Genomic DNA, 72089 nt, shown 5'->3' on the forward strand with positions numbered 1-72089 from the left:
TTGAATAGTCAGAATCATACCATTTGTGACAGAGTTTTCTGCCAACAATTCTTTCTAACATAACATCATCTAAATCAATAAATACTTACTTAGCCTCAAAAAATTATTTAGCACAATTTGGGCGTCTAAACAACATATTTGCAATTTGCATTAAATAAAAAGAATTTAAATATTTTTAAAAACATATACATTTTACCTTTTTAGGTATACATTAATAAAGTATACAATTCATATACTTAATGATTAGTAATTCCTAATAACAAACTTACTTGTCATCAAACGTGAAATTAGTTCAATATTAGATGAGAAACAAAAGAAAAATTTTAAAAAGTTGAAACTTTATAAATGTACAAATAAAAAAAATTATAAATAATATAAATACCTACCATAGCAGGTGTAGATGGGCCTAAGGACAACAACAACTGTAATAATTATTAAACTTTTTTTGAAATTGGTATGTAACATATATACAGAATTAAATAAATAATATTTTAATAACATTTACATGCTAACTTCTTAGATTTATATCAATAAAGTATGCGATTCGTTTAACTTAAAAATAGTAATTCTTAATTAAATTAAATATTAAAGATAACAAACATTAAAAGATTGTCACATCAATAAATAATGTAAATATTACTTTGTTCTACTACTGTAGATTTTTCTTCGGAATATAAAAGAAATTGATTAATAAGCAATAGTCATTACTCAGACAGATCAAGTATTATATTTTTGCAATTGTAGATGAAAATATTGACTAGTACCTTTGAATAAATTGCAGAGAGCAATATTTGAGCAATTGAGCATACTATTGACAATACTTTAAGGTGGTTTATCACCAAAAAGTTTTTTTTTGAAAAAAATAACTTTATTGATTTATATTTGTAAGCAAACTATTATTTACATCAACTAATAAAAAAAAATTAAAAAAATTTTAAAATTTTGTAAATATTAAAATTTTTTCAATTTTTAAAAAATAAGTACATTTTGATGAAAAATCATAGCAAACCTCAAACCTCAAGAACTACTAGAACTGCTACTACTAACTCAAGAAAAGTTCATTTTGAATCAAATTTAACAAATTCATTCTCTATACATACTGTACTAGAGAATGAGCAAAAAAATTAAATTATAAAAGCTAAAACTCATTTTTGTATCATTTTTGTGAACATTTTTTTAAAAAGTTGTTTTTTTTTTCGATTTGTTTTTAAATTTTTGTAAAAGAGTCATACAAATACGCAAAAAAAGGTAAATGGTCATCCTTTGAAGATTATTGTTAGAAACATTTCCTGAAATTTTCAAGCAAATTGATAAATTTTTGACCAAGTTATGATGTTTAAAGAGAATAAAAAAGACGAAAAAATCATAGTGTCATAAAAATCATTTTAAAAATAAACTATTGTTAAAAAGCTTCTCGAGAATAGCTTTTTGGAACGTCAGATTGGTCTTCAATGTCAATAAGTCCCATTTTTTAATAGCTCTTATGGTTTTTCTTCGTTCTTTTGGATCATTAGTTGATTTTTTATTCAAAACTTCAAATCTGTAACTATATCTGCGACATAAAAGTTTAAAAAAACGCTAACTACATAAAATTCCGTATTGGTTGGAGACTAACTGTATTCCAAAAGACCCTTGATTAAACTCCAGTATTGCTGAGTAAACACCAAGCTCTACTGACAAAAATATGGTTCTACTAACAAAATTATGTTTTGGACATTTGTTCCAAATAATATTATTGAGCGCCTCATTTGAATTTTGAATTTACCCATGTGTAAATATTTTTTCAATAACTCATCAGAAGACAATTCTACAAAGACAAGGCGAAGTATTAAATGGATCTACATGGGGAAATTTTTATTTGGTCTATATGGTACACTTGGTTCTAATTTCTTGTATTTGTATCTACTTGTACTACCTGGTTAACAAAACTGGTGACTGTACTTATTATTGCCAAACCCAGTGCAATGCCATAATATTGCCAAAATCGACTTCTTCATATTAAAGACTGCATTTTTATTGCTACGTATGGCCATTCCATAGTTTAAAATTTTATTTGACCTTTAACTTTTTCAGCACATCATTGGATTAACAAATCATTGGATGTATTTTCTTTATTATATTTGCATGCTTGACATGTCAAGCGTAACTTAATCACATATCCTTTTCTTGATGTAAGTTGGTCTACCAAAATAACATCATTTAAGCTACATGCAGAACAAAATAAATAATCCTTAATAACAAACTTTAAAAGTTTAAAGTTCATAATAATATTACAACTCTCATTATCATAAGAAAAACTTGATTGCTATCTGGATTTAATTTTAGCTTCTCGCAGGCTATTGAATTGAGGATTATTATTCTTTCTAAAAGTGATTTAACTTCTTTCTTTTTATAAAATACATTGCAACGTTTCTTTCTTCGTAATAGATTTTTACTATTTCCCATTTATTTACTTTACAATATGAAAATTAGGACTTTAAAATATGAAAAACGATATAACTATAACTTTAACAACACTGCAACTTCACTTTAACGAGCATACTATTTAACAGCATTTCTATGTTGATAAAGCCTATAATGCAGTTTAAAAATAGCTATTACAAATTCAAGACTTCTTATAAAATAATCTTACCAAGGAACTATAAAGATTTGTAGTTGTTTTAACCCATTACCTGCCAAATTTTTTAAAACATTTATTTTGTAAAATATAATTGTTTTTTTAACTGGAAAAGTATTTATCCAAGTTAAATTAATAATAAAAGAAAAAAAACATTGTTAAAAAAAATAATATTTATACAAAGTCTCATTTGGGGATCGTGGCTGATATAGCGTAAAATAATAGATAACTATAATATTTTATTAGATTTTAATTACAATTACTATAATTTACAAAACTATCATATAGATAGTTTTGTAAATTATAGTGTATGCCAATTTCTCATGCAATCCATGTGTAGGCCAACATTGCATTTAGAACATTGTTTCCTCGTGTTCTTTTTGCAAACGGCACATTTTCTTTGTTTTCCTTCCTTCGTCCTTTCTATATGGTGTCCAACGGGATCTTTCCTAATATCCTCAGGAATTCGATTTTGCAACAATTTTTGTAAACATGGCCTGCCAGCATATTTTGGGTTGGAAATAATTGAAGAAGCTCGTAAGTAGGCCCTTGTGATATTTCTTCTAAATTCTTGCAGCGGTATGTTCGTATTGTTTGCTAGACAGTATAATGCATGTGAATTCACCACTGTCATATCAATAAGATTTGTGAAAATAAGAAATTATCATTTCTTTGATCTTATTTTGATTCTGTACTTATTGATATACCAATCCAATCTGTCCACTCCACCCATATATTTATTGTAGCGTTGTATGCATTGCGGTTGATGGATTTTTACCTGCTTTTTCTCCGTCCATCCTTGACCATCTGCTTACTTTCTGTAGTGGTTGCAGAGCTTGGTGGTTTGACAACATTTTTACACAATTTTTATCTTTCCATATTACTCCAAATATCTGATTTTTCACATCAAAGCGATAATCGAATGCGCCCCGATGTTCTTTTTTCATTTCATTGTTAGACATATGTCAGACATATTATGGGACAACTGTTCATACGGTTTGAACGTACTGTACCAGTAGCTGCAATGTTTTTTTTTTTCAGATCTTTCATTAGCTCAAACTTGTAAAAAAGTTATCAAAATAAAACACATGATTCGATGGATTTGTGATAACTGAAATATTTTTTAAAATAACGGACGCACCCAATCCATTTACCTCATACGTATCAGCTTGCTTTCCTTCGTACAGTTCTACATGAAAGCAATAACCTATTTCGGAGCAGCACATAGCCCACTCTTTAAAGCCAAATCTTATCGGTTTTCCTCTTATGAACTGTTTCAAATAGTGATGGCCATAATAACGGATCATTTGTTCGTCGATGCTCAAATTCTTCGAAAACACACCAAATTTTTTAAATTGTTCGTTCATTTTAGTTATTAGTGGACTTATTTTAAAACTCTTTGTAGTTTTCCGAACTCTAATTTCAGAGTTATCATTGAAGTGTAAATTTCTTCTTATTTCAATATATCTACTTTTTGTTAAACATTTTCGCACACTTTCAATACATACATCTTTGTCCTCACACCAGTACATGTGCTCTTGTGGCAATGAATGGTATCCTGTAAGCAACAGAAAACCAATGAATTTTTTTTAAACAGTCTACAAAGAAAGTAAAGTGATGGCGGTTATTCTGCACTGCATATATCAAGAACTGCTTCACAATGTAATCCATAACGTCTTCGTTCCACAATGACTCAAATACTTCAACGGGAGGTTTTCCTGCAAGTGTTGTTTTAAGATTTTCTCTCATTTCCAAAATTTCATTATCTTGGTCCATCTCCTTTGCAAAGTCAGCGCTTGTTCTTTGCCAATCTGTAGAAGACCTAATTTTTTTCTGGCGCTTAGTTGATGGATTTGTTTCGTCTGATTGCGTAGATGTAGATGCTGTATGACAACCACTAGACGTAGATGCTATCGGAATTGCACAAGAATGTACTTCTACTCTACCAGGTACGTCTCTTGGACGGGTAACTTCTAAAACATCTTCATCAAAGTCTTCTAAGTCGGATACAACATCAACGTTATCGGTTGGAATTTCAACGATATCTACAACTGCATCTGGTTCATCCTCATCAAAGAAATTCGGGTCATTAATCATATCTTCTAATTGAGTAAGTGAGAGAAATTGTCTGGTACCCATATCAAGAAATTAGATAAATTTTTTGTTATTGGCAAGTAGATATAGGCAAATAACTAATACTATGAAATATCATCAACTTTGAACATTGTATCTGCCATGATCCCCAAATGGGTATCAGCATTAAAATGACTATAATTTTAAATATGATTTAAAAACAAACCTTACACTACACATGATTATTATAACCTATAAATTAACCATGTGACAAATGTTGAATGTATTCAATTATAAACAACTGTAAAATTTATGTATTTGAAACACAGTATTAATTTTATGCATAACTTACCTCAGTGTTTTCACATTATTGACTTCTAAATTCAAAACAACAGGCAAAAGTAGCACTTTTTTGACACACGTCACTTAAATGAAGTGTTAAAAGAGCTAATATGTCGCCAAATACAAAAAATGGCATCCACTACCAACTACTGTTAACTAAAACCAAAAATCCCCAAATGGGGATCGTGGTAGGATATGGGTTAATTAAAAGATTTTTTTTATCATGTTGGAATGACAATGATTTGCAAAGTAATTGTCGTTGCAATAAGTCATAAAAATCAAAACTCAAATTTTAGAAAAAAAAAAAAAAATCTAAATTAATGCGATAAAGCTTTCGGAGAACAAACCGTCTGTCGACGAGTAAAACTCATTAAGTGACACAACAGCTAATTTAAAATAATCAAGTTTTATTTAATTTAGGTTTACCGTAAGATTTTGCAAAACAGCAACAAATGATATCTCTAATAAAATACTACTATTTCGGATTGATTTATGCGCCTTTTTACTACTGGCAGTCTACCATTACATCGAAAAAAATGTGAACTCCACCTGTTATATCAAAGAACGATGCGAATAACATTTATCGATGAAAAAATGTTTCAGTACTATAAGATATTATGGTTTGTTAAACCAAAATATCTTATAATATATCTTATGATAACGAATAATTCCTCCAAAAAATTTATTACATAAATAATTTACATAAACAATTATTAAATACTTTATTACACCAACCTAAAATAAAAAATAAATAAAATGAAATAATAATAATACACGAGGAAAAAATTTTCTACATAAATATATCGTGTGTATATACATACATTTTTCAAAATTGTTTACATTAAAAATTATGTTTTTAAAATTTCCAATTATAAAACCATCATAAACCCGGAGAATTTAAAAAAATATTTTTTTACAAAAATTATAGATACATATTTATATATAAAATCTATTTATTTATATAAACATTTTTGCGATTATTGAAATAACCATTGCCCATACTTCCCATGTAACCAGTCCAACCCTGTTTGTGTTGTGGAAGAACTTTAGCGCATTTCATACCTATTTCGCATGCACAAGTTACTTGATACCTGTATAAAGTCATTGTTCCTTTATTAAAATTTTTAGCTTGCATACTTTTGAAATCGTCAAACAAAGTTCCGTTGTAACGGGATTGTAAACAAACATTTACAGCGGTGTCTCCACGATCATATATGCCTTTTGCTTTATTGGATTTTATATCAACAACATTGTCAAAATTCCCTGTGAAATAAAATAATAAATAATAAATGTGTAAATAAGCAAAAAATTAAAAACCAAACAAACTAGTGACAAAAAAACTAGAGTTGAATAACAAATGTAATAATAAAATAAAATTGAAAATAAAAATTGTTTAAAAAAAAGCTTTAGAAAAAATACAAACCCTTTTTCGCTTTTTTTCTTAAATCATCGATACAAGCTAAATCTTTATTTCGAATAATCCTAACCAATGATGGTTGAATATTATTCACAGCAAATACCACGTCAAAACTTTTACTCGACTGTTTTCTTTTGCTTGATAAAGATTGTGCAATAACACCATTTTGAAACATAGTCTGGATAACAGATTTCTTTAAAATATTGTTTATAGAACTGTCTAAAAAATAAGATGCAAAATAAATGTTAAAACTAAAAGAATTTTACAAACTATTAAATAAACCAGTAACAAACGCTTCAATAACTTAGGTCAATTTAGATTCAAACCAGTCCAATATGGGTCTAAACAGAACAAGCAAAATGAATCAAACCGATGTACTATCAAACAAGACAAAACTAGTGTGTATCAAACAAACATAACCTCGAGAATAGTGCAAATCCGCATAACTATCATTTGATTATACCTAAACTACATAATTTTTACTGGAGAAGGTTAAAACTTTATATATTTTTTATTTCAACAGATTTTGGGTTTATTTTAGCATAGAGATTATTAATATTCTTTGTAATGTTAATAATAGATATTTGGTTATAAAATTATTAATATTCAATTATAGTGCCAATTTTAGTTACGCAGATTTGCACTTTCCCCGACGATAAAACACAGTGGTTAACTCACCAAAGTCGTTTATAACAAAAACAGCCAGAGGAAACCACAAAAAAACTTTATTGAAAATTTATTTCACAAGTTGCAAAAAAATAAACTTTTAAGATGGTTGTCTAGAAAAAAAATGCTGATTAAAAGCATTTTAGTTTAATAAAATCACCTATATTTTATTCAGCTAAAAAAAAATCTTTATATCATTTAAAAATTTATATCATTTGTGGTATCAAATCATATAATTTATGATATCAAATCATAGCTTTTTTATTATTTAAAAATTATCAATAAACTAAATTTTTTTATCTTTCTAATAGACAACAACTTTAAAAGTTTAAAAACCAGGAACTTTTTCATACTTGAATAATAAAGTTCATGCCCAGGAAAACCAGTCTCAGAATCCATTAAATTTAACTTTGTTATGGTTGAGCTGTTGAATCTACTTTTACAGCTATCCATATTGTATGCTATTTGAATATCTGTTCCATTTACTATCTGAAAATGTTCTTCATTTATGTTGTAATGATGACATTCTGAGCTCCAGTATAGAAGCAAATCATTCCCATAACCTTCCATGCTTACACTTAATGGAGATGAGTGGACAACAGAATATGTTTTATAAGAACTCAGAATTTCTTCACCTGTCTTACCATTTAAAATTAATACCTAATAGAAAATAAAATATATTGAATTTTAAAATATTTTTAACTGTAAATAACTATAAAACACAGAAAATCTGAATAAAATCTCAATAATATTAGGTAAAAAACAAAAAATATATAAGTGAAAATTGAAATTATAAATACTAAATATTCAAGATTTTTTAGTTTTACTAAAAAGAAAAAACTATAGAAAACTATATTAATTTAGGAATATTTTAGCATAATTCATACTTGAAGAAAAATTTTGAAAAGAAATTTTAAAACATGATAAATTCATAGGTAACTTTTTGAAACTGGTAAAATCATTGGAAATGTTTTTAACCCTGAAAATATTAAAAGTTAAAAAAAAAAAAGAAACAATAATTTATAATTCTCTAAAAGTGAAATATTTTTTGAAACTTGCAGCACTTAAATTAACCTAACCCAACCCTTAAACCAAATCAACCAAACCCTACTTGCTGAGAAGACAATATTCTCAAAAGTTGTACAAATCAAGAATAACGTGGGAGAAAGTGAGAGAGAATTTCGAAGCATTAAGGTTTGAGGAAAAAAATTAAATGTTTTTTACTAATAATGGTTATGGTAAAAGAATGCTTCACTGAATAACAAGTCACACAAGACTGAATTTATGCAGATGGAGCCAGAGTTGACGAAACTCACTTGAGCAGCAACCATAGTAACCATTAGTAGAAAAAGAGGTTATAATTGGCTGTTAGTGAAGGTTATAATTGGCTGTTAGTGAAGGTTATAATTGGCTGTTAGTGAAGGTTACAATTGGCTGTTAGTGAAGAATTGGTTGCTAGTGAATGTCTGAAACTCATAAACTAAGTAAACTTAAAACCTTTTTTTTAATCAAATCAATTTTTTAGAGCTAAATTTTTTTTTAGTATTAAATATTTTTAAAAAAAGAGTTTTTTTTCATGATTGCCTAAATGTAGTAATTTAAACCTAGTTACTAGGTTACAAAGTTATTAAATGACTAAAAATCCAGACTAACTTTAACTGAATTTAAAATGCCATAAGCTTTTTTTCATTCTTATATCCATTTTAAAGCATATTTAATTCTCTATAAGTTAACTTACTTATTTTTAGATAAGTAACAAAAATTAAAATAATAATGATGTACAAGCAAGAAGAGATAAGAAAATGGATTAAGGAGTTCTATTTGATTAATAAATTGTAAGGTAAAAAGTTTACAGTAGATTACTTCAATGCTGAACAAATTTCTGAAAAATTATTGATTTGTATTGTGATAAAAAAGAAGAAAAAGAACTTTGCATGATAAACCCAAAAAATGTTCACTACATTTAATTAGCCCAGGCTACAAGTTTTATATTCATCACATTTAATTAGCTCAAGCTAATCAGCCCAAGCTTTACAGCAAACCCATTCCTGGTCTTACTTGATTCATAGTTGGCATTGTCAACAATGTAACACATAAAAGTACAAGGAAAACCAACCAACCTGCTATTGAGTTTTAGAAATGTAATTTGGAAAAATAACTGAAAGTGTTTAATTAATTTGGAAACAACTAAAAGTGTTTAATTAATTTGGAAACAATTGGAAGTGTTACACAACCAATTATCATTAAGGCACAAGCAAAAAACCACAATAAAAACGAGCAAATAAAACTAGTGATTAACCAGATTTGATAGGTTTAAACCAAATGGTTTAAACCATGGAATAAACCATTAGAAAAAATGTCAATTTAAACCAAATTAATATTTTTAAAACACTTTTAAATTTAAAATGGGAAAGTAAAGCAGGGTTATGTTTACAAATAGAACTATATATGTGAATGCACCTATTAATTTAAGAATATATAATTTAGTTAAATGAACACTTTATGCTTTTTTAATTGAAAAAGTTGATTAAACACAGCCTATTTAAAATAAAAAGTGTTTAAATTAAAAAACCCATGGATTTTGAGTCTTTTTTTTTTTAAAAAAAAAAACCCCACAGTTTTTGTTTTTTCCTCAAAAAAAAAAAAAGATTTTTTTTCAGCCCTGCTCATGACTTTCTGTTGATCTTTTTTTGTAAACCATGTAGTGCATCAATTTAAAAATTCTAGCAACATTAAATGCATTGATTTCTCCTTAAGAACATTTACAACTTCTTTTAGTATTTCCAAAGCCAAAGTTCCTTTCCACTCTCTTAGAACCACAATCAGTGTAACAATGAGTTTTCTTATTTTTAATTCATAAAACATCAACAAGATCAATATCTCTCTTTTTTTCCTTATTTCTACCTGTTTGAGGTGTATTTACTGAAACTCTTTACTTAAGTAAACTATGTAGAAAAACTATTTGTAGAAAAAAGAAAGAATATGATAATGATCTTACTATGATGATCAGATAAAAGTTTGGTAACAAGTTTTTAAAATGCATTTTTAAACCTTAAAAAAAAGACTAAATAGAAGAACTAACCCCAAAATGACAATAGAGTAATGTATAATATGACATATGTAAACATACATATATATATATATATATATATATATATATATATATATATATATATATATATATATATATATATATATATATATATATATATATATATATACATAAAGCTCAAATATGATAACATATATTAAGATATATAGTAGTAAAAAATGGAATCAAGAATAAAAAAATTTTTCTGTAATAATATTGCAACAAAAAATAAAAAATCTTCGAAGAACAATATTGATCAAAGTAAAAGATTGATTGAGTGTAACAGTGCTAAACAAAATCACATAAAAGAATAGCCAGAGGATTTCTCAAAAACTCAAATTTCACAAGTAAATTAATACAACCAGTAAACTGATACAAGCAGTGATTTGATACATAAAAATATGCCAGGCTACACATGTAACTATTGGAGTCTATATTAAACTATAATTGCCATCAATACTGAGATCTGATGAAGAAATAGTTGATAGCTTTTTTGTTTTTAATATTTTTGGGTGCTGTAGTCTTAATTGAAATTAGAGAACTCAATCAACTCCAACAAAACTTTTTTACTGCAAACAACTATCACATTAATATTGACATTCCTATATTAATGAATGGCATCCCTCTCATTGAGTCCTCTTTTTTACGTCTTCTTGGATTATCATTTACTACAGACCTCTCATGGAAACTATATATACAATCGATTGAAAAGTTAGCATCTACCAAGGTTGCCTCTCTTTATCAAGTTGATGCTCAAAGGAGCTATCATCTTTAGTTCCATCAACTAAAACTCATTCCTGCTTTACTTGTCATTAAGCAAAGTCTCATTCTTTTACTGTATCTGTCTCTGCATACTCTAAAAACTTTTATTCATCTAGTTTTTTCCCCCACTTCAGCCCCCACTCTCATCTTCATGTTTTCCTGACTCATACAATTTTCAACTTTTCAAGTCTTCCTTGTATTTTAAGTAATTTCAAGTCTTCCTTGCACTTGCACTTTATTTTTTGTTTTCTAGTAACTCCCAACCTAATAGTGGTTATTTGTAACCTTGCTAGGAGTGAATTAAAAAAAAATTATAGAAAACTTGACTTAATCATAGAAAGAATTTGACTCATTCATAGAGAACTTGACTCCTTCATAAAACTCAAAATTTCATTAAAAAACTGAAAATAAATTGTATTTGGAGCAAATTTTATCAATTATATATTAAAAAAAAAACAGTTGTTTGTAAGTATAAACTTTTTTTAAAGCTATTTATAGGTGATTATTTTGGTATACCTGGTTAAAAAACACTTAAAATTTCAGCCAAAAACCTTTCACAAGATATCTGCTTTTGAATGAAAATTCTTAAATGTTATAAAAACAAAGAGCAAATTAAAAAGAAAAAAAATATATATAAAATTCCCTTAATATCAAACCAAATATTTGACTTCTTAAGTAACATAATTTAAGTTTGTTAAGCTATTGAAATCTAAAAGTATTTTAAGATTCTAATAACTATAAAAACTTAAAACAAAGCAAACAAATCTTGTTTTAAGTTCGTTTTAAGTTTGTGTTAAACAAGCTTCATCCTAAGCAATGAGCTATGCAGTTTCCTCATCCCAAAGTGCTAAGGGAAAACCTAATACCTACTTGTCTCAGAATCATTAAACTGATGTTTAGAGCTTTCATAAGGAGATAACAGAAAAATTGCATAGCCACTGCAAAGTATTTTTTTAAAAACAATTCTAACAACTTAACATTAGAAGGCCAAGACAGGTATTTTAAGTCAGAGTTAACTACTCCTTGTTTAAAAAAAACAAGTCTACAAAGCAGCAGAGCGTGCAACAGGTTGTACTGGATAACATGTTACCAGGGTGATCATGATAATTTTGATCCTGATTTGTCATTACCATTATCACACCTTAACTATCATTACCCTACCTTAACTACCATTACCCCGCCTTAACTACCATAACCCCACCTTAACAACCATTGCCCCGCCTTAACTACCATTATCCCGCCTTTTACCACCTTTATACCACCTTACCTACCATTATGTCACCTTGACAGTACATAATAAATTAAATGCTGGTACAAAAAAATACAGATAAGGGTATTCAATATTTTGAAAATACTTTATTCATATAAACAACAGGTAATCAACTTGAATAAAGTAAGAATAAATATTTTTTTGAGTTCATTATTTTTTAACCCTGGAGTTTAAAATCCTGGATACCAAAAGTCAACTACAATCTACAGATTATTAGATATTTATTCTCAATATTAGTAATTAATTTCTGAGCATTAATTATTTATTTCCAAATATTAAATATTTATTCTAAATATTAAATATTTATTCTAAATATTAGATGTTTGTTCTAAATATAGATTGTTTATTCTGAATAATGGATTAGGTTCTACCTTTTAGTTTTAAAAAATACAAATAAAATGTCTTTGATTCTTCTTCTGTTCTATATTATGTCTACAAATAAAATGTTCATAAACCAAAAATTTTAACTAATGTTACTCCAAAAAGCATAAAAAAACTAAACATGAACAAATGAATGACGGAATGAATGGAAGGAAACAAATAAACATAAATTATACTAATAAAAAAATAGCTATAAATTAAAAAGTATTAATGATATAATTGAAAATAATAAAAAAAGTGTTTAAAGATTAATTCATTAATAAATTAAATTTTTATCTTAAATGCAAACTTGAATATATATAAAAACAACCAAAAAACTTCATACATTTGATGAATAATAAACAGGAAAAGATCCAAGATTTTTTCGAAGAACAAAATCGACTATATCATCATCATTAAAAAAACCAACTCCAGGAAGTCTAAAAATTTTGTTCATTTAAAATACTCAAATCAACACATAAAAAGTTTTGTTCACTATCAAATCAAATCAATTCATAAAAAGGTATTAAGATAAAATGTTGCAAGTTATTGTAATGTATGTAACATTAGGGTGCTCTAGAAATGTATAGCGAAAATTTTTTTTTTCTTAAAATTTTGCTCCCTGTTGATTTTCCAATACCTTTATCTATTTTAGAATAAGTAAACAAATTTAAACCAATTTAGTAGTGGTTAAGCCTTGCCACCAGCTCCCAAAAAATTGTTAGTAAGAAATTTTTTTACGTAAATTTACGATATGTCACATTTACGTACGTCACGTAATTTTTGGCAATTATTACATAAATGATACAAAATAATTATAATATGAACATAATATAAATTAATAAATAAATAAAAAAAAACCAATTTATAAATAAAGCATATAAATAATATTTAATTGATAATTAATTAAATTTTAATATGTATATTATCTTTAATAATATATTTTTATATCTTTCTTAAAATCTCTTTAAATATCATTTATTTTTATTTTAAGGTAAATTATCAAAGATTATCAATATATTAGATGAAACTTAATTTTAAGTATTGCACTTTTATACTTGGGCGCTACTCATCGCTTTAACCCAATTACAGATAGACCGGTTTTAAGAAAAGACATAGATATCTGGTTTTTAGGAACACCATTAACTCAATTGTTACCATCAAGAATTCCATCAAAGGGAGATGTCATGCGTTTCTTTTTCTTTATAAAAGATGGACCCATGAAACATGATAAACATGTTAACTGTAATGGTGTTATAGCGAACAGGGTTATTGCAGAAATTAAAAATCAATGAGAATTGCAATTCAACGCAAAAACAAGGTTAAATTAAAAGTTTTAGATTTGTATGATGCTTCAGAAAAAGAAAAGATATCAATCTAATGAAGCTAATGAAAAACTGTTTGTTGATGATGATCTGAAAAATTATTTTTATATTACTTACCAAGATGCTCAAAACAAAATAGAAACTGATCAACTTCGTGATAGTGAGCAGAAAAAAAAAAAGATGCAAACTGGCAAGAGTGTTTGTTTGGTACCTTTAAAGTATAGGTTGTGGTTAAGGGCAGGGTGATAAAAATTTTTTAAGTAATCCCAAACTAAAAAAAAAAACTGTTATCTTTATAGGTTTCAAAACATCGTTTTAATATTGTATAAACAAAATTAATAATATAGTCTTCATCAATCAATTAATTTAAATTGTTGGTGATCTAAATCAAAGGGTGATTTCACCCAATCAAATATGTTTTCGATGACATGAATTTGATCAGAATTACTTTCATTTATTGTTAACTGAGTATCATTGTTTTCATCGTCATTTTTATTTTCCTCAGAGGTAGTGTTAATTATGTTTCTAAACACGCATTTGTGACGCTTAACACTTGGTTTAGAAGTGTGATAAATTTTGCAGGTTTTGCAAGTTCTTTGATCAATTTTTTGTTGTGAAATTGATGGGCAGTACAAATCAAAGGAAGCTTCCATCGAAATTTTTGAACCTATATATCCCAAGCGCTGCGCTAGAGAAGAAAAGTAAGGTTTAGGAATACTTCGTGCTACCTTTGGCTCAGGAATAAAAAATCCTTCAGCAGCATGAGACATTACAACTGGACCTGGTAAAAAACGTTGAGGAAAATATTTTTTCCAGGAACTTCACCAAGATTTACAGCAACTCGGAACATCACATTTAACAATCATTAAAAAATACTGACTTTGTCTTACGTGATTTTCAATCCATTTTGAATCTTGCTCTGGTATTGGTGACAGTTGGGAAGGTTCAACATATTCAGCACAAACAGAATAGTTATCAATTACTATATCAGACCATACCTCAGCTAGAGTTTCTGCAGCTTTAGCAAAATTTTTTTTTTCTAAATCAATGTCAATTGTTTTTCCAGATGCATTTAGATGTGTCCCAAAATGATCATGTGGCAAAACCAATCCTGCTAACTCTCGACTCAGCGGAGCCATACGCCATTCAACCCTGTTATATGCTGAATAATGAGGTGCATGAGTTCCTGTTAGATAGACATCCAAATTCCATTTTATAAATCTTGCAATTGCAACTTGCAATGGTTTGGGAAACCTTGGATTTTCATCAGGGCCTCCATCACATGCAACAACAAATATAGGTTTTACCTGACCTTCTGGAGTACAAATGTGAAGCTTAAAATTTTCAATTGAAACAAGATGCTCCAAATCACGGCCATGAGTAAAAGCAGTGCTGCTATCATGCTTCATAGATCTAATAGCAATATACGTTGGTCCAGAATATGACACTGCGTCAGCAAATTTGTTTGGATCAATAATACAAGCTGCATAAACAGACGGTATAAGTTTATGTCTGGAAGCCACTAAAAAATCATGATCTGGTAAACGTACTTGATAATCAGATGCATCAAAATTGGTGATTGTTTTGTTGCAGCTGCTAATCCTAATGGTACTTTGGCTTTGTCGTCTAGACTTAAATAAAAGCATGAATCTGGACCAAACATTGAACAAATTTCATCCATGTATTGCATGCACGCAAATGTAAATCCAGCATCGACATGCCTATCACGAGCTGTATTAGCAGTCCTGATCAATTTCACAGGAACTGTCTTAATGTGACGTATTCCCTCAAGTGTGTTTGATCGCTTAGGCATCAGTCTTAAATAAGTTGCAGATCGCGATAAACAATAACCCAGTTTTAGTAGGCTTTTATTTAAGTCATCAAGTGTCTTACATGAACGTAACTCCTGCAATCTTCGTCTATCGCTAGCAGCGGCTCCTATTGATGCAATGTTAACGATGGCATTAAGAAGATCTGGCTGATCTTCAATTACAGCTGGTCTACCATTTTTTTCTCTATTGAATTTAGAAAGTTTTGATTTTAAGTGGGGCATGTCATCAACAATATCTTTAAGTGTTCGTTTCAAACTTGCTCTCCGTTGTCTTTGACGGATTGCCTCGCGTTTCATTTTTTTAAGACGGGTTTGTTTTTTTTATTTGCTTTTCAACAAAAATTGATTTTATTTTAAGTTCGTCAGTTATCAACCCTGCACGGCGCACATTTACCAATGTTAACAGCTGCTCTTTTAACTGCGAAATTTCAGTTTGAATTTTCTCTTGTTGGGGAGTATGAGGTTTTTGCGGCTGATCAATTGGTACTTTTGTTTGTGGTTTTTCACTTTTTTGAGTATCAAATTTAGAAGAAGTAGCTAGTGTTTCATCGATTATAAAATCTATTTTATCTGCTTCATCGGATGTTAACAAAGCTTCTGGTCCCTCATCTGATATTTCGTTTATGAGAGGAAGCTTCACTGCAATTGATTGATTCTTTGATGTTTTTACATTAGACCAAAAAGACATCAACTGACTTTTGCTTTCTATTGTTTTTCGTGTGAGTTCTTTTAAAACTGATTCATACATCAATTCTTTATGCTAAACTTTATACCACAATCGATTAGCTTCTTTCTGTTGCTCCTGTTTACTTTTTTGTGGCATAGCTTTTGCTACTTGTTGGTAAATAATTTTGTACTTTTCATTATTATTCATTTTAATAATTCTGCCTTCAAACTAATTTTTAACTAACTATTTAAAGCACAACTTAAATTTACAAGGTACAATAAATGCAAACGGGGGTTGTTTGTTTAGTTTTGAAATAATTTATAGTATCTTATTTTCATTATAAAATATTTTTTACAAAAAAAAATTTATAAAATTGTAAAAAATACTTTTTAAATAACTATTTCAAAAATTAATATTTAAAGTTTAACAATACTTTAAAACTTTAGCTTTTAAAGTTGTTACCCTTAACAACACAGTCATCGCGCTAACTAATTAAAAATTAAAATATGAAGAAATTCCAAAATTCTTTTTATACTTCATATTGTTTTTGAAAAGTATTGAGCAATTATTTTAATCGAATAGTACGTTTTGAAATATAAAGAATATCACCACTTTTTGATGACTTAATATTTTTATTCATTCCCGGCGTACTATATGGACGATTCCTAATATTTAAATTTCTAAAATAATGTTGTGTTTACGCATGGCAACCGGGGGTGGGGGGTGGGGTCAATTTTTCGAAATTTTTGGCGTACGTACTTTATGGACGACCCCTAAATAAATAACAGACATAATATAAACATTATTTGGACTGTCCAGGACACAAAAAATGTTTAAAGATTATTTGTGTCCAGGACACAAAGAATGTTTAAAGATTTTAGTTTTTCATAAAAGTAAATTAGTGGCATAGTACCATGACTGTTACAATAACAAATTTTTGGGGCGCGGTTTACGAGAGACTTTGGTTGCTCATTCGAAGACACCATAGAACTTTTTTTTTAATTTTAATTTTTCTTTTGAAAATTTTTTATCAAAGTAGTTCTATGTTTTTTAAATAATATTGTTATTTATTTATTTATTTTTTTCAAAGTTTCATAGAAAAAGCACATCAATGTTTACATAACTGAATGTTATAGCCAAAGTCACAGTGGAGTGTACATATATTGACTGACTTAAATATGGTGTGCATACATGGAATGAGAGTTTAGGTTTCGGCAGGCATTCTTTTATATAAAAGAAAAGGCAGGCCTTGTTATGAGATTTTATCACGTAATGAAAGTAAAGCTAATAAATGTAACTTTAACACAGCTTTGATATTTACATTATTAAAAGTTATATAAAGCATATTTTAAAGTACCGTGCTGTAATTAAATTTAATTTTTAACTGTCTTAAAAATCATTTAAAGTAATTTAACAAAAATTACTGATGAAATCTAAATTCCGTATTAGAAAAAAATTATATTTCCTTACAATTGATTTCTTAAAACAATCTTATACTTGACATAATCTTTTGTTTATTTATCACAATTTTTTTATTTATTTTCTTTTTTACATACTAATGTAATATTTTAAATTAGGATTATAAACAACTTAAATTTAGAGATCAAGATAGATTTAATCAGTTACCAATAAGATATACGTAAACAAAATTTATGCTCATAAATAAATTAATAATAAATAAGTCAAAAGATCTTTACGCAATATCGAATTAATAAGAAACAAAAAATTTTATATACATTTGTAAAAAGAATTCTTTTCAACAAAAAACACTTCTCCCTTTTTTAATAAAAAAAATTGTAATTTTCTTTCATGTTTAATGTATGATGGAGAGGCGTTTCACGTAATGAATTAGTTAGCACATGATGAAAAAAAAATTCTTCAATAAATATTGCAAAACTATTTTACATTCTTTTGAACTAAACTTTGTATTTTACGTCTAACTATTCTACATTACTTCAAAATTAAATTGAAATTTTAAAATTTAATTTAAAGTCTTTTAAATACAATTCTTTTTCATAATATAATATTTTTCATAAAAAAATTCACGGTTACGAATAAATTTTCTTTCATAACTTAAAATTTTCTGAATAAACATCACAAACACAATATTAAAAGATAAATTAGATATGACAAAATAAAAAAGTGTTTGCTCAACATAAAATTGCTGAACGCAAATTGCCATTTTGTATGTAAATGCAAGTTGTGTAATGCTTCTTAGCAAGGCCTGCTAAAGTTTATAAATTAATTTATATAAAAATTCAGTTACACTATATTTTAAGGTGAATTAGTCAGGGTTGGAATCAAATACGTTTAATCAAATATAAATGCATTTATTATATATTTCCTAACACAAATTCAAATATAAATATATGTAATCAGCACTTTCCATATACAAATACAAATATTTGTAATTTAGGTTATGAACAAAAATATAATTTATTTCAAGACAAGACTGATAAAATTGTCTACTATATAAAAGAACTGAAACAAGTCTTCTGATAAATACCTCTTATTAACTTTAATTAATGTTTAATTTATTTGCGTTAAAAATGAAAAACATTGAACCTTTTTTATGAAAAATTTTTCTGAAAAAATACTGATTATTTTTATAAAACTCTCTGAACATTTAAAAACTGAAAATTGAAAAACAGTAAAAAATAAACTGAAAATAGTGCACAACTAATTTAGGTGTGCACTGATCAAGTGCTTTCTCAGTGTATCACATCGATCAAGGCTACAGATACTGCCTAATTTAAACTGCTCAGTTGGGCCTAACTGGTTGCAAAACACACTAATTTCTCAAAAAATAAACACACATTCGCACTGCATGCCAAAAATGTTACCAAAGTGGTCAAATCTCCCAGAAACCAGTATGAAGACCAACTTGCATGTACCTGGCTTCAAGAACACCATTACATTGCTAGAAACAGCCAATAGCCATACCACCACCACCAAAATATTCTTATTGCTGAATGACTATTTCAATCAGTTTTGAAAATTATTTTTCCAAAATAATAAAACTCCATGATTTAGAGCCTAAAGGTCTGATGCCAGTAAGAGCTGTACACAAGCATCTTGTGACAAAGAGTACAAAAAATGTACAAAAAAACCATCTTGATAAGATGAAATCAACCAGCTACAACTAAATGCATCAAACAACTGATGGAAGCATTTTTCAAAGAAGCATAATGGAACACTGCGTTGCAAATGATTTAATCACTTCAAAGCAGCATGGGTTTGTTCATAGCTAAGTTTGCTTCTAAAAACTTGGGATATCCTAACATAACAACTCCTTTACAAGTTATGAGCTTATGACATTCAAAGGGCTCTTAGACTGGATTTTAGCTTGATTATTTAACGAGTAGTCATCAACACGTTACACTTGAATGGAAAGTGGTCACTAGTAGCAAGTTTCAAAGCTCGGTCTTACGATCATTGCTTTTTGTGATCTTCATAAATGATCTGCCAGACAGTATCAATTATAATGTAAAACAATTATAATGTAAAAAGTATAATGTAAAAAATAATGCCAACAACAGTAAAATTATAGACATAATCAAGTGAAAGAACTTTGCTCTGCCCCTTAAATGTCTTTGTTACTTATTTAAATCAAAGTGGCATATTGCAACAAAAGTTCTTTTAACAAACATTATATTTGACAGAAATCGGCAAGCCAACCAAGTTTTTCAATTAAAAGTTATTAAGATTTCAAAAATAAATAGCTTTTAACTTTCATTTAAAAGCTTTTAACTTTCATTTAAATAAGTTTTTTAACTTTTAAATTTATCTAATGGTAAAAATTATAAAATAAAATATGATAAAAAATAATATGAATACTAATGTAAAAAAAACTCACAATTTTCAACTTAACTCAAAAGTATTTTAAATTTTTTAGTTTTAAAATACTAAAGTATTTAAATACTTAAATAATCAAAATCTTTCCATATAAATAGGCCAAACATCTGATCTTTACAGAGTAAAATACAAAGCTGTAGAAATATTTTTTTTATACTGTGTTTTCCTTCATAAAAGCCGGAATTCTGGCAATCCTACAGATAATGTATAGTGTTTTTATCGACAGTAGTTTATTAAAAAGTTGTTTTAGCAATTTGAAAAGTAACAAGAGGATCGCGGAAATCGTCAAAAATATCTTGTTAAAAGTTAAATACAATTTAGCTTTTTTTTTAACATTAATGTTACATTTTTACATAATTTAAAAATGAAAATAAAAAAGACAATATATGTAACTAATCGTTTAAACCTTTTAAAACTGTATTTAAAAGTGATGTACGCAATTAAAATAGATCAAAGTTTCAATGAATAAATTTAATAATTCATTTATTAAAACTGTAAACAATTATCTTTTGTTCTTGTTTTCTCTACTACATCAAAAAAAGAAGAGAAGCGATTTAAAAATGAAAACTTATTATAGATTGTTGCTTAAAATGAAACAAGTTGAATAATTAGAATTAAACATTTATAAATTAGAAAAACATTTCAGCTATGAATATAACACAGCAAAAATTGAAAATTTACTTTTATTTTGATTGAAATTTAATTGTATTTAAAAAATGTCAAACTTATCTACTTTTTTAAATGTCCGATTGTAATGAACTTTTTTTTTTTTTGCCACATCTAAATTCCCAATTTCGCAAAATCGCTGTATGATTTTTTTTCCTGGCTAACACCATGTGTTTATATATAAATATTATATATATATATATATATATATATATATATATATATATATATATATATATATATATATATATATACATATACATATATATATATATATATAAATATATAATATAACATATATATATATATATATATATATATATATATATATATATATATATATATATATATATATATATATATATATACATATATATATATATATATTATCATTATATATATATATATATATATATTATTACATATATATTATTATTATTATATATATTATTATTATTATTATTATATATATATATATATATATATATATATATATATATATATATTATTACATATATATTATCATTATATATATATATATATATATATATATATATATATATATATATATATATATATATACATATATATATTTAAACGTCTTTGCTTCCAACAAGGCTGCAAGCAGCCACTAATTAAAATTGGAAGTTACTGAAAGAGAAAAGATGAAGATTGTAGAGCAAGATAACGATTGACGGACAACTTAAAAGATTGCAAGTTATATGAATCAGGAAAGCAAAATGAAGGAAGCGAATTCCAAAGAGCTGATGTTCAAGACAAAAAACTAGACGAATAAGCATTTTTGGAGCACTTAGAAACAGTCACAGAAAAAGGATGAAACTTAATTGAATGACGAGTAATACGAGAATGAATTATAGTAGATGGCACAAGAGACGCTAGCTCTTTAGAGCAGTGCCCATTATAGTATTTGTAGAAAAAAAAAAGAGAAGCAACATTACGACGATGTGATAATGGTTGGAGGTTGGCTGCAAGAGCAGGTCCAACAATGTTTACAATGCATTTTTGCACCTTGTCTAAAAGAGAAAGGGCATCATTAGAAGATCCGCCCTAGATATGGCAACAATATTCCATACAAGGCCGGATTTGAAATTTATAGAGATAGAGAATAGAATCCGAAGTAAGAAAGTGACGAGCTTGATAAAGAGATGCAACCTTAGCAGATGCTAATTTTGCAACTGATTTGATATATGGTTTCCAAAAAAGATTGGAAGTAAAGGTTAATCCTAGAAGATGAAGAGTAGGTGACTCATCGAGTACATCACCTTTCATAAATAAAGGAAGATCTAAATTATTGCGATAACGATTGGCTGAAAAAAATTGAGTTTTATCTGAATTAAAGTTCACCAGCCACTGTGAGCCCCATGCTGTAGCAGAAGTGAGATCCTTTTCAAGCTCAAATGCCCCCTCCAAGCAATCAGAGGGTGATGGTTTCTTATCACGACAAGAATAAATAGTAGTATCATCGGCAAACAATGCCTCCTTAGAAGTGAGAATATCTGGAAGATCATTAATGTAAATTAAAAAGAGTATAGGGCCAAGGATAGAACCTTGAGGAACCCCTGAAGTTACAGAATAAGAAGAAGAGTGTTGTCCAACAAGGACAACTTTTATGCTACGATTGGAAAGGAAGGATTCAATGATCTTAAAGATGTTGCCGGATACACCATAAGAAAAAAGCTTATGGAGAAAACCAGCATGCCAAACTTTATCAAAAGCTTTTGAAATATCAAGAGCGATGGCCTTAACCTCTCCACCTTTATCTAATGCACGATAAAACCTGTCAGTTATTACTGTTAGCAAATCAGCTGTAGAACGAGAAGATCGAAATCCATATTGATGGTCAGAAAGTAAGTTATTAGATTCAAGATGAGAAATTAAGTGTTTGTTAATTAAAGATTCAAAAACCTTGCTTATGATAGGAAGAAGACTTATGGGACGGTAGTTAGACGAATCGGATTGCTCTCCAGAATTTTTGAAGATAGAGATAACAGATGCCGCTTTCCAGCAGGCTGGAAAGCAAGACTCTGATAAGCACTTGTTGAATAGTTTTGAGAGTATAGATGACAGCTCCGGAGAACACTTATATATATATATATATATATATATATATATATATATATATATATATATATATATATATATATATATATATATATATATATATATATATATATATATATATATATATATATACATATATATATATATATATATATATAGATCTATAGTTTGTTGTCTTTGGGAAGGGCGGAAGGAAAAAAGTGATTCTTACGCCAACACATACGTCACTTTTAATTACTTTTGACTTGCGTCCAACATTTGCGTGTTGGACGAAAGTAAAAACCATTAATTTAATTACAAATAAATCGTTTTTTAAAAAAACCACAAAAACGCAAATTTAATTGACCAGAATGTTTTAAAAACATTCTGAATGTTTTTAACAATATAAACAATGTTTTCACTTTTATTTTTTTTAATAAAATGTTTTTATTTTTAATTTTTTTAATAAAATGTTTTTATTTTTTTTTTTTTTTTCTGTAAATCATGCGCGGAGTGTTGCTACATCGACTGTCTCATAGCCTGACTCGCAAGGGAGTGCTGCTACATTGACTGAGGGTTTGGTTGGGGCAGGCAGTCTATCAATTAATAAAAAAAAATAATTCCGGTCTTGTATTTTAATATTTACTTTTTGTCAACCAAAAAATGGAAAAAACTTTCGGACAACATCTACGGGTTGTATATACACACATTTATGTTATATGATATTTTGTATTTGCAAATAAAATACAAAAATTCTTGCACGTAAAAGAGTGCTTAATAATAAATAAATAGGATTTATTTATATTATCTAGTAGAACATTATATAGATATAAATTTATAAAACAAGAAAATTAAACTTTTTATGGTACTAATAATTCCAGCCCAAAGGCAATCATCAGCCGTGTTATACAAAACAAGAAAATAAAAAAAAATTAAAAATATAAAGTTAAATGAAATAAAAAGTTTCTCCTTTTAAAATTTTATACTGATGATTAACCAGTTGTTTTCAGACTTCCTTTTTTTCTCATCTTTTAGTTTTTTGTTTTGTTTTGACAACAGAACACACTCTACTGTAATATATACACTTTTGCTGGATTGTCTTAAATTTTTACCAATGTAAAATTTGTTTTAAAAAAAATAATAATTTGGAAGGCTGGAAAAAGTTTTTAAACTTAAAAAAAAAATTTTATTTGATAGATTGGCTGTCAAAAGCAAACCCCTCAGTCGATGTAGCAGCACTCCATCCATGTTCTACCTATTTGTCAGTCAATGTAGCAGCACTCCTCCCATGTTCAACCTATTTCTCAGTCAATAAAGCATCACTCATTGCATGTTTTATTTATTTGTTAGTTGATGTAGCAGCACTCCTCCATACTCTACCTGTTTATCAGTCAATGTAGCAGTCTATCCTTGCATGTTTTACCTTTGTGATGTAGCGCATGTTCTACTTATCTGTTAGTTGATGTATGTAAACAGCAAAAAAGCATTCAGAACTTTTTAATTTTTATAAAAAAAACAAAAAACATTCTTGTCTATAAAGAAGCATTTTAGGAATTTTTTAAAAAATGATAAAATTTAATAAGTTCCCTTAATTAAATTTTAAGGTTTATGCATAAAGTGTATACACTTTACGTATATATACGTAATATATACACTTTACGTATATACACTTTACGTATATATACGTAATATATACACTTTACGTATATACACTTTACGTATATAATATACAATATGTATTACATAAAGTGTACTCACTTTTAAAGACAAGAAGTTTTGTAAGCCTTTTTTTACCACAAACAGTAAATTTAAATGTCAACTATATATATATATATATCAAGGGATATTCTAGACCGTTTTCAACAGTGCCAACCGTATTGAGTGTCGCCTTAATTCAAAATTAAGGGCCTTTTTATCTTTTTTTAAAACTACAAATATTGTTTTACCTACATTCGGCAAAATTTTCACAAAATTTTTCAGGCACGGGAGTACCACCGTCCAAATTATTTTCCAAAGAATAGCCCCTATATATATGTATTTTTTTAAATACCATAAAAATACTATTACAAATTTAATTATAGTTTTTTATTCAGTTTATTTTTTAAATATTTCATTCCATCTCTCATGCATGGGACTGATCTTATTACCTCTGCTAAGGATAAGGCAGAACTATGTGCAAAGAATTTTTCCTATAATTTGACTCTTGAATCTTTTTTCAATACCTATCATTTCTAGAAAAAAATAAACAAATTTTGTGAATTTGTAAAGTCAAAATTAGTTTTGGTTTTTGTTTCTTTTCTTTATCAGATTTTTTTTTTTTTTGCTTTTTGATATCTAATTGCTGACTACTACTTTTTTACTTTTTTTTTTATTTTTATATTTTATTATTTTGATTATTTAGTATGTTGATTTTAAAATTTACAGCAAAAAAAGTATAAAAATTTATCCAAAAGTTTGCACCATTTAAGTTAACTTTTATAAAAAAAAATGTTTAAACAAAACATTTGGTTATCAAAAGTAAATAATAAATAATTTTATGTTCCAGGGGGTAAATATGAAACTTTTTTAAAATAAATAATTACAAAATTAATAATAAAACTAGTGACAAATATTTTGATTAGTTTTTAGAATAAATCAATGTTAAGCAAAAGCAGAGTATGCACCCCAGAAGTAAAGTGGTTAGGCGAAGGGAATCCAATACCAGTATACTAGCCAACCGAAAACAGGGATTTCAGTCGATTTTGTCTAGTTTCAAATACCAGTATTATATAGCTTAAATACCAGTATTTCGGTATTTGAATGGTTGTTTTTTTACTTATTATTTTTACCAATTTTTACCAAATTTTTTTACTTATTATTTGTACCAATTACTTCATGTACTTTTTTAAATTGATTCATAACGAAAGTTTTAATTAAAGTATTACAACATTTAATTAGATATTAAAATGCAACTATTTTTGAGACATATCGCATTGTCGTATTTCAGATTATAAATATACGAAAATTGTTTATGTTTTTTTTAAATCATGTTTTTTTAAATCATGCGTTTAAACTCTTTGTTTGAGTAAAAACCTAATATATAAAAGAAAAGTTTTCAAACTCTGATTCATTGACAACTCTTTGATGAAACTCTTCTCATTATTACTTGACTCATTTTTAAAATCATTTGACTTCCCAGGAGGATTATAATTACGGGTTGTTGTTTTTATTCTTTTTTAAAACAATCATAAGTGCATATACTTTAAAGCAATGCGTAAAACATTTTTTAGTTCCTGAGTTTGTGATATTACATTTTTAGTTATAGAGCGAGGATCTAAAAGTAAAAAACGAGTTCACATTTTTACAAATTACAAAATCTTTATATACCTATTTCTTTAATAGTTTTTTTTTACAATAATTACGAAGAACAACTTTGGTAACTTTAAAAAATTAACATTTTTAAGTTTAAACTTATTTAAATTCATTTCATTTTAATGTTAAATGTTTATATCAGTCACATTGCGTGACTGATATAAAAATTGTGAGGATAAAATATGTGACACATATTTACAAATTGAGATAATATTTTAACTTAGCCGAAGGAGAGTGAAATTAAATAGTTTATTGAGTATTCAAAAGGCAGAGATAAATAATCTGTTTGATTTTTCTTTCTCAAGGATGAAAAAGGACATAATGCAAAGTGTAAGAAGTGCGCAAAAATTATAAAAACAACAGGTGGCTCAATAAGCAGCCTTCATACACATTTAAAAACAAAGCATGATGTAATATTATGAAAACGAAATATTATTGAACCTCTTGGTGAATCTAGTTCAATATCTGATAAGCCTCCTCCTAAAATTACTAAATATTTAAAAAAAAATACAGAAGACTCGCTGGCAGCAATCTTATCTAGAATGACAGCACTTGATGGGCTTCCATTCAGAATTTTCATAACATCCGATGATCTTCGAAAATCATTAAAAGAATTAAACTTACGTGATAAACTTCCAAAATCTGCCACGACTATACAAAAAATTGTCACTAGTTATAGCGAAACTATTCAAAAGTTAGTAATCAAAGAAATATCAGAATATAAATTAAATGTAAAAGGTTTTAGTATTACTTTTGATGAGTGGATTTCCCTAAGGAACCAGCGATACATAAACATAAATCTTCACTCGGAGTCAAAGTTCTGGAATATAGGACTTTTCCGAATCAATGGAGGTTTACCTGCAGAAAAATGTGTCTTTCTTTCTGGTGAAAAATTGAATCAGAATGGTTTGCCATTAGAAATAAATGTTGTTTGTTTAACAAATGATGGTGCAGCAGTTATGCAAAAAGTAGGCAAGATAATATCGGCTGCTCAGCAGTTGTGTTTGGCCCATGCAATTCAACTTACAGGTGTAGATATTCTATCTAAAAAGAAACAACTGAAGAAAGAACCATTTGCTCGGATGAATCAATAGACTTCGACTCATATTCAGATGCCCAAGAGCAAGAAAACTAAGCTGCCTTTGAAAATACTTCAAATACATACAAGGAAGGATTTTGATGGATTGCAATATACAAGAACAAGATACAGAAATAACACATAGTCAAATTGGTCCCCTTATATAAAAAGTGAGGAATATTGTACAAATATTCAAACGTTCACCATTAAAAAATATGGTACTACAGAATTATTTAAAGCTCGAATTTCGTAAAGAAAACTTCTTAATTGCAGATTCCAAAACTAGATGGAATAGCCTATTAGCAATGCTCAAACATTTTTACAAATTAAAGTCAAAAATCAGATATAGATATAAAACTTTATTTAAACTTTACAGAAACTGATTTTGCAATAGTTTCAGTTACTCAGCTCTTTTGCCGGTAAAATTAGCCATTGAGTTACTTTATTGCAAGGATGCTAACTTAATTTCTGCAGAGGCAGCATTGACATTTATGTTTGACAGGCTATGTGAAATTAAGTCATCATTGAACATAGAATTTATGAGTGCTTTAAAACAAGGTGTTATTGCAAGAAGAACGCAGTTGTCCGATTTAATTTCTAATCTGCATAAAGGTCTAGAAGATATTATTAGAAACTCAATCTTATTAAGTTTTAACTTTCCACGTGCATCAAAAGCAAGTAATCTCAATTCGCTTTTGGGCATTGTAAATCAGAAGGGACTTTAGAATCAAAGCACTGCAGTTAAAGAACGAGCCCGGGAAATTCTTCACTTTGAGGTTAGAAAAGTTGAGTGTGACGAAGGAAAAAATTCTGAGATATCAGTGAAAAAAGACATGTACAAGGACATTTGTAAACAAATAAACTATAAGGTTGTCAAGAAACAATTACAACCCGCTGGTGATATAATCAAGTGTCTAAAAAAAGAAATGAGTCTCTTCGAAGATGAAGGTGTGAGAGGAAAATATCTCCAACAGGTTTATGATCTTCTTTTAACGATTCGGCCAACTAGCGTTGAATCCAAAAGGGCATTTCTGCTGCTGGTATTATTTTAAACAAGTTGCGGTGCAGAATAGATGACAAAACTCTGGATGCTCTTTGTTTTTTAAGAGGTTACTTTTATGGAATAAAAAATAGAGGTCGACCAAATAGATCAATAAACTTGCATTCTTTTCAAGTTTTCGTGATTCTTAAATTTATTTACTTTGCCTTAAAAATTTAAAATATTTAATACCGATTTTAATACCAGTATTCCTGTATTATATTTTTAAAATACCGAAATACCGGTATTGATTTTTGACCGGTATTGGATACTCTAGTTAGGTGGTTATGTATCCTACTTAAAAACAGAAAACTTGACCAAAAATATAGCATTTGAAGAATTGAGTGTATAGTAACTTGATCCTAATTTGTTATAGTCATAAACCTAACCAACCAACCTTTAATTCTACCCTTCTACACCCTAGCCACCCTTCTATCTGCCCTATCTCATTCATAGTAAAAATGTCTTTAAAGCAACACCCAAAAAAACATTAAAGGTTGCATGTAAATGGTGCATAAAAGCAAAACAAATAAAAACTAAATTTAAAAACTTTATTATTTATAACTTATGTTTATTATTTTATTCATTATTATAGAATAAATTAGTTAAAAGTTTAAATGAATTCAAAAAAGAAATATTTAAAAAACTTACGAGTAAGTCTCAGCTCCAGTCATTTTATAAATCCAAATTATTTCTAATGTTTCCCCATTTATTGCAACAACATTTTGATTTAATCCAGCACTTATCAAATCCACAACTCCATCTTTATTAATATCAGCAAGTATAGGAGGATTGATAAAACCTATATGAAAAAAAAAAGACATTAAAATAAAACAAAAGAAAAATATAATATATAATATATAATGTTTCATTCTTTGCATTATTTTTTTACTTTTCATTTTTATTGAGTTTTGATTTTTATTTAAGTTTTTATAAATAATAAAAACTTTTAAACATTTTTAATTAAAAACTTTTAAACATCTAACTTTAGGAATACACAAATCGATAGTTGCATCATCCCCTCATACTAAGTTAAAGTTAAACGTTACATTAAATAAAAATTACATACAACTGTAATTATAATACTCTTAAACACTGAGTTTCAGTTGATATTCTTTGAAAAAATAAATCTTAAACTGTAGCTCTTCATTCATCAAAATTTCTAATAAAAATTACTTCTTTTGCTACTTATAACAAGGCAGCAAGCAACCATTATAAGAATTGGAAGTTACTGGAAGAGAAAAGATGAGGATTATAAAGCAAGATAACAATTAACAGACAACTTAAAAGATTGCTAATTATATGAATCTGGAAAACAAGATGAAGGGAGTGAATTCCAAAGAATTGATGTTCGAGTAAAAAAACTAGACAAAAAAGAAATCCTGGAGCAATTAAAAACAGTCACAGTAAAAGAGTGAAACTAAATTGAATGACGAGTAACACAAGAATGAATTTTAGTAGATGACACAAGAGATCCTAGCACTTTCGAGCAGCGCCAATTATAGTATTTATTTAAAATAGGAAGGGAAGCAACATTACAGCTATGTGACAATGGTAGGAGGTTGGCTGCAAGAGTAGGTCCAATTATGTTTACAATGCGATTTTGATCCACTCCAGGTATAGCAACAGTGTTCAATACAATAAAGGAATAGAGATTTATAGAGATAAAGGATAGAATCCTGAGTAAGAAAGTGGTGAGCACGATAAAGATATGCAACCTTAGCAGAATCTTATTTTGCAATGGATTTAATATATGGATTCCAAGGAAGATCGAAAGTAAAAGTTAATCCTAGATAAAAATAGGTAGGTGACTCATCAAGTATATTACCATTTACAAATATAGGAAGATCTAGATTATTGCAATAGCAATTAGCTAAAAAAAAAATTTTCTCCACATCTATATAATACATGGTGAAACAATAAAATTTTGAAGTTAGTTAATTTCCAAATATTTTATGTATCTAAAAATATTTAGAAAATGGGTAAACAGCTTATGAAAAAAGTTTTTTTTATTTGATATGGAATATCTTTTTGAATAAATTAATTTAAAATGTGTAATATGCTTTAACTACATATTTTTGCTGTTTATCAAACTTAACTTGGTAATTATGTTGTGTTTTTTCCTAACAAAAAAACAGAACAAATTTTAAGTTTTTTCAAAAGTGCTAACTTGCCTCCACTGTGGAATAATAAAAATAATTAACAATAATCTATAATAACTATTCTTTAAAATATTCTAAGACAACTGACTCTTATTTTATTTGCATGATTGTTTTTATTTGCATGATTTAATGACAATTTTTTTATTTGCATGATTAAAAGGTTGAAAAGTGAAACAGATTTTTTTTTTTTAAATATGTGAATATTTTATGGTTAAAAAATATGAAAAATGTTTAACTTTTATTAATTTATTTATACATTTATTTGATTTGTGTTTCAGCATAAGTAAAGTAAACAAAAAATTAATGTAATGGAGATTGATAAAAATGTAAACTACAACATTGAAATAAATTTTTTGACACAATTTATTACAGCTGACAAAGCTGTCAAGTCCAACTCAATAACATTCAGCTATTAAAGAAATACCATTTAAAAGTGGTCAGGTCAGGTTCAGGATCATCATGACCACCCTGGTACTGGTATTATGTAACCCAGTACTACCTGTCCCATGCTCTGGTGTCTTGTAGAATGTGCTTTTATAGGCGAAGGCCAGGAAAAACAAACTCCAATTTAAAAAACTATGAAATATGCACTTTTTTATTTTTTTGTTAAAAAGTAATAGTTTTTAAGCCATAAAATATAAACTAGTAATCTTTATATAAAATGATTTTGTTTTTGGATGTTTTATGAAACTTTGCTTCTTTTGAGACCCAACATAATATGCTTTTAAAGAACTTTTTGTTTCAAAATATTAGGGACCCGTCTGATGTTTAAGGGTCTTGAGCGACCCCTAAAAATTTTTAAAACTAAGTATTATTTTTTTAGAACACCATTAGGGGGTATCATCAGACATTTCTAAAAAATGCTTTTTATAAGCCACCCTACCTCCTAGGCAAAGATTTTAGGGGTAAGCAAAATAATTCTTTGACTAACCTTGAACCCCTTCTTCATCTATTAGGCTGGCATAGATGTAAACCTGTGTTACAATGTTTCCTGCATATGATGATGAATGCTGGATCTTCTTGACTCTTCTCATAGGTTTTTGCTTGTGCCTCCTTGATAAGCTCTAAAGGTCAGTTTAATGGCTCTGAGGCCAGCTGGTAATAAGGTTTCCCAAACTCTGTGGTAGCTCTCAGAGAGGCTGATTCCAATAACAGCTACATCAGAGTATTAACGGTGCCATTTTGCGCTTGGATAGTGTCCCTGTAAAAGCTTTTGGTGTGCATTGTCAAGGCCACATAAAGAGCCCCATATTATGACTTAGGGTTAATTATCAGTACTGAGAAAAATTGCATACCTCATTGCTTAGGAGGCCGTACTCTATTTATGAATGACTCAAGTTCTCTTTCAACTTAAAACATGCCGAAAGTAACCCAAAATATTAAACATATAAAACCATCCCAATCACCTAACTGTTTTAATATATCTTTTATATACTAATATTCATGGTCTGCAAAGCAACCTACAATCAATTAAATCTTACCTTGCAAAGTCACCAGACTTGCTTGCTCTTAGTGAGACTAATTTATATTCTGCTATTTGTTCTTCTGACCTTAGTGTTAATTTTGGTACTATTCTTTGATTCCCAAAGACTCCAATAGTCACATGTTTGGCTCAGGGGTAAACATAGGCATCAATTCACCTAATTGCCATGAAATCAGGTTTGAATTCTTTGACCATTCTTTTATGTGTTTCTGCTTAGCACCTATTCACTCTATTACCTTGTTCTTTATCGTTCTCCTTTTTTTCCAAAACTGCACTCTTTTAGATGCAATTTCTGATCAAATTGACCATGCTAAAACATGACCAATTGAGGGCTGACTCAGTAACTGCTGTGACTGAAAGATTTTATCATGCATTAGATGGAGGCAGAGGGGCTAGGGCAAATGCTCTTGACATATCTAAGGCTTTTAACAAAGATTGGCATGCTGATCTTCTCTAAAAGCTTATTTGGGAAAGTTTTTAAGATAATCAAATTGTTTCTTTCTAACAGCTTTATTAAAGTCATCCTTAAAGGCCTACACTCTTCCTTATTTCTACATTGATGATCTTACCAACAACCTTACATCTAAAGTAGCTTTTTTTGCTGATGGCACAACTTTATGCTCCTGTCTTGACAAAAAGTCTACTCTCTTTGATTGCTTAGAACAAGCAGTCCATGTCAAAAAAGTCCACCAAGTCCAAAAAGGCATTCTATACGTAGTTAGACCCCCTCTATCTGCTAAGCTTGAGCCTCTTTCCCATCACCATAAGTTGCATTTCTTTCTCTTTTCTATGAATACTATAATGTTCGCTGCTCAAAGGAACTATTATCTCTAGTTCCATCAACTAAAACTTATTCTGGCTTGACTCATTATTCAGCAAAGCCTCATTTTCTTACTTTATCTGTCCCTACTTCCTCTAAAAACTTTAATTTGTCTAGTTTTTTTGTCCGCATCTCAACCTATTGGAACTCCTATCTTCATGTTTTCCTGACTCATACAGCCTTCAACTTTCCATCCTTCAACATTCCATCAACTTTCAAATATATGTATATATATATATTACATATATATATATATATATATATATATATATATATATATATATATATATATATATATATATATGCAATATCAAATATATGCAATATCAAACCATTAGAACTCTTTCCTTATAATTGTATTGTACTAATATTATTTTAAATTTGAATTTGATCAAATACTTTTTATTAAGTAATAAACTTTTTCTTAATAAACAGTAGGAACCAGACCCTCAAATTAAATAAATTTTTGAATTTTCTTTACTTTAAGTATTTCTAAATTACTCTTTTAGCTGCCTTTTAAAAAAAATTTGAATATTTATCAAAAAACACTAATTTGTCAAAAATGCCCAAATATGGTCATTTGAACATAGTCCACAAAATTAGTTAGATATTAAAAATTTTATTTTTTCTATAACCAAAAAAAAAATATCTTTCCCATAAGTATTCAATGAGTTTTCTGGGATATTTTATTCATTATTTACGATTCCCAAAACTTTGTATTCTGGGTCCGCTGTGTAGTGGAACGGTAGTTAGACAAGTCTGATTGTTCTGCAGAATTTATACATTAGGGATAACAGATGCTGTTTTCTAGCACTCTGGAAAACAAGACTCAGTTAAGCACTTGTTAAATAGTTTTGAAAGTATAGACAGCAGATCCAGAGATCATGTCTGCAAGACTATAACAGGTATGTTGTCCGGACCACAAGCTGTAGAAAAGTCTAAACAAGAAATCACTTTGAATACAGAAGCTCGAGTGATACGAAGGTCAAACAATGGATCAACCTGATTGTTGACTAATATCAGGTAGGATTTGATCAGAGATAAGATTGAAATCTCATACCCTTAAAATCTCATTCTTAGCAAACAATTCAGCTTATTTTTTAAGTGAGGTAACAAAATCTGAACCATGCAAGAGAGTTGGAATAACAGATTTGCCTTTATTATAGGCACTATTAAATATTCTCCAGAAGTCTCAGTAGCCTAATTTTTGAGATTCAATACAAGATTTTACGACCTGAGAATTGCAGATTTTGGTGCTAGACAAAATCATTTTATAATGGTTTCTAGTAAAAGTAAACAACCATCTGTTTTGGTGATAGGTATGGAAGTAATGACTATGATTGGAAATTGCAGCAGCACAATGAGAGGAAAACTACAGAGAAGAGTGAGGCTTGACTTGGAATCATCAAAAGGAAATAAAAGATTCCATGCCAACTGAACCCAAGATATTACATGAAAAGCACATTATTCAACAGGAAGATGACCTTAGGAGCATCACAAAAAAAATTAAGAAAAGACTCCCAGTCAGCTTTAAGGTAAGAGGTACAATAATAGGGGGTTCTGATGATGAAGAAGAATGAGATAATAGTTTTTGAGAGATCAAACTGTGATCAGAAGCACCTAAGAGTGAATGTGTAGAAACTAAGCAAGGACTAAGATCAGAAACAAGACATAAGTCAAGTAGAGAAAGTAAATGATTCGGATTGTCTGGAAAACAGGTTAGAAAATTAACTATTTGTGTTAGAGATTGAGAAAAACAAAAGTTGAGGGCCTTAATGCTTGCAGATTCACTGACACTAAAGCCAAGCTAATCAGTGTGATGAGCATTAAAGTTTCCAACAAAAACGATATTGGCTAAAGATAAAGAGAAAGATGAGGATAAAGAGAAAGGGCACATTAATTTGATCAGAAATAACATTAAAAAATGTCTTGAGATGAAGGAGAGCAGTATAGAACAAAGAGAAAGCTAATAGAGTGAAGCAGTGCTAAATGAATACACATAAAGAAATAGCCTGTGAATTAACCTAGTTTCTAGACAAAAGGGTGAATTATAACAAATGTAAATGCCCAGGCCAAGCAATGTGACTATTGAAGTTTTTATGAATTGAAGGATGACAATCATCAACACTAAGATCACAAGATGAGAAGCTGAATTCAAAATAGTCTCACAAACTGCAAATAAGTCTGGTGAACTTTGCAAGAGATAAGACTCAAAAAGAGAAAAGTTCGAAGACCACAAATATTAGTTAATGATAGATTTAGAGAACTTGGTGATGACGATGGTTTTGTGTTTTTGGTACTTTAGTCATTTTAGTTTTTGGTACTTTAGCCATTTATAAATTTCTAGATAATGATACCATAGAACTCAACAAATTGTTTTTTTTTTATTTGTTAATGTTGATGTTTCTTTTTTTTTTTTAATATGTTTTTTAATAATAACAATTTTATTGACAAAGGCTAATTAAAAATGTGATTAAATCATTAGAAGAATTAGCATCAATAAGAATCAACAAAAATATTTTAATACTTTTGATTTTTTACATTAAACTCAATATCACAACTTTTTTTTTAGCAAGAAAAACTTTTTTTAGCAAGTAAAACTTTTTTTAACAAGATAAACATAAGAATTGCATAATTAAATGACTTTTTTAAAAAGATTGTTTAAATATGCACTTTTTGTTACATAAACAATTGTTTTATTTACATTTAAAATTTTTGACATCGAAAATTATTTAGAAAATACTTTGAAAAAACAAGAAAATTATAAGAAACGAATAAAAAATATGAAGTTATTTTGCTTTTTTTGGATTTTATTTCCTAATCATAAAATTATTTTATTTTCAAAATGATCCTTGTATTTAAGTTTTCATTCAAACTTTTTATTTTTTTTTCATTTGCAAAAAGCCTGCACATCTTTGTGAAATATAATTTGCTAATTCTACTTTTTTTTATCTGCAAACTTTCCATAATTAGTTTCCATAGATACTAAGAAACCAATAAACTATTTTACTTTGCTAAATTAAGTCCATTAAAAATTTTTATCAACCAGTAAAGATATGCATAACATTGGTTTTGAAACTAAAATAAAAAAATAAAAAAATTTTTAAACTTGTAATTAGCAGACTATATTCTATTTAAAATTGTAACATAATTTAGATCTTGCACAAGTCTATATTTATAACCTTTCATAATTTGTTTTTAGTTTATCATAATTAAAGTATTGTAAAGTATTATTTATTGTAAATTGTTTAGAAAATAAATAGATAACACACAAGTACCTAATGAAACTTACAAATCAATATTTTTTTTAAAGTATTAAAACATCAAATTATCAGTTTCTTTAACTTTAATTTTTTGATTTTAAAAAACCCATTAGTGAATAGATATTTAACCATTTACTTGAAAACAATTTCTCTCACTTTTATATGCAGAAAGATATAAAAATAAAAAATATGCATAAATGAAAAAAAAAGGAAGTAAAATCCTTGAAAACATAAAAAGACAAGCAACAAAATTGATGAAAAATTCTATAACACAATAACATTTGACAACTTTAAAAGAAAAAAGAAAAGAAATGAATTTAAGGTAAATTTGTGGGGAATTTAAGAGGAAGACCTAATACAGTTTTATAAATATTATAAAAGTATTCAAAAATTTAATTATAAAATAATTTAAAAGGTTCATTAAAATACTGATTTAATTTCAAAAATACTGATGCTTATTTTGAAAATAGCCATTATGATAAACTTTTTAATAAATTGAGTATTGCAATTGCATAATAATAAATAATAAATTGCCAAACTCAATTGTTGAAGCGCAGCCAGTTAATAAATTCAAAGCAAAAATAGAAAAACTATGTCTTGCAAAAATGATTTTAAATGGTTTTGTTTATATATGCTGGAGTTTAAAAAAAAAATGCTGAATCAGTTATAGAGTCAACTTGAAGTTGACCTCAACATTTATATGAATAATAAATCATATTTCTATTTAAATAACATTCATATTTTTAATATATCCTGTAAAACATGTTATTTTATCATGTAAACTTTACAATTTTTTTTTATACAAATATGTAAATATTAGTGAACATAAGAAAAAATGTATTACCTTTTCTACTGTCTTTAACCACCTCCTTTAATTTACTTAGATCGTCATTTAACAAATCTAACAGAGGTATAACATAAAGATGCCCACCCTGATTTTCACTTCCAGTACCATAAACCATTCTTAATTCTTCTTTTGTTGAATAAAGTATAGGGGAAAAGTTTGATTCTTCATTTCTAGGTATTGTAATGGCTTTTAAAATAATTCCAGTTTTCCCACAAAAAAATAAAATTTTTGATGGCTGTCTAGTTTTATTGTAAGAGATTCTAATAACAAAAAAAAATTTCACATGTTATTCACACTGTAAAAGATATATATAAAAAAACTCAGAAAAAATATATCGTCAACGCCAAAAAAAAAACAGTCTATTTTTTTTTGCAAGACAAAATATTTAGTTAGATAAACCTCCTTTTGGTTTTAGATGCGTTTTAAAGAGTTCATGTTTGGAGGCATAGTAATGAAAAGTTAAACCCTGAGTATATTAAAAACATTATTCAAAACTTAAGCAACTGTTAAGCATCAAAAGAAGATAAATATATGGAGATGCTTTGCTTTGCTTGCTTCAGGAAGGCTTGACAAGATTAATTGCATTATTAATCAAAACCAGGTCATGGGATCCTTGTTGGTCATGCAGTGCCAAGTTATATGAAACTATTTCAAGATAGTAAGTACCTATTTCAAGATAATGGATTCTAAGCACACCACAAAACATACCAAAATGTATGCTGAAAAACATATCAAAACATATGCTGAAAAACATATTAAAACATTTGTTAAAAAAAGCTTGGAATGATAGCCTGGTTAATCATCCGGCCCAAATTTAAGTAAAAATCTATGGTTGATACTCAATGGAAACAATGAAATAAATAGCTTTAAATCATTGTTATTAACAAAACTTTTGTTAATAGTATGCTTTCGAGAATGATAACCAAGTACTGATTTAAGAGAGTTTGCTTCAAAGAAAATAGTTCAATCAGGATAATAAAAAAATATAATAGGTCTGTATATTTTGTACTGTATAAGTTTGGTAATACTATTGTCTTTGTTAAACCAATATTACAATATACAATGTTTTTGTTAATGCTTTGACATTAACTTTTTTCAAAAAACAACCTGGATTCTAAATTTTTTTTAATTTAACTCAAAAAAATTTTAAAAATAAAATGCACATAATTTTAAAACCAGTTTTTTTTTTTTGGCGTAGACTTTATCAAAACAAAAAATTATTAAAGAAAAAAAAAACTACACATGAAAATCTCCGCCTTGAATCTGAACAACATCGGCAACTTGATCATTGTTTATATCATCAATAATCTGAGGCATGTATAATGTACCATGTTTGCTGCGAAATTTTTTATCTAAATTTAATTTTTTTTTGTGTTTATCATCTTTTTTTTAATTAAGTTTTTAATTAGAACATTTTAGTGAAATGTTTATTTAAAATATTTAGTTATACAAAAATATTTATTTACAATCAATTCTATTTTATTATGTAATATTTTGTTATAATATTAAATGGTATGAAATATAATGAAGTTTTAAACAATGAAATCTTTATTATTTTATTTTTAGCTTACTAAAAAATTATTTTTTAAAGAAAAAAAAAAAACACATTACCAAAAAATATTTCAAAGTTATAGAATTAAAAGGGTTGCAACCACAAGAAAAGTAGTCTCCTCAACTGTATTGGCTCTCTTAGGCTTGGGGAGATGAATAAGAAAAAAAAACTACAAGAACCTGTTCAAAATATTTATTTACTTTTTTATAATTTTTAAGTAATGCTGATTAATTCAACACACACACACACACACACACACACACACACACACACACACACACACACACACACACACACACACACACACACACACACATATATATATACTTTTATAGTTTATATTTTGCCAACATGAACCTTTTTAATACATCAAGCTTTTAATCATAGATCATCCAGATCATATTTTAAAATTCCTGAAAATTGTTTGGGTAAATTATCCAGAAAAATCCATAATATATTCCCCCTTATTATCATCCTGATTTTTCTTTCAACTAAGTTGTCTCAATTTTTTTTAAACTTAACTTTTCTATGAGTGATGAGTGAAAAAGCTTAAAAAACAAATATGCTACACAAATATACATCTTAACTTGTATGTATGGAAAGTGTTTTGGATATCGCGAGAAACTTAAAGTTGAAAAAATCATCAGAAATTCCGTAAATATCAGAAAAAAGATAACCCCTGTTTAATGAAAAATAATATATGGTTAAATCTTAAACTAAAGTCAATAATTATGAGTTTATCAAGTTATATCGTTTATCACTTATATCTTGCCATTTGGTTTTTATGGAATTTTTATGCAACTTGCAGCTTGGTTTTTAGGGAGATATATATTTGACTTTTTAGGGAGATATATATTTGACAACCATGTTGGGTTTTAATGGATATATTATAAATGTGTATGGTAAGGATAACTCAATGTGATAAAAGCATTGATGAACTAAATCCTTAAACCTAAAGCCCTCAAGAAAAAAGCATATCAGCAAGCAGAAGATTGATTCTCCTGCAAAATTAATTATTGAGCAAATAATTACTTTTGCTTGAACTTAAAATGTAAAAAATGTGTGTCAGAATGCTAAAAATAAATTAGTTTCAAGAATATCAAAATATTGAAGACAAATTATCAATATAAAAAGTATAACTAAAAAAAAAAATTTTTATTTCAAAACAATTGAAATCAATGAAAAAAAAAATCAAAAGATACAAAAAGAATTACCTTGACCAATATTTTTTTAAATGATTTCAATCTGGCCACTAACTCGGTTAGTGATTTTATGTTAAGAATCTTTAAAAATTTTCAATCATAAAAATTGTAACAAAGTTAGCAACAAATCTTTATGAAAATAAATGAAAAATCTAATTTACTTTAACTATTTACTTGATGATAAATAATTCCTTAAGGTTTAGCAAACAAAATTTGTTCCTTGAAATTTTACAAACAAAATTCGTTTCCTGAAAATTCACAAGCAAAATTTGTTCCCTGAAGTTTCACTAACTAAATAAGCCACTATTACACTTCTAATGTAATGATTTTCTCCTAATGTGATTTCACACTCCTATTGTGATGGTTTTAACAGAGTTTACACTCCTAATGATATGGTTTGAACAGATTTTATACCCCTAACGGTATTCTACCGCTGACAGCTTCAACAGTGATTTGGCAGCCAAAACTGGCACAGTGAAAACTACAAAAAATATTTAAAATCTTACTAGTTTAAAACGGTGACAGAATAAGAAAATCAGAATTTTTTTGATTTCGGTTTTTTCGTAATCTTTGATTAACAGAGGCTATTTATCATGCATGAACATTTTTGTAAGTATTTGCATAATAAAATTGTATAAAATAATTCACTCACAATTCAGATTTAGAACTTTATTGCTTGAATACGAAAAATCTTCTTACTGATAATAACATTTAAAACAATATTTTAAATATATAAGTATCTTTTTAAAAGTTAAAAACAAGTAATCAAACTAATTTTGACCTAACTAAATACACTAAACTTTCATTGAGAATAACTTTCACTATTTACATGTTCTGACTTTACCTCCCAAATATATTGGTTTTATTTGATCACTAATACACTGGAATCACTAAAAATTTTGATTATTAGAATCAAAGGGTTTTACCTTAAAGAGTTTACAGAACAAATGTTTTGATTTAACATTTATAAAACTTTAAAAGCTTGTAGACTATTACTAAAAAATTGACTATATAATTGGTTTTTATAAAACTAAATTAAATTTTGTAACTTTACATATAATTATTAACAGAACAGATTTTTGATACCTAGGAATATCCATAATAGTTTTCCAGTAGCCCCACTAATTGCTTCAAAAACGCCTCCTCTTCCACTACATAAGCAGTCAGCCACTCCATCGGCATCAAAATCAGCATTACAGTTTATACTAAGTATGCTGTGATGTGAATAATGGATCCACAACTGATCTCCAGTTACTCCATCAGCAGATAACACACCACCAAAGCAAGGATATTTGTTATTATAAAATGTACTGCATGTTTCTGCCTGATCAACATTATAACTATCAAGACTTGTTCCAAAACCCATAATTATATCATCAACTCCATCTTTGTTAATGTCAACTAGTCTAGTAGAAGAGTCTGTGAATAACTTCTGAAAATCTTTTTGCCAAACTTTTGTTATTTTAAAGCCAGAACATGATCTCAAATTTGGTAATGCAATATTTTTAATCTCATTTACTTGACTTAGATTTGTGCCCTTTTGCACAGTTGACATTTGATAGATGACTTTTTGATCAGTGACTGGAACCATTCTACTAATTCCTAACTGTAAAAAATATGTTATTGAACATACTAATGTAAAAAGTACAATAAAGAAAATAAGTAGAAAAATGCAACTACGACATGATAAAATTGGTTTTGGTTGAATAATTTGTTTTTTAGGGCTGCCATAAGGTTTATCTCTTTGAGTTGAATTCTTATTTTGTGAATTATAAATTTCAAACTCTTCCCCTTGATAATCTGTAAAAAGCTCTTCCTCTGAAAAATCTGACACTTCATTGTTATTACTATTGTTTGTCACAGCAGCCTGATAAAAATGTTGTAAAGCCATATTATATTTGTGCTGCATCATTGTTTCTAAATAAAAATGTGATAGTAACAATTAATAACACAGTAAATAAAAATTAAAACATACTATATTATTGTAAACAATTACAGACAAACCACTTAAAAAATAGATACTCTATTTATCTTTATATTTTTAAAATATAGAAATAATATAATATATAAACTTATAGATTCCTATATTGATTTGAGTTCTTTTTTGCTTATTTTGTAAACTATTTTTTCCCTGCCAAAAACTCTTTTTTAAATTCTTTCAAAAAATATAAATTGTTCTACTAGTAATGTTTATGCAATACTCAAACTAAAATTATTAAAGAAACCACAAAAAAGTAGCCTCCTCTACTGTAGTGGCCTTCTCAGCATTGGAGAGGTGAATAATAAAAAAAGAAAAATAATAATTAAAAAAACATTAAAATTAAATTTTCCTATCAACTTATTTAATCAATTTTATTTAAAATCCCCTAATAAATATGCAGTTCTTAAATTTCATACCTATTTTTCTATAAAGCAATTGATATAACAATTGCTTTGTTATAGACATAGAAATTACAACCTTACTATGACCGATATGCCTTGCTTAGCACCAAGATTATACTTTTTATTCTACTCATTCTTTTTATACATTTCTTTCTTAAAATGAACAGGATGATCATATTAAAACAGTTAATAGTATAAAACACTTGTATAACCTTTTATATTCAAATATTTTTCAATAAAATGAATTTTAGTAAATAAATTGTAAACAGTTTGTAAAATATTATTGCTGTAATAATACAAAATACCTATTAAAACCATAATAAGTCTAGTAGAATTTCTACTAGACATACTATGCTGGTAAATTACAAGCATAATATATCTAGTAGAAATTCTACTAGAATTATTATGCTTGTAATAGATACTTAGTATTATTACAACAATATCTTATTTTATGTTCGTTATAATATTATGTTATAATATTATATTATAATATGCTATAATATTACAATAGAATCTTATTTTATAATGTAGTTATGATTTTCATAATATGAACAGGATGATCATATTAAACTATTATCAAAATACTTATTATAATGTAATCGATATTTTAATGATAAACTATGATATCGATCATAGTTTAATATGATCATCCTGTTCATATTTTGAAAATCATTACTACATTTCAAAATTAGATTTTAAATAAGATCAATTTAGTTTGAATAAATTGTATACATAATTATATTTATACCAAAACAATGCAAGTATAAACTTAATCAAAAGTTATATCATAAAAACAAGCAAATAATTCTATATATTGATATCATGTCATATACAATATATAAAACAGCATTATCAATAAATTATATTGAGAATATCATCTTTTTATTTTAATTTATTCTAGTAGAATACTTTTCCAATATACTTCTGTATAAAATATAGTGCAATGAATCTGCCTTATCTTATTATTCTTTTAACTCGTTCTCAACAATATCTTATTATTACCTTAAGCTTTATAATTATTCTTTTTTTTATTGTCATTAATAGTATAACTTTTATTATTATTAGAAGTATAATTTTTATTATTATTATTACATTACATCTATTACATTGTTACATTATTGCTACTATTATTGGGTATATTGTTATATTATTTTTGTTTAATAATTATATTACCATAAATAATACTGTTATATCTGTTATACTTAAATATATTATATATCAAAGTTAGGATTGGTTAATGTTATTACCAGATATTCTAATTGAATTAGAACACAGATTTACACAATAAAAAGGCTAGGGAAAAGCAGTTGAACTTGTTTGCGGTAATAATAAAGGTTATGAAACCGGTTTGCTCATCAGGCATTATAAATCTTTTTCATTGAGTATGTTTAATGGACTTGCGAATAATTCGTAAAAATTGTGATAACGAAGTTTATTACTGATTATTGTGATTACGAAGTTTATTACTGATTATTGTGATTACGAAGTTTATTACTGATTATTGTGATTACGAAGTTTATTACTGATTATTGTGATTACGAAGTTTATTACTGAAAGACAAAGAAGTTTACTAAAGCAAAGATTACGAAGTTTAGAAAGGCGAAGTCGAAGATTATGGGCTTTGACTTCGGTGGCGAATTTGAAATAGAAATTCGGTTTTCAGTTAAATTTCGTAACAATTGTAAAGTTTCATTTAACTTTAAATTAAATTCAAAAGTTGTTAATTTATTCCAATTAAAAAAGCAAAGTAATTATAAAATATATTACATGTTTGGACGCTTGGACGTCAAGAGCTTTAATGATGCCCGGGGCATAGCAGCAAACAGGCGCCCCTATAATTTAAAAGAAATTTAAATTAAAAGCATGAACAAGGAATTTAAATTAAAAGCATGTTAAATGTGTATATTATCCAAGCTAATAACAGTGTTTCTATTTCTAGTACTGTTGTTTAACATCCATATTTTTATGAAACACATCTGAATTAATTAACACTTATGCAACACATTTAACATTTACTGATTAGGATTAATAGGCAGGTTCTTCAAATTAATATTTTAAAAACTCTTTTTTTTGCTTTTTTACTAACAAATTATTATTACGTTGTTTTTTTTATTAGCAAATTATTATTAATCATTATTACTAGCAAATTATTATTATCTAACGACAGAGATCGAATACATTTTCAACGTGAATGTTCGATAGACGCTCTTATTCTATAGCCCAGTAGGCACGGGACTAAAAAAATTTTATTTTTGAAACTCTATTGAACGTTCAAAAGATATCATTTTTATGTCAAATGCCAAATCACTTAGGAACCTTTTTTTAATCAATTTTTAGTTTTATTTAAAGGTCTTTCACCTTCTCTGACAGATAATAGTATTGTGTTAAAAGTTCGAAATACACCGTTACAGAATAATTTCCATGTTTATAAGAAAAAGCACAAGCGTATAGCGTAAAGTGTTGTTAAAATAAATATGAACAGCTATATAGGTGTTCGCCTATATTAGCTATATTACACCTATATTAGCGTAAGAAAGAAAAGGTGTTGGCGTAAAAAGGTTTCGATGTAACAAGATTAAATATTCAAAAGTGCGTTTGATTTATTTGGCGCAATCAATTTTTACAATGGCTATTCTTTGTGTCAAGTGTTCATTTATATGTACGTTCACTGGTAATTTGTTATCTCACTAGTAAAATGTATACACATATGCACAGATATATATATATATATATATATATATATATATATATATATATATATATATATATATATATATATATCAAAATCTAAAAGAGCTATTGTTGTCGACCTTCCAAAATCCTCTCACGTTAATCAGAGGAAAACTTTAGTCCAAAGTATGCTCAAAAAACTTAACTAAATGTCGCTGTTAGAGTTATTGGACATTTCTCAACTCATCAAAAAAGTTCAATACTAGTTTAACTACAACATCAACTGAACCAAATGAATTTATCGAGTTTGACTCGAATGACCATCGTGACGATATCTTATCTAACACAGAGCAACTTGCCCCAATAGATAAATTAAATCTACATTCGCCCAGACTGTACACCTCTTGAATAAGAAACATTTAACAACTTAAACCAAAAAGCTTACAAAAATGCAGAATTGTTGACAAAAGGTTTACTTGACAAACCTTTCAATTTGTTATCCGCAGCGAGAAAATCAAATATATTGACACACCTACAGCAACCAACATTAATAAAAGAGAGAGAAACCCGCTTCTCAAATGGAAGTTGGCGGCTGAGGTTATTCAGTCGCTCTCAACAACATATTAGTTCTCAACATCTTTTAACAAGGCCAGCTCTTCCATTAAATTACTTCATCTTTCGGGCTTCTACACCAATGCAATTTCTTTCAATTCATTAAAACTCATTAAAATCTCCTTACTTACAGAAAACATCTCCTTTGACATTATTTTTATCACCAAGACATGGTTTAATGACCAATCAAATACCGCCCTCCGAAATTACAACCTTTATTGTTTAGACCGTCGAAACCGAATCGGAGGGAGCGTAGCTATTTACGCAAACAAAAAAATCATCTCAAACCAAATAGAGAATTCCCTACTACACAAAGATTTTGTTTGTTACTATTCAAAACAATTATGGATTGAATTAAAGCTTCTGAGCGAAATTCTGCTACTAGGCTGCATTTACAGACCTTCAGCTTCCGGTATCGAAGCCTCAGAGATTTCAAGTGCTATTTTCCATGCCAAAACATCAATATCGAACAAAAAATACAATGGTATTTTTATTGGAGGTGATTTCGATTTCCCAGAGATTGCATGGACTTCTAATTCAGTCTTCTCCTCTAGTAAAATTGGTCTTGATACTTTATTTGTTTCTCTTTTTCAAGATAGTTATCTTTACCGTCCCAACTTTCAAACCTTTTTTGTCACCGTCCCAACTTTTAAATCTGCTAATCGCCCTATGACAACCACTCTTGATCTGATTATGTGTGACTCTACATATCGTGCTAACAATATTAACATCGATCCTCCACTCGGTTTGTTGGAACAACATCATTTAATAAGTTTGACTGGTCATTTATTTTTAAAGACTTGAACGTAGAACAGTGTTATCAACAATGGCTGAACAAATACAATGAATGCCGTCTTTAATTCATCTCTCGTATGCCAAACAAACCATTCCAAAAAAAACAACCATGGGTGACAAAAGAACTATTATCTCTGATTCGTCTTCAAAAATCACTCTGGGTTGATAATGTCAGTTCAAAATGGAAAACCACATTCCTGGTCCAGCAATATAGAGAAACTAGAAGTCGTTCTTCACTGAAAATCTTCGAATTTGCTCTGGCCAATGCTAAACGCAACACTAAAAGTCTATTTTCATACATAAATAGTAAACGCTCAGTAACAATCTCAACCATACAAATAGTAACAATCAGTAACAAATAGTAACGCTCAGTAACAATCTCAACCATACAAAATCTCAGCTATACGAATCGCCAGTTCAAGTGAGATCATTAGCTCCAACAAAATTACATTAGCTAACTCACTCAACAATCAATTTCAAACAATTTTCAGCAAAGAGCCATCTAATAACATTCTGCCTTACTTTGATCGTAGAACTAACATAATCCTCAACAGCATAGCATTTGACACTCAGACCACTCTAATGGAACTCTCATCACTTGATATATTCAAATCACTTGGTATGTCAGTCCTTGCGTTTTACGCACTTGTTCTACTTCAATGTCTGCTCCACTTAATCTCATCTTTCAAAAATCATTTGACAATGGTGAAGTTCCAAGTTCATGGTCCAAAGCAAATGTAATGCCTTTATTTAATAAGGGCTCCAGAATCAACCCATCAAACTACATACCAATATCCCTCACCTCAATACCGTGTTAAATAATGGAGAAATTAGTTAAAAAAGCAGTCACGCAGCATCTAAAATCAAACAATTTTCTATCAAATAGTCAACATGGCTTTTTAGAAAAAAAAGCATGCATTACTGGAAATATGGCTAAAAAACTACTAGTTGACATCATTTTCCTGGATTTTGCCGAAGCATTTGACAAAGTGCCACATCAGCGAATGCTTTGTAAACTAAAAATGTATAGAATTGGAGGCAATATTCTCAATTGGATAAAAACTTTTTTACTCAACAGGTCTCAACAAGTTATCCTTGGTGACACCTAATCAAATTGGTTACCTGTGATAAGTGGGGTTCTGCAAGGATCAGTCCTGGGACCAATTTTATTTGTCGTTTTCATCAACAATCTGCCAGATATAATAAGCAAAGAAAATAGCTGTAAGATCTACGCGGATGACACTAAAATTCTGAGCATTGTCAGCTCACTTGCAGCTCAATTTCAACTCTAATCAGATATTGACCAAATTGTTTAATAGGCCAAGTCTTGTCTCATGGAGCTAACTGTGAAGAAATGTAAAGTCATGCACTTCGGCCAAAAAAATTTAACTCACTTTAAGTACTCAATGGAGGAATCAGGTTCTTGCTTAATAACAACTCAGTTTATATTGGTAGCAACACATCTGAAAGTGACTTGGGAATAAAAATTACCAATGATCTAAAAGTAGAAACTCAATCCTTCGTTACCTCATGTAAAGCAAATGCTGGGCATCCTAAAACACACATTCCAGTCGTGGTGCTTCCTGATGGAAACAACTCAAGTGTAGATTTTTAGAAACATACACACATTCTAATTTCTAAAGTTCTCTTGAGCATTCCCACAACCGTATTATCCTTTAGTGTTTCTTGATTTATTTGGTCAGTCCATTTGAGCTTGTTGTTTATATAAATTCTGAGTGTTCTTTCAACACAGACATTCTATAACTAAATATGATTTCCAGCATCATCCACCATGTAAAGAGAGTTATTGAGACACTGTGATCTGGTATGAAACTTTAAACCTTTACACTTACAGGTGCTGAATTCCATACTCCACAGTCTAGACAACTCATTTAAGGAATCAATCTGTTAGTCTGGACATGGGCAAAACCATGAACACTTTTTAATTCGGAAATTAGTTGACTATCATCAGCAAACAATTTACTATAATCCAACCCAATATTATTTATAGCTATGATATTCCAGAACCACATCAATCCAATCTAAATAAACCTTACGCAAAATAGCATGATCTTTCCTGTTGCTGAAAAAATCTTTTAACCAAAATATTATTTTGATACCATAACCATAACCAGCTAGTTTGAGTTAAAGCAGGTGGTGAGACTCTCTATCAAATGTCTTGGCCAAAATCCAAGAGAATCAGCATGGCACCACATCTATCTCTAAGTGCTTCTATAATAATATCTAGCACTTCAAGAAGATTAGTTGCATATACTTTTAATTTTACAAATCTATGATAATGTAGCAGCAAGTGATAGTTCAAAAGCAGATGATCAGCCATCATGAAACTTTTTTAAAGATTGTTGCAACGTTTGCCTGTTTCCAAGCATAAGGAACAAGGTCAGACTTCAATAAATTTATAAAAAAGTGAAAGGGGCACACTAAAACTTCTGCTGCAAAATTTGAATACAAACGGATGAATACCATCAATATCAGTACCTTTGGTATTATCCAAATTAGAAAAGGGGTAATTTAATTTTATTAGGAATAAGAAGTACCTTGAAATTTGGTTGACAGCATGCTTTAGTTCGAAGAGAAAAGTTTAGATTAACTAGGTCATTGGTTGGTTTAGAAAAAAAATGGTTGTTTAGAAAATCAGCAATAGCTATTTATTAACAAATATAATCAGAATTAAAAAGCATTTGGATTCTATTTACACACTTTAATTATCTCATTTTCGTAGATTAAAACAATTTTACTTGTTGTACAACATATGAATTTTCTCTTTATATTTAGAAGAAAAACATTGAAATTTCATAAACAGCCTATATTCTCTCTAGACGCAACTTTAATTTCAGCGTTAAACCAAAATATATTGTTCACAAAGAGAGGTTTAAGCTAATAAAAATAAAGCAAAGGACTCATTAGCTGACTTATCATTGAACGTCTCAGTCCAATCTAATGCATCAAGAGCTAGTCTAAAAGCATTATAATCACTTTTTTCATAAATAAAATTCAATTTATGAATAACATGTACCATTTTTCTAAAAGATAGTTAAAAGTTTCATAGCAAAAAACAATGAAGACGATTTTTTAATATGCAGCCCACTGCAGGCCCAACAACACTATTGAAAATGCAATCAGGGTTGTCAGAAAATACAAAATCTTATGTTTTATTGAGAAAAGAAAGTTCAGTAACGAACTGGAAGAGAGGCAATTGCTAATATTTTTAAAAAGTTCACGACTAGCAGGCTTTCTTTTAATACAATGACTACCCAAAGAGGTCTATTTATTATCACTGTGGTTGAAGTCACCAAAAATAAGTAAACTGATGTATATTCCATTATCAACAGATGCTTTAATATGAGTGTTAAAGCATCTGTAAAAGTCAAATTAATGTAATTCAAATTAATAGGCTTATTAAACTTTTTTGAGATCTCTAGCATTTTTGAATGCTGTCTGGTGGTTTCCACAACTATTACATTCTATATATATGTGTATATTATATATATATATATATATATATATATATATATATATATATATATATATATATATATATATATATATATATATATATATATATATATATATATATATATATATATATATATTTACATGTATGTATAATATAATATATATTATATATACACATATCAAAAGCGAACTATAGGAAGGCAGGGGAAGACACTGCCTTGGGACCACAACGTCCACGGGGCCTCGGCCTCGACCCAATATAAGAGCTTTCAAATCCCTCTTTTTAGGCATGAAATAATTTTATGGCAGTTTGTATATTTTGACAAGTTGTTCACGTCATCGTAGGATTCGACTTCAGGGTATTCAGTGCTGTAACAAACTTGTAAATGTACAAATATAAGTGTCTCTTAAGTTCTTAAAAAATTTAAGGTAAGATGCTCTGCTCTTCTTATGTTTTTTTTAGTAGAAATGTACCTATTGAATTTAATATTTGATAAAATATTTCTACAGAGTTTACATTTGCGGTATTTACCTACTTACCTATTAACCTTCCAAACACAAATCAAATTTCTTTTTCTTCTTAAACGCAGTATTTGCTGCACTAAACCACTGAGACCCTAACCCTAACAAGTTAAAAGATTCTAATATTTAAAAACAGATTTTGTATGCAAAAATTGAAAAATGTATACAAAAAGAAAATTTGAAACTGGAGCTTCAAACTGAAAGAGGGCCAAAGAAAAGCAAGATTTAATTAAAAAGTATGCAAAAATTGATACATTTTTTAAACAGAAAATAAATCATCAACTAACAGTGAAGTAACTACTGATGATAAACCATCTACATCTTTATTAAATAAGTAAATATTAATAACAATGATAATAATTGTGCCATAGGCATAAAAACAAGTTTTGAAGTTAGCGAATGCACAGTGCATACTTGTGTATTAAATATTGTGTATTAATTAATAAAAATGAATTAGTACAATCACAAAATTATATTAATGAACGGATTGGTCTTCTTGACACAAACTTAAATTTTAATAATTTTGATTTGTACGACTATATTGAAAAAACAGTTTCTGAAAATGAAAAGAAAATTATTATCGATTTAGGTCTCAAGCATCCAAAAAGTTTTGATTTTCCACGTGATCAAATCAAAATAATTGATCTTTTTCAACGACGGGTGATGCGGAAGTTATCGGACAAAATAAAAACGACAATAACTTGTTTATAAATAAAAAAATAAACTACTATTATATTTTTTTAAAATAAAGCATTTATCTTTTAATAAAAATATATTATTTTTTATATGAAAAAACACCACCATCTGCAATTGATCTCAATTTTGACGATATCTTATCTAACACAGAGCAACTTGCCCCAATAGATAAATTAAATCTACATTCGCCCAGACTGTACACCTCTTGAATAAGAAACATTTAACAACTTAAACCAAAAAGCTTACAAAAATGCAGAATTGTTGACAAAAGGTTTACTTGACAAACCTTTCAATTTGTTATCCGCAGCGAGAAAATCAAATATATTGACACACCTACAGCAACCAACATTAATAAAAGAGAGAGAAACCCGCTTCTCAAATGGAAGTTGGCGGCTGAGGTTATTCAGTCGCTCTCAACAACATATTAGTTCTCAACATCTTTTAACAAGGCCAGCTCTTCCATTAAATTACTTCATCTTTCGGGCTTCTACACCAATGCAATTTCTTTCAATTCATTAAAACTCATTAAAATCTCCTTACTTACAGAAAACATCTCCTTTGACATTATTTTTATCACCAAGACATGGTTTAATGACCAATCAAATACCGCCCTCCGAAATTACAACCTTTATTGTTTAGACCGTCGAAACCGAATCGGAGGGAGCGTAGCTATTTACGCAAACAAAAAAATCATCTCAAACCAAATAGAGAATTCCCTACTACACAAAGATTTTGTTTGTTACTATTCAAAACAATTATGGATTGAATTAAAGCTTCTGAGCGAAATTCTGCTACTAGGCTGCATTTACAGACCTTCAGCTTCCGGTATCGAAGCCTCAGAGATTTCAAGTGCTATTTTCCATGCCAAAACATCAATATCGAACAAAAAATACAATGGTATTTTTATTGGAGGTGATTTCGATTTCCCAGAGATTGCATGGACTTCTAATTCAGTCTTCTCCTCTAGTAAAATTGGTCTTGATACTTTATTTGTTTCTCTTTTTCAAGATAGTTATCTTTACCGTCCCAACTTTCAAACCTTTTTTGTCACCGTCCCAACTTTTAAATCTGCTAATCGCCCTATGACAACCACTCTTGATCTGATTATGTGTGACTCTACATATCGTGCTAACAATATTAACATCGATCCTCCACTCGGTTTGTTGGAACAACATCATTTAATAAGTTTGACTGGTCATTTATTTTTAAAGACTTGAACGTAGAACAGTGTTATCAACAATGGCTGAACAAATACAATGAATGCCGTCTTTAATTCATCTCTCGTATGCCAAACAAACCATTCCAAAAAAAACAACCATGGGTGACAAAAGAACTATTATCTCTGATTCGTCTTCAAAAATCACTCTGGGTTGATAATGTCAGTTCAAAATGGAAAACCACATTCCTGGTCCAGCAATATAGAGAAACTAGAAGTCGTTCTTCACTGAAAATCTTCGAATTTGCTCTGGCCAATGCTAAACGCAACACTAAAAGTCTATTTTCATACATAAATAGTAAACGCTCAGTAACAATCTCAACCATACAAATAGTAACAATCAGTAACAAATAGTAACGCTCAGTAACAATCTCAACCATACAAAATCTCAGCTATACGAATCGCCAGTTCAAGTGAGATCATTAGCTCCAACAAAATTACATTAGCTAACTCACTCAACAATCAATTTCAAACAATTTTCAGCAAAGAGCCATCTAATAACATTCTGCCTTACTTTGATCGTAGAACTAACATAATCCTCAACAGCATAGCATTTGACACTCAGACCACTCTAATGGAACTCTCATCACTTGATATATTCAAATCACTTGGTATGTCAGTCCTTGCGTTTTACGCACTTGTTCTACTTCAATGTCTGCTCCACTTAATCTCATCTTTCAAAAATCATTTGACAATGGTGAAGTTCCAAGTTCATGGTCCAAAGCAAATGTAATGCCTTTATTTAATAAGGGCTCCAGAATCAACCCATCAAACTACATACCAATATCCCTCACCTCAATACCGTGTTAAATAATGGAGAAATTAGTTAAAAAAGCAGTCACGCAGCATCTAAAATCAAACAATTTTCTATCAAATAGTCAACATGGCTTTTTAGAAAAAAAAGCATGCATTACTGGAAATATGGCTAAAAAACTACTAGTTGACATCATTTTCCTGGATTTTGCCGAAGCATTTGACAAAGTGCCACATCAGCGAATGCTTTGTAAACTAAAAATGTATAGAATTGGAGGCAATATTCTCAATTGGATAAAAACTTTTTTACTCAACAGGTCTCAACAAGTTATCCTTGGTGACACCTAATCAAATTGGTTACCTGTGATAAGTGGGGTTCTGCAAGGATCAGTCCTGGGACCAATTTTATTTGTCGTTTTCATCAACAATCTGCCAGATATAATAAGCAAAGAAAATAGCTGTAAGATCTACGCGGATGACACTAAAATTCTGAGCATTGTCAGCTCACTTGCAGCTCAATTTCAACTCTAATCAGATATTGACCAAATTGTTTAATAGGCCAAGTCTTGTCTCATGGAGCTAACTGTGAAGAAATGTAAAGTCATGCACTTCGGCCAAAAAAATTTAACTCACTTTAAGTACTCAATGGAGGAATCAGGTTCTTGCTTAATAACAACTCAGTTTATATTGGTAGCAACACATCTGAAAGTGACTTGGGAATAAAAATTACCAATGATCTAAAAGTAGAAACTCAATCCTTCGTTACCTCATGTAAAGCAAATGCTGGGCATCCTAAAACACACATTCCAGTCGTGGTGCTTCCTGATGGAAACAACTCAAGTGTAGATTTTTAGAAACATACACACATTCTAATTTCTAAAGTTCTCTTGAGCATTCCCACAACCGTATTATCCTTTAGTGTTTCTTGATTTATTTGGTCAGTCCATTTGAGCTTGTTGTTTATATAAATTCTGAGTGTTCTTTCAACACAGACATTCTATAACTAAATATGATTTCCAGCATCATCCACCATGTAAAGAGAGTTATTGAGACACTGTGATCTGGTATGAAACTTTAAACCTTTACACTTACAGGTGCTGAATTCCATACTCCACAGTCTAGACAACTCATTTAAGGAATCAATCTGTTAGTCTGGACATGGGCAAAACCATGAACACTTTTTAATTCGGAAATTAGTTGACTATCATCAGCAAACAATTTACTATAATCCAACCCAATATTATTTATAGCTATGATATTCCAGAACCACATCAATCCAATCTAAATAAACCTTACGCAAAATAGCATGATCTTTCCTGTTGCTGAAAAAATCTTTTAACCAAAATATTATTTTGATACCATAACCATAACCAGCTAGTTTGAGTTAAAGCAGGTGGTGAGACTCTCTATCAAATGTCTTGGCCAAAATCCAAGAGAATCAGCATGGCACCACATCTATCTCTAAGTGCTTCTATAATAATATCTAGCACTTCAAGAAGATTAGTTGCATATACTTTTAATTTTACAAATCTATGATAATGTAGCAGCAAGTGATAGTTCAAAAGCAGATGATCAGCCATCATGAAACTTTTTTAAAGATTGTTGCAACGTTTGCCTGTTTCCAAGCATAAGGAACAAGGTCAGACTTCAATAAATTTATAAAAAAGTGAAAGGGGCACACTAAAACTTCTGCTGCAAAATTTGAATACAAACGGATGAATACCATCAATATCAGTACCTTTGGTATTATCCAAATTAGAAAAGGGGTAATTTAATTTTATTAGGAATAAGAAGTACCTTGAAATTTGGTTGACAGCATGCTTTAGTTCGAAGAGAAAAGTTTAGATTAACTAGGTCATTGGTTGGTTTAGAAAAAAAATGGTTGTTTAGAAAATCAGCAATAGCTATTTATTAACAAATATAATCAGAATTAAAAAGCATTTGGATTCTATTTACACACTTTAATTATCTCATTTTCGTAGATTAAAACAATTTTACTTGTTGTACAACATATGAATTTTCTCTTTATATTTAGAAGAAAAACATTGAAATTTCATAAACAGCCTATATTCTCTCTAGACGCAACTTTAATTTCAGCGTTAAACCAAAATATATTGTTCACAAAGAGAGGTTTAAGCTAATAAAAATAAAGCAAAGGACTCATTAGCTGACTTATCATTGAACGTCTCAGTCCAATCTAATGCATCAAGAGCTAGTCTAAAAGCATTATAATCACTTTTTTCATAAATAAAATTCAATTTATGAATAACATGTACCATTTTTCTAAAAGATAGTTAAAAGTTTCATAGCAAAAAACAATGAAGACGATTTTTTAATATGCAGCCCACTGCAGGCCCAACAACACTATTGAAAATGCAATCAGGGTTGTCAGAAAATACAAAATCTTATGTTTTATTGAGAAAAGAAAGTTCAGTAACGAACTGGAAGAGAGGCAATTGCTAATATTTTTAAAAAGTTCACGACTAGCAGGCTTTCTTTTAATACAATGACTACCCAAAGAGGTCTATTTATTATCACTGTGGTTGAAGTCACCAAAAATAAGTAAACTGATGTATATTCCATTATCAACAGATGCTTTAATATGAGTGTTAAAGCATCTGTAAAAGTCAAATTAATGTAATTCAAATTAATAGGCTTATTAAACTTTTTTGAGATCTCTAGCATTTTTGAATGCTGTCTGGTGGTTTCCACAACTATTACATTCTATATATATGTGTATATTATATATATATATATATATATATATATATATATATATATATATATATATATATATATATATATATATATATATATATATATATATATATATATTTACATGTATGTATAATATAATATATATTATATATACACATATCAAAAGCGAACTATAGGAAGGCAGGGGAAGACACTGCCTTGGGACCACAACGTCCACGGGGCCTCGGCCTCGACCCAATATAAGAGCTTTCAAATCCCTCTTTTTAGGCATGAAATAATTTTATGGCAGTTTGTATATTTTGACAAGTTGTTCACGTCATCGTAGGATTCGACTTCAGGGTATTCAGTGCTGTAACAAACTTGTAAATGTACAAATATAAGTGTCTCTTAAGTTCTTAAAAAATTTAAGGTAAGATGCTCTGCTCTTCTTATGTTTTTTTTAGTAGAAATGTACCTATTGAATTTAATATTTGATAAAATATTTCTACAGAGTTTACATTTGCGGTATTTACCTACTTACCTATTAACCTTCCAAACACAAATCAAATTTCTTTTTCTTCTTAAACGCAGTATTTGCTGCACTAAACCACTGAGACCCTAACCCTAACAAGTTAAAAGATTCTAATATTTAAAAACAGATTTTGTATGCAAAAATTGAAAAATGTATACAAAAAGAAAATTTGAAACTGGAGCTTCAAACTGAAAGAGGGCCAAAGAAAAGCAAGATTTAATTAAAAAGTATGCAAAAATTGATACATTTTTTAAACAGAAAATAAATCATCAACTAACAGTGAAGTAACTACTGATGATAAACCATCTACATCTTTATTAAATAAGTAAATATTAATAACAATGATAATAATTGTGCCATAGGCATAAAAACAAGTTTTGAAGTTAGCGAATGCACAGTGCATACTTGTGTATTAAATATTGTGTATTAATTAATAAAAATGAATTAGTACAATCACAAAATTATATTAATGAACGGATTGGTCTTCTTGACACAAACTTAAATTTTAATAATTTTGATTTGTACGACTATATTGAAAAAACAGTTTCTGAAAATGAAAAGAAAATTATTATCGATTTAGGTCTCAAGCATCCAAAAAGTTTTGATTTTCCACGTGATCAAATCAAAATAATTGATCTTTTTCAACGACGGGTGATGCGGAAGTTATCGGACAAAATAAAAACGACAATAACTTGTTTATAAATAAAAAAATAAACTACTATTATATTTTTTTAAAATAAAGCATTTATCTTTTAATAAAAATATATTATTTTTTATATGAAAAAACACCACCATCTGCAATTGATCTCAATTTTGCTCTGACGCCTTTCATATGCCACTGTAAAAAGTTTAATTCAATTTCTTGTAGTTTTAGTTTAATGCGATCAATCAAAACTTGCTCTGTTGAAGCTTGCCAATCTCCCTCGTAAACCTTCTGTGCGAAAGGTCCCCAAAATGTTTCAATTGGTCGTACTTGAGGAACATTTAGGGGATTGGATTCTTTATCAACGTAATAGTTATATTGGTCCATCTAATTTAGAGAATCTTTAGAATAATGAAAACTTGCTAAATCTGGCCAAAATAAATAGTTAAAGTCTCCATGATACTTGTGAATAAATGGAAGAAGTCGTTTTTCTAAACATTCATTAATATAGATTGATGAATTGATCGCTACAGCTTTAGAAATGCGAAACAATGGCTCGGTCATACCACAGCCAGATATGGCTATCCACATTAATAATTTTTTTGGAAATTTCTCTTTTCCTATAAAACGAACACGTTCTGGGCATGTCTTTTTGCTGTTTGTGTAGTATCCAAAATTTCCAAGCATGTTGTCCCCTGCAAAACAAAAGTATTTTTCGTCATCGATGACTAGAAGCGATTTTGTGTTATATAGTTGGTTATCTCGTTTTCTGCTTCTTTTCCTTGGCTTTTCTTTGTTGTTCTATAGTGTATTTTGGAATCTTTTCACGTTTTCTATATTTAATATTCATTTTTTTTAACTGACGACCAATTGTCGATTGATTTACACCGAATTTAATACCTATTTTTCTCTGACTGACCCCTTTTCGATCGTTGACAAGTCTCGTTAATTCGGCTTTCTTTTCTCTAGTCCAGCATGTCGGACGACCAGGGTGCTTTCTATCAGAAAACGAATAAACAGTTTCAAGTCTTTTTAGATTATCATATATTGTACTTCGAGCAAATCCTTCCTTTTCAAAATGATTTACGATTTTTTTTTTTTTTTATTAGGTTTATTTACAAAAAACATTTTTAGTCGCTTTCGAAAAAATTCTCGTTCAGCTGCATTTAACCTCATTTTAAATAATTGTGTTTCAAATAATAAAGTTTATATTTTATAGAACGTTTATGCCTACGCATAAAACCACAAAAACTAATTATTATGCTCAAATAATGAAATTAGGATTTGTCCGATAACTTCCGCTTAAACCCGTTATTTGTTTAAACAATCCACAATAATAAAATCAATTAGAGCTTGGCTTAGCTCTTTAATAAAATTAGATGCTGTTTATTGCGAACCTTGTTTGATGTTTGTAATATAAGACAAAAATAATAAAAGTCGGTGTAAAGGTATTTGATACAAAAAATTGAAAAACACGAAACATCATCTAAACATTTATGAGCCTGTTTGACAAATCACATTTGGAAAAATAATGCATGCATAGACATGGTGGCTTAAAACCTTAGCATAAAACATTTATATTTAACATGGAAAAAATATTTACAGAATTTTTTATACATCATTGGAAAGATAATTTTATCAGCATTTTAATAGTGTCACGTTTTTTGAGTTGCGTAAAAAAAAGGCAGATAAAAAGGTGAATAGAGGGTTTCTGCTAACCTCAGCAATTTTTTTAAAAACACGGATTGCGACACCGGTATTTACCTGGAGAAGAAGGAAAAATATTTCTTTTATATATGTTTATAATTTATATTACATTTTATATCTATTTTTAAAAGTTAGAAAAATAGTTTCCCAGAACGTTACCCATCCCTCCTCCCATTTACAGCGATTCTCGTTCAAATAACCCAATTTTAAAAGAATATACAAATAATCCGGCTCTATATATTTTTTTAATTATATATAAATATATTTTTAATATAAAAAAAAATCATTCATATCTTAAGCATCAAGAAAATGTACTTCTTCCTCTTTAATGTCTTCTTCTGGAATAATAATATTATTGTTAGTGCATGTTACTGTTAGACAAGTGCATTTATTTCCACATGGAACTTTGCAACCACATCTAATAATGTTCAAAATATCTTGAGGACCTGCTTTTATATCTGTCATAATTGCTGCATACATTTGATTTTGTATTACCCATCTCCAACTCAATTAATCTATTCAAATTTCTCCATACTTTCATTTGGTAATAAACTCTGAGTCCATGATAATATGCAGCTTTTGGATGGTGATAATAGAGTAGGATGATGGTGGTAATAGAGTAGGATGGTGATGGTGGTAATAGAGTAGGATCAATAATTAGGATCAGTAGAAATGTTTTCCTGATAGAATAAATCTGCAGTAGATTTCAATTCATTTGAATTTTTCAACCTCGTGAAATTGTGGTTTTGCCAAAGTGGATTGCTGATGTTGTGTTACACCCAATGAATGCGTGTGCAAATAATACATAATTTAAAAGAGTATCATTACTTGTATTTTCAACATTCTAAATTTTATAACATACTCTTTGATCTCTAGCCTTATTTTGTGTCAACGTTTTTAAAAAGATGCCCTGAGTTAGTGCTCCAGTATGTACATGATGTATCAATAGACACAAAATATTAGTGTCATCAGAATAAATTGTGGCTTACTGAACGTTTTCAATCTCAAGCGCTAGCTTAATAATACATATGTTGGCAGGTGGCGAGTGTTAGAAACATTTTCCACATAAAATGTCTCTAACACTGTCGAGTAGAGTTGTATTGCTTCTGCCTTTTTTTTTTTTTTGACAAAGCGTTAAGACTCAGTTTTAATTTCATCTTACATTATTATCTTTTCTTCAATTAAAAGCCCGTTATAAATTGTTAGTTTGTCCTAATTCGATTTTTGTAAACTTTATTTTAAGAAAATAATGGGCATAAAAAGCATAATAAAGCATTAAACTTTTCTACCCTATCGAACGCAATCGTAGGTATGCTAGCTGTGTTATAGATCTCAATCAAGTCTGTCGCGACAGTTCTCACAATGTCATTAACAGATTGGCACTGCTGTTTCTGGTAAAAACAATATGCACAGACAACGTCTTCACATGTCGGTACCATACTTTTTTTTCAGTTCCTTCGGAAAACCGAACACTGAGTGTCGACTTGTACTTCTTGTGCTACAGCTAGCCATATCTAACTTGATACTGCCAAGTTGCAACACAAATTAGATCCAAATTTTCAACATCTACAAAACAAATGATATCTAAACTAACATTAATTATTACTAATTATTAAGTCATTAATTAGCCATTCAAAATCACAAATCATACAAAACATAATATTGTACTATGGCAAATATTTTACAATATTTCGTTCAATGTTGCGACCCCTAGACATGGTACTAAAAATTAAAAACAGCAATTTTCTTGATCAGTTGATAGGGAAGCATCAATTTACTTTTGTCTGCATGAGGCAACCAAAATTTGCCCCACCCTAATATATATATATATATATATATATATATATATATATATATATATATATATATATATATATATATATATATATATATATGTATATATATATATATGTATATATATATATATATATGTATATATACATATATATATATATATATATATATATATATATATATATATATATATATGTGTATATATATATATATATATATATATATATATATATATGTATATATACATATATATATATATATATATATATGTATATATATATATATATATATGTATATATACATATATATATATATGTATATATACATATATATATACATATATATATATATATATATATATGTATATATACATAAATATACATATATATATATATATATGTATATATATATATATATATATATATATATATATATATATATATATATATATATATATATATATATATATATATGTAGGGTAAGGTTGCTAATATTGTACCAATGCCTATATTGTACTTTTAACATAACTCGTTATTTTTACAACCCACAATAAATTTTTAATTTATTTTTTATCTTTGCTGAATTAAATTAAGGAGTCAACTGTTTTTGTTTTTTTTTATCATCCAACTGCATTTAGGCCAGAATAAGCTCTTGTTGGTTTGTAATTGGAGATTTCTTATTTTAGGGATTTATGGCTTAGCGTATTTCACTAAAGAAAGTAGAAGATATGATTTGTTTAGTGTATTTATGTTAAAGCATAATTTATCTAAATTCGAAATAACTACCTAGAATTTAAAATAAATTATTATTAGTTGTCAAATTTTTTAATTAACCGAATGTCAGATTAGTTGCGTAAATTGTACCTCAAGGCAGATCCTAAATTGTACCGACGCTACCATTTTGACCACTAAAAAACGCATGTAAAGTTTAACAAATTCCCTATAAAAAAAAAAAAAATTGAAATGTCAAAACAGAGATATGGATCTTAGAGAGAAGAGGATAGAGGAAAAGTTATTTTTGCTTATCGCAATAGCAATATCGGATTAAATGCCGTTAGTTTAAAATACGGAATTCCTAAACCAACCTTAAAAAGACAGGTGGAACATATAAATGTATATGCAAATGACTCAACTAAGCATTTTGGTAGGTGTAGTAACTTACCTCTTCAAACTGAGAAAGAGTTAATTGAATATGTGTTGAAACTCGAATCGCGTATGTTTGAAATTTATACTTAAGACCTAAGACGATTGGCATTTGAAATTGCTGAGAAGAATAAAATACCTCACCGATTCAACAAAGATTTAAGCATAGCTAGAAAGAAGTGGTATTACCGATTCATGAAGCGTCACCTCTGCCTCAGTTAGAAGTTACCTGAACCAACGTAATATGGCAAGAGCAACCGGTTTCTGTAGAGAAAAGATTGAACTATTTTTCAATAAACTTACAAAATTTGTTAATAATTACAATACTACGGCTGATTTGATCTACAACGAAGATGAAACTGGAATAAGTACAGTTTAGAAACCAATGAAAGTTTGCTTTACATTTTTAACAGAACATCCAGAACAAAAGTTAGTTTAGAGATGTGAGAATATGCGTATTTAGCCGTGAAAAAAGTGTTCTAAAAATTGGTCCGCATTTTTTTTGATTTAGCAAAAAGTTGAATTAGGTCAAACCAAGTTGCACATCTATTTTGAAGCTAAATGAAATGAAATTTTGTATTTATTTAAATAAAAGGTAAACCTATAATTTGATTTATTTCATGGTTATTTTTGTAAATAAAATATAGTGTAATTTTACATTTTAAATCATTGATGTATTTCTATAAATCACTGCTCCTAAAATAAGCAAGGGTCCTTCTTTAATTCAAAGGTTCTTTTAAGACATTTATTAAACTACCTATCCTCAAAATTTAAATAAATCTGATATGCTCATATTTAGTTTAGGTTTCCTCAAGCACCCAAGATATTTTTGTAAATTTGAAAAATTGAAGCATTGAAAAATTGAAGCACCCTGAGTTCGCATATATAAAATTTCCGGATCTCATGGTAGTTTTATTGAATTCCGATTGGTGCAACACTTATTTTCTTATTTCGCTTTAAAACTTTGTACAGATTATTAAATTTTGTTTTATTAAATATACAAGTTGGTTGGTTTAATGTTCAGCATATTATTTTGATTTTAGTGTATTTTTTATTAGATTTTTTATACTGATTATATTTACTATAAGTTGTTAAAAGAAAAATAAAGGGGAAAGAAATAATTTTTACATTTTAGGCTAAAACCCTTTTTAAAAAATTTAAAATTTATTAATTTTAATCTTAAAGATTTTTTTATATTCTTAAGTGATTCACTTCTCAAAATGACTTTTAAAAATATTATTTTTGATCATCTTCAGTCTTTGTATGGTGATGTAACTTTTAATTCACAGACAACATCCCTTAGAGGACATGTTGATTTTTTATATTACAAAAATAAGTTTTCTTTTACTACCACAGTAAACATTGTTATTGAAACATTTAGTTGTTAAACAACAAAAAATCAAGTTAGACATTTTAAAAACAAAAGTGTTATTAAATTCAAAAAGAACATCTCAAGGAATATATCAAAGTTTGAAAAAATTTGTTCAGAAGTTTTCTTTGGGACAATAATTTCCGAAGCTATTAATGACTTTTCATAAGCATCTACTCCAGCCTTTGTTAAATTTTCTCAACCATCTAATTCTTCAGTATATTAAAATTTGATGAATCCAAATGTTTCAGGGAATGTGCCAATCGAAGTTCAAGTTGAAGATCCAGAAGGAGCCTTTGTGACACAAATAAAAGCTAAATTAAAACGTTGTCTTACTTTATTATCACAATCAGTAGTGATGAAAGAAAAAATATAGGAAAGCAAATTTTTAACACAAAGAGCAAACTTAAACAAATGCCTATTGAAGTATGACGTTTGAAGAAAAGTTTGGAAACAAAATATCATTATTTGTAATCTTAAAATCTATTAAAGTTGAAGCAGGTCAACAAAACTGCAAAAGGCTGTTGTTATTATTAAAAAGACAGAGACAAAAATATCAGCAACTTAAAAAATAAAACTCTGAAATTCTACAACTTAAAGAAAAATCTTATTATAAATTCTTAACTAATAAAATTACTTGAACATCAAAATCTTCTTCTTGAAAAGAAGATTCATAGTTTAGAATGCAATTTAATGGTTTTAAATTAAGAAAAAATAAAAAAAAATAAAAAATATATAATACAGAACTATGAACACATGTTTTAGATGCTGTGACTAACCAAGTATCTGCAAATAGTATTTCTTCTTTAATTCAAAGTTTTACCTCCAAACGGCAGAAATTGCTATATTTGAAAAGAAATTAACTCCTAGATTTGATGGCACAACTCAGAAAGGTGTACATTCTAGCGTTATCCACCTTACTACTAAAACCGGTTGTCAAGTTGTAGCACTAGATGCGTTAAGTGGTGGCACATCAGAGGACTACGAGCAGCATATATGTCAATCCATAGACTTAACTTAGCTTAGTAAAGTCTGGCATGGAATAAAATCTTCAATGAGTTAAGTTGTCATCTTTATCCTCTAGAAACATTTCCCAGTAGCTGTAGATCTGCACTAAAAGTAATAGAAACAGAAAAAGGAAAACTATTTGGTAGCAATTGCATGGCCGGAAATATTGTTGTGCAACTAAATAAACTTCGGTACATCGATGGAAAAGGTGATCCTAAAGGATTTGTTTTATTTTAATTAAATTGTTATTATTAAAAGAGTCCTTGATACGGTTGACCAATGTCTAAAAAATCCATTAAAAATATTATCAAGATCACAAAATTTCTTTGATGAAGAGTTTGATAAAAAAGATCTTGTCTGGAAGGCTCTTCTTGAGTTTCGCCCTAAAGATGACAATATGAAAAAAAAGATTTCTTTTTGCTTGACTGCTATATCTGAAGCAATCAATACGCAATATAAGAAATACTTTAGTATGAAGCCCACAGAACAAATGGAATTTGAGACTGAATCTGCAAGGCTACACAATATGGATGCTAAGGAAATGATGGGAATGTTTAGTGCAGCACAGAAATTTGCACCTAATGCAACTATTTGTTACCTATCATCAAGACTGCGTTCCAGAAAAAACAATGTCATTAACTATTTAAACGGTATTTCAAAACATGTTAAAGAGTCTGTGATGGAGTGGGCCATAAATTTTGCAACAAAAAAAAAAGAGAGATTAACCGATTAAAGATGTCTGAAGTGAATAAGGAGGTGACACGCAGAGCAGAGGAAAAAAGGCAAAAAAAAGATACAAAAGAAAGAAAAAAAAGTAGGAAAAAAATTAAAAATATTAGATAAAAGTGTTAAAACTTTTGGGAACAAGGTTCCAGACATTAGTGAGGCAAATTTTAATGATATTTTGGATGTCATGTTTGGAACATCCATAAGCAGAAATATATGCTATATTTGGTATGAAGATGAAAAAAAGGTTATACACAATGGGAAAATTGAAAAAATAGAGAAAAAGATACAGGATACATATGTTGTTGCTTATTGGAACAAGAAAAAAGATTATAATGATCCAATTGACTATGATATTCCAAAAGTTCAACTTGCTTGTGACATTAAACTTAATGATCTTATGATGGTATGAACATCTTTAAACGGAACACTTTTATCCATAAAATTTTAAAATAATGAAGTTTAATGTTTTTTTTATTATTTTGTTTTTACATATACAACTTTTTTAATTATATATTCAGTTTTATATTTACAACTAAGTATTTGTTTAATATACTCTAAGCTTTATTTTGATATATGATTTTTCTCAACACATCTCTAACCCTTACTTGTCTAAAAACCATAGACAAAAATCGGAAACTGTAAAACGGAAAAAACAAAGTTTCAAAAATGCCCACGTTTGTAAAAAATCACAATGAGTGCAGGAATTCTGTCTGCTTTATTTGTATAAAAAAAGCTGACCGCGAGTCCTACAGAAAAAAGATTTTGGAAACTTTTTCAAAAAGTATCAACTTTAATGATGACCGAGTTCCAATAGGAATTTGCATGGCTTATCGTTTCAAGATAAATCAATCAGGTGACAAGGGATCAGTGCAAAATCTGTCAAAACTTTTCAATTTTGAATCCATTCAAGTTACAACTTTGACTCAACAAACAAGTACTTGTAACTGCCTATCTTTCCAAATTTCAAAAACAAAAGGCAAAGAAAAGCACCATCAGTGATTAATTTTATAGATTCATAACCAAGGCACCCATAAAAAGCAAAGAAAACCATAGCAAAAGCAAAAACAAGAAGAAGCAAGCAATCATCAAGCGCAAATAACAGAGAGACGTTGTACAAGTTACCTTTCAGTAGTTGCCCACGGTCTACCTCGTCATTGTACTCAAGCAACTTATCATGAAAACCTCACAACATTAGCAACAGCAGGTCCTAATGGAGCTGAGTAGATAGCGTCATCAGTGATTTCCTCTATAGATTCATCACTACGAGGAACAATTCAAATAAGTCAACTCCATGGCCCAAAATTGGCTGTGAGAAAAGGTAAAGCACAAAAACAATTTTAAGAATGGACTGGACTTATGGAGGAGTGGACTTGCAAAACTAGATAATTCACTTTTTTTTTTATTCTGAGATAATGGAAAAAATGTTTTCCAGTAAATCAAATAGCTAAAAATTAAAATATTAAAAGCTAAGCAATAGATATTATTAAAAGAATGTTTAAGACAAAAATTTGATAATCGTGCTCTTTTGATCTTATTTTATTACAAAAAGAAAAAACGTTTTATCTGGTTTTGCATGCCAATTATTATTATTTTTTTTCTGGTTTTAATCAGAATTTTATTTCTAACTAGTTTTCAAAAAAGCTTTATGAAGTGAAATTGACTAGTGACGATTTTAAAAAATCAATATAATAGTGCAAAACGCCCCTCTGTCTTAGAGAATAAGTAATTTTAATGTTTGATACTTTTATAAGATTGATGAAGTTAAAACTCAATTGCAACTGTTTAAATATAGCTTTTGTGGTTTTAGTGAATTTTTTTGTTTATAATTTTTTTCTAAATTAATGTCCTCCATATTTATAAAGCACTTTTATAATAAAATATTGATTAGATAAAATTTTTGTCTAATTTTTCATTGACAATTATTTTTTTTATCTGGTTTTCACGGACAGAATATTTTAAAGCAGGTAAAATGTTATTAAAATAGTTGCTTTTAAATTTAATTTTTATTTGTACAGATGTAGGAGTATTAATACTACAAAAAAAAGTATTTTAAAAAAAAAAAGTGAACTATCTGGTTTTGCAAGTCCACTCCTCAATTGTAAAATCACATTTGTTAATGGTTAACAATTTTTAAATTCTTCATCAGAATCTCAGCAACTCTTTTAAATACCTTTAAGCACTCAAGAAATGGTTGCCATTCAACAAAATACAGAACTTTCAAACACAGGCATGAGAAAACTTGAATCTACTCTTAATCAAATTAGCCCTATTCGACTGGTTGAGGCAAGTTTTCAAAAAACAAATGCTTGCAAACTGTGGGAAACTCAATTTTACAAGAAAATTTTAGAATGAGCACCTTCAAGTTGTCTGAAACTCACAAATGTCATGTTGTTCATTGCCACGACTTACATCAACTAAAAGAAGTAGTTGGCATCTCAAGATGCCTTGATCAGGGATTCATCTTTAAGCTTGGAATAGATGACAGTGGCTTTTTTTTTTAAAGTGAGTTTGACCTCGCTTGACAAAAAGCTAAATGAATCTGAGCCTCACAATCCTATTCAAAAGTCTGATAAGTTGTGTTCTCAAGAAGGCTTCAAAACCACTGGTGTTTAAAAGCAATTGATTGTGGCAGTTGCACAAAATACTCCAGAAACATATGAAAATGTTTGAAAAATATTTTGATCTTATCCAATCAGAAAAAGTTTGCTCATAAAGCCCCTTGATTTTCCCATGTGATCTCAAACTGGAAAAATATCATGTGTGGAATTCAATCACATGCCAGCAAGGACCCATGTTGGTAGTGTGAAGTTGAATCAACAAAACTCTATGAGTGTGGTGAGATGAGAACCTTTGGAAAAATTAGAAAATATTTTCAGGACTTCCTCAACAGCGGAGGAAGCACAAAGAGTGCCAAATCATTCCAAAATACTGTGCATCCTCAAATTTTTCCTTTTAAAGACCAAACAAGTGTTTTGGAAGTGATTCCACCAATGGAATTGTATTTGCTTTATGGTGTTGTCAATCATATTGTAAAAAATCTTGCTCAGATGTGGCCAAAGACAGTTAATTGGCTGGCGTTACTTCATATTCCTCTTTTGCCTAACCATGAAGGAGATGGGGAGGGGGCACTACAATGGCAATGACTGCATGAAGCTGTTGAGGAAAGTAGATGGATTAAAAAATTTAGCTGAGTCTCAGAATGCAAAACAAGCATTGGATTTATGCAACTGTTTGGCATTGTTCAAGGATGTTGTTTTTATTTGCTTTGGCAGTGTCTTGGATCTGGAAAATGAGTTGAAAATCAAAAGATTCAAGATAAGTTACCTGAAGTTGCAAATTTCAGTTACACCAAAAGCTCATGCAATCTTTTTACATGTGCTACAATTCATCAAAAAGAACCATATGGCACCTGGGCTCTTCATTGAACAGGCAACTGAGACAATCCACTCTTACTTCAAAACCCGTTGGGAGAGATATAAGCGTGATAGCTCTCTCCCAGATTACCCTAAACAATTTTTGAACTGTATATTAAGTGGTTGTGTACACGTACAACATAAGACAACGCATTACGAAACGATTTTAAATATGGAAAACGCCCAAGTTGGTGTTTAACTGAATATTGCAATGATTTTTAATGACGTTGTTTAACGTCAATTTAACATTTGTATTTTTTTGTTAATAAGTTATTTGTGTTTTACTTATTATCCCTTTGAGTAATCAAATGTTTTACAAACATAAAAAAAAGAAAGTTCTAACTGACACCCAATCGGGTTTTTCATATACCACAAATGTCTTTTTTATGATTTGTTATTTTATTGATAGTATATTATTATTTATTGAAAACCAACCATATTTCTCAATTGCCACTTTCTTTTTCTTAACTACATCTTATGTTTCTCAACTACAACTTTCATCTTCTCAAATACATCTTGAAAAGGTATATACTTTTTCATTATCTCCTTAAAAAAAAACCTTATGTCAAAGATAAAAAAACAATATTTAAAAATACAATTGCAGAATAGCAATTAACTAACAGTGATAATTAAAACATACAACAATGCAATGTATTCATTGTTTTTTTCATTTTAAATTTTTCATGCAAAATAATGCTCGTGCAACAACAACAGACATTGATTCCAACTATATTTGTGCTTTCAAATAGCTTGGTTAAGTCGAGGAGGAAAAACAGATAAAAAAAGAAGAGTCCTAAGCTGGTCAACTCGATGCCTTTCTTGTTGGAGAAAATTCTACAGCTCCAATGATGATATCATTGTTGGTATTTTGGTTTTTGGTTTCAATGATGATGCCATTGTTGATACCTTGATGGATAAAATTCTTTAATGACTGTTCCCCTAGCTTTCTGTCTTGATAAGTTACAATTTTATAATGATGCTTAGATAAAATATCTGCTCTCTCAACTTAGGTTGGTGAAGGTGAGTGTTCAAATATAATTAAAAAGGTACTTTTGCCTTTTCTCGAATTGCTATTTTAGTGATTGTGTTATAATATAACAAATGGCATCAATACTGTTAAATAAAAAACTTATATCAACGATATAACCAAGATTGTCTACTTGTCAAATAGAAAAACGAAATGCTGGTGTATTTCTCCAAATAGCTTGTATTCTTTATTCACTTGAGACATAAAATTCATTGTTGCTATATATTTTATGGACTACCTTATACGCCTGTTTAAAGGCGATAATGGTATGCCAACTAAAGAGTAGTGTTCTCCTAATTGTCATTGATAAAAGAAACGCCAACAAAATATCTAAATAAAGCCTGAATAAAAAATATAAAAAGAATAAAATGCAGTCATTTCTTATCTGAATAAAAAAATTGTCTCCTTTTAGCTTCGGTTATTTCTTTATAGACAAGGACCTGTTGATGGCATCTAATGTGCATCATAATGTGCATGTCTTTAAAAAGCAGCTGGTTTTCAGCTACGACTACCATGAATATAGGACAGTGGGTAATACAATATATGAAGTAAAAAGATGCATGATTAGGGACATCTTACACGTGATCAAAACTAAAAAGTTAGAAATTCTGCCAGGCTCCAACAAAACTCACTTTTATACCATCATTTGCATCCGTTAAGAGGCTGGTTATCTCAGTAACGGATCAAGGGAAGGAGGGGGGGGGGGATAAGGCTTTACATCCCCTCCCTTCCTCACACAGAATCTGAAAGTCCTAAAATATCTTTGAAGTTGAGGGATTTTTCAAACGCGAACGTGGTACAAAATGCAAAAATATTTCAATACCCCCTCCCCCACCAAAAAATCCTGGATCCTTTACTGCTTTAGCTTTGGGTCTGATATTCTTAGACCCAAGAGTTCATAACTTAGCTACCACAATTTAGAATAACATAAAGCTTTAAAATAAAAAAACTTTTGACGGATGCATAGAATAATGGTTTTAATTGCTTTTGTTTTACTTTAAAGTTCAAAAATAAATTTTTTTTATTGCTTTTGAAATAAATAAAACAAAAAGTGGACCGTACCAGTTACGGTCACAAAAAGTAAATTTTTTCCTGTATAAGGTATTAAAAAAATGAAAAACGTTAAAAAAAAGACACTTTATATCATATTAAAATCTCAACGTGCTAGAGGAATGTCAGTATAAACTTTTTTTTTTAATATGAAGAATGATTTAATACAGGAGGATTATAGTTATTAGAAGGTCAAAGTTGATGGCGAAAACTTTTTCTAACAGTAAAAAAAATACGTGCTTGGTAGGCATTTTTGTTTATGATAAACTAATTGACAAGTTAATAACTGAACAGTTTAATTGATTTTGAGTATTTTTGATAGAATAGGAAAGAATAGTCACTCAACTTTTTTTCTATATTAAGCAAAGATAATCGGGGTTAGAATGATAGCCCTAAAATTATATTATTTTTAAAACTTTGTTTTGCAAAATTGATAATCTAAAAAATTCTTGGTGGCGGATTTGTCCCCAAACCTAACATATATATCTAAGATGTGTTCCAAAAATTGTATAGTTACAGGCTTCGGCGGAAATAAAAGTTAATTTATGCGAAAGTATAAACTATTTTATGCAGGAATATAATTTAATGTATGCAGAAATATAAGTTAAAATAAGACAATCAAAATAAGAAAATTTAAATAAGATTTTTTAGCTTTTTTTTTAAAAAGCTAAAAATAAGTTTGATGGAAGCCATTTCAAGGTCAATGATTGAGTTTATTTAATAAATTAATTAATGTTTTTTTTTTTTTTTTTTCAATTACTTATTTTTGTTTTATATTTACTTATATTTTCTTATTTTGATTTACGCATTCTAATTTATATTTCCGCATAACCCCAAAATAAACTATAAGTCTAAAATAAGAAAAATATAAAATAAAATAATTTAAAAAAAACCTATATTCAATTCAGTGCCGTGCAAAGAATTTGGTGGCCCCAAACATCCTTCAATTCGTAGGCCCAACCCCTCCTCTTCCTCGTAGGCCTCAACCCCCACCTCCCTCCTCTTCCTAAAAAAAAAGCAACATCAAAATTTTTGATTATCAAGTTATTGATGATTCTACATATTCAGACCCAGTCTTCTTTGGAAGATCAAAAACCGCTCTTTAATTGAAAATTTTCTAGGCTCATTCTTTATGTACATATCGAATGACAAATTTAGGTTCTTCAGTAAGGCTCACATCAGGAGTGGCATCAACCATAATTGAAAAATACTTCTTAAACTTGCTTTCTTTTACAATTCGCCTGCGAGCCTCAGCAGCAAAAAGACCAAAATTAATTTTAAAAATAAGTTAACTAGTAATGCACCTGAAACCGTTGACCCTTGTCCTGTGATTGTTTAACTTTCATTATATATTTCTTAAGAATTGGTTGTAATGTGAATTTCTGCAGCAATCTTAAGAAATTTCCATTTAAGAATCTCCAATTAGTTGCAATTTTTCTCAAAACGCTAATCCACGTTCATCAAGAAACAAAATCACATCTAAAACTTGTTCTATAATTTTTCTCCCGGCAACTGCTTTATTGAGGATTTAGCGATTCAAAAAATGTGACAATGTGAGATTGATTTCCAGGTAAAAATAATTGAATTAGAAAATAAAATACTTGTTAGGCTAAATACAAACAAATCTCGCGAAAAGGATTATTCATTTGGCATTCTGATTTTTAAAACAGACATTGAAAATATATAATTTTTAGTATCTTTTGGCATTTGCAGTGGAAAAAAAATGTAACCAGCCCTGAAAAACCTTTCCAGCTGAGTAGAGGAAAACAGTTTAATTTCAAAGTCACCGATGTTAAATGGCTGCAGCAAAGCTGGTCCAACAGGACAAGTACAAAAGATTGGATGCCTCCATTTTTGCCTCCATTTTAGATTGGATCACATGATAACATTTTCCTTAACATTTGCTAGCTCTATTGTTGGCGGCATTGAACATTTGGTATAGGCACCACCTGTTAACTCGTATCCAATTATCCAAGTAATTGAAATGGCTGCCTTTAAGCTTATATTTTGCCCTCTGTTAGCTGGAACCGCTATATATGCTTTTGTATTTATTGG

At 28.7% G+C, this 72089-nt stretch overlaps 1 protein-coding gene across 4 annotated transcripts; it reads right to left on the reverse strand.

The window, feature by feature from the left end:
• Positions 1–5700: 5700 nt before the first annotated feature.
• LOC100208465 (uncharacterized) lies at positions 5701–43647 on the reverse strand. 4 transcript variants are annotated; one of them, XM_065808255.1, is made up of 9 exons: positions 43430–43647; positions 40887–41717; positions 38287–38398; positions 37044–37306; positions 29123–29273; positions 12945–13038; positions 7469–7775; positions 6456–6668; positions 5701–6295 (listed from the first exon to the last, which is right to left on the reverse strand). In XM_065808255.1, exons 2-9 carry the CDS (start codon positions 41710–41712, stop codon positions 5982–5984), a joined length of 2280 nt encoding a protein of 759 aa, XP_065664327.1. In that variant the 5' UTR covers positions 41713–41717; positions 43430–43647; the 3' UTR covers positions 5701–5981. The 4 variants fall into 4 exon arrangements, with proteins under 4 accessions (XP_065664327.1, XP_065664326.1, XP_065664328.1 ...); XM_065808254.1 differs by lacking the exon at positions 43430–43647 and adding an exon at positions 42259–42342; XM_065808256.1 differs by lacking the exon at positions 43430–43647 and adding an exon at positions 42264–42339.
• Between the last annotated feature and the right edge of the window lie 28442 nt (positions 43648–72089).

This window comes from Hydra vulgaris, chromosome 10 (genome assembly GCF_038396675.1).
Source record: "Hydra vulgaris chromosome 10, alternate assembly HydraT2T_AEP".
Taxonomy (NCBI): domain Eukaryota; kingdom Metazoa; phylum Cnidaria; class Hydrozoa; order Anthoathecata; family Hydridae; genus Hydra; species Hydra vulgaris.

What these genes read in the sequence shown, in the direction of transcription:
- LOC100208465 (XM_065808253.1), bottom strand. Translation starts at nt 42,246, where the DNA reads ATGTCTATAACAAAGCAATTGTTATATCAATTGCTTTATAGAAAAATA. An exon ending in ACTATTATGGATATTCCTAG is followed by an intron (nt 38,399 to 40,886) that starts GTATCAAAAATC and finishes AATTAAATTTAG; the next exon opens with ATAAAAAATTTCGCAGCAAA. An exon ending in GCATGAACTTTATTATTCAA is followed by an intron (nt 6,669 to 7,468) that starts GTATGAAAAAGT and finishes CTTATTTTTTAG; the next exon opens with ACAGTTCTATAAACAATATT.